This window comes from Miscanthus floridulus, chromosome 1 (genome assembly GCF_019320115.1).
Source record: "Miscanthus floridulus cultivar M001 chromosome 1, ASM1932011v1, whole genome shotgun sequence".
In the NCBI taxonomy this organism is placed as follows: Eukaryota; Viridiplantae; Streptophyta; class Magnoliopsida; order Poales; family Poaceae; genus Miscanthus; species Miscanthus floridulus.
In genome coordinates this window covers 61,988,017-62,060,026 of record NC_089580.1, presented here as the reverse complement: position 1 = coordinate 62,060,026, position 72,010 = coordinate 61,988,017, and the positions used below count along the sequence as shown (strand labels likewise).

The window sequence follows — 72,010 nt, the reverse complement described above, 5'->3', positions numbered from 1 at the left end:
ACCACTGTACTAACATGCCAAGTCACCACAGCAAGCTAAGATGCTTGAAAGATACACCAAAGCAAACATTATTAACTAAACATGCATTATAAAGGTTAATTAAACCCTAATTGAAACTACGTTTGAACAACAACACCTATTTTGGTAGCATAGAAAAATCTGAGAAAATTACGGTAGTATAGTACTACTCTAAGTAGACTACCATAAAATTTTCATGGCATTTGGATAAGTAAAATAGCCTACACAAAAATGACAAGCTATGGCATAAATATGAGCATGAAAATACTTTGTATTATGAAAAGTATCAAACAACAGATTTAATATTTTTCCTATGTTTTATACAGTAAACAATCACTGCACAAAAATTATCATACACATGTTTTATACAATTTTTGCTCTCTATCAAAATAACAAAAATCATCAATTAAAGGCACTTGAACTACACATCAATATTTCTCTACAGAACATGCATGACATATATTTTTCCTACAAAGTACATCACTAAAGGAGATTAACAAAACTGGAACCATATTTTTCTGATAATTATTCTTTTTACTAGACATTTTCTAATATAACAGCAAATACAAGAATTAAATAAAACCCAACACAAAGGTATCCCAAAAACCACATGCAATATTTTTCTACTGTAAATCTAAGAATAAGAAGCATATAGAAATTTGTTTCACCAAAATTGGGGCACCACAACAGCAACTAGGTATTTTAGAATCCTTTAAAAGCATTTTCCAGAAATCTTTTTCATTTAAAACGAAAATCCAGCCGTTGAAAACGCTGGGTGCACCCGGTGCAGTGCACCCAGGTTCACGCCGAGGTGCTGATAGCGGGCCCCTGTGGATCAGTCGGCCCCAACTGCTAGCCACCCGCTACAGGGGAGGACGAAGGGGCGAGGCCCACGGAGCGACGCATCTTCGGCGAGGAGGAGCTCACTCCGGCGAGGGGTTCCCGAGGAAGGGAAGCTTCCCATGGCTTACCGAGGCAAGCACGGGGTGCACGAGGTGGAGGTGGAGCTTTGAGCGAGACGGAGCGGTTGACGGTGAGCTGGGGTGGCCGGGCGAACCAACTCCGGCGAGGCGCTGGTGCGGGCGGTGGCGGAGGCGAGCACGTGCGCGTGCTCTGCTGCTGGCGCGTGAGAGGAAAATGGGAGAGAGCGCAAGAATGAAGAGGGAGGCTTGGACAGGGGGACTTGAAGGCGGGGTGGGCTGGTCGGAACGGGGAAGGCCGGCGGTGCCGCGCGGCAAGCTCGCCGGCGCATGGCCGCCACGCGGCTCGCACGTCTTGGCGCGGTCGGAGCGCGGGCGCATCACGCGCGCTGGAGCAGCACGGCGTGGGCCTAGGCCGACGAAGCGGCTGTTGGGCTAGGGCGAAACGCGCGGCGCTGCGGGCCGAATCCGCGAGCGGGCCAGAAGCGGAGCGGCGGCCTAACTAAGGTAAGAACTGTTTTTTTTCATTTTCTTTTCTTTCCCAAATTCATTCAAATGAAATTTTAAACCTTTTCAAAGCAATTTCAAAAGTTGGACCCAAAATAGAAGTTGCTCAGAAAAATGTACTCTACAACTTTGCCAAAAAGAGTAAGGCCAAAATCCAATTAGATTTTGAACTATAGATTTAAAGTTAATTTAAATCAAAAACCCTATTTTAGAAGATTATTTTTAAAAGCAAAATTTGAGAAAACTTTGAATATACACCTTGCTCCAAATTGCATCCTAATTACTTCTAAGTGGTCTAAGTGATCAACCAAGGTACACACATGGCAAAACAAATATAGCATCCAATCTATTAAAACAAAACTATGCAACATACATGTTTCATTAGTATGTTTCAATTCTATATTTCATGTCATGCTTATGAATGCATAATAATGATTATGCTCATGATTTACAAAATGTTAATGCATGCTTAACACCGAGGTGTTACACCCTCCGCGGTCGAGGGCGCCATGGCTGCTGATGACTATATCGTCTGGCTGCTCACCGGCAACGATGACCTGATCGCGGTAGGCCTGGCCCCTGAGGACAATGATGACACCTAGGAGGATGCTGTTGCGTTGTTCGGTGTCGATGTCGATAGCGGCTCTGCTGCTCCGATCGATGTGGATGGCGGTGGTGGTGAAGGGGCAACGGCGATTGGGCCTAGTCGGCTCCAACTCCAATGGCTCATCTCCATATGTTGCTGGTAACTCTAATGTTGGTAAGCGTAAATCACCTATGTGGGTTGATTTTGATGAGATATATGAGACTGTGAATGGTAGGCAGGTTTGCACTAAAGCTACCTGTAAAATATGTAAGCAAACATTGTCTGCTAGATCTAATGCTGGCACTGGCCACTTGAAGAGGCACTAGAAATCTTATAGGCAGAAAATTGATCAACGTGCTAGGGTTCAGTCTAGGCTTGCTTAAAATCCTGATGGTTCTGTGCATAACTAGGACTATAAACCTGATGTTGCTATATCTGAGTTGTGTCGCTTGATTGCTAGGCTTGATTTGTCGTTAGGTATTTGTGAGACAGAGGTCTAGGAAGAGTACATTGTTTGTGCTCATAATCCTATGCTTGTTAAGGTATCTAGACAGACCACCACTAGAGATCTTAGCAAGCTTTTTACTGAATGCCGTAATATTATTAAGAACTCTGTGTTATCTGCTGCTTCCTCTGTTGCTCTGACATCAGATATTTGGTCTGGTAATGCTAAGGAGGACTACATTAGTGTTGTTGCTCATTATGTGAGTGCTGATTAGGAGTTACAGAAAAAAGGTAATTGGTCTTAGGTTGATTGAGGTAAAACATACGGATGAAAATATTGCTGAAATAGTTGCTTGTGTAGTTCAGGAGTGTGACAGGATATACCTCTGTTATATTCATTTGCATTCATTCTTGATCCTAGAGCTAAGTTGAGAGGTTTGTTTAATGTTCTACAAATACTTAAGGAGAACACTGGTTGTGACTACAGTTCATATTATGCTGATGTAAAAACTAAAATTTATAAGTTGTTTAACAAATATGAGAGAAAGTTTAATACAGCTAGGTCTCAAAGGATTGCACAGCCTGCAAGCCATTCAGGTAAGAAAAAACAGGCATGGGGAAGAATCTTTGGAGGTCCTAGATCATCTGGTGCTGTTGGTCCTTCCCCTCTGCCCCCACTCCATCTCTATCTGCTTCTACTACTGCTTGTGAGCTCTCAGCTTACCTGGACAGTGACAATGTCACTACATATGAGGATGACTTTGATTTACTTCTCTGGTGGCGTTAACACAAACTAACATATCCAATGTTTTCTATAATGGCTAGAGATATTATGTCTGTTCCTGTTTCTACTGTCTCTTCAGAATCATGTTTCAACTTGACAGGAAGGATAATTAAAGAGCGACAACGATGCTTGTTGCCTAAAACTATGGAGCTACTGGCCTACATAAAGGATTGGAAGTTAGGAGAAAGAAAGTTATGACATGTTGTTGACAACCAAGAGTTGGAAGACTCCTTCAAGAATCTGTATCTTGATGAAGATACATCTGGGGTTGCTGCTGGTACTTAGTGTGAGACTTGAGAGTTGAGAGGAGAGAGTTATCTATTATCTCAGTTATCTGTATCTTGTGATCTGTGAGACCTTTGAACAATGATGGAAGACTTAATTAAGAGTTGTGTTGCACTCTTTTTCTCTTTCTAGGGTTTCTCACAAGGGTGAGTTTTACCTAGAAATGTTTTTAATGAAGCAACATTGCACAAACAACTCATTTATCTTAATTGTCTTGTCTCCTTTGGTGCTTTTGGTTAGAAGTTATAACTTAGAATCTGTGATAAGTTTGGAATGTTATATTTGTGATTGTGAATGAGTTTGGCTAATGGTTTGTGAATGAATATGTGAAACTGTGAAAATTGAGAAGAGTGTGATGGGAGCAACATTTTGAGGTGTGTTAAGGTTACCGGGCCGTGGGCTAACACGGCATGATTTTTGGCCCGTAGTGTTGTGCTTGGGCCGAAGGCCAGGCACGAGGCCCGTGGAGGCACGACACGGAAGGCATGGAGTGCCGTGCCGGCCCGACCCCCTACGGGCCGTGCCGGACCGGGCCGGCCCGATGGACAACTATAGTCCGACGCACGCAACTCCCTTCATCTCGCACCAAATCCCGCTCCGGAGGCACTGTCCATCCGAATAGAGCTCCGCGCCTGCACTGCAACCGATGCCCGTCCGCATCGCATCCCATGCCCTGCGCCCACCTGCATCGTGCACTAGCGTCTGGTACCACGCCCCCGCGTCCACACGTGAACCATGGCAGTGCCCCGATAGCAGCACTAGGCCTACCGCGCCCATCCCCCGCCCGCACGTGAATCACGGTGGCGCCTCAGCTCACCAGGCAGCTATGGCAGGCCGCTGTCTGCTAGCCACCAGTGCGTATTGCAACATGTGCAACACCTGATCTATTTTTACAACATAAAGATAAAACATTTACAACATACAACCGAAACAGATAAAAAATTTAAAATATACTCTTGAAACATATGTGTAGTCATAGCAACATATGCAACATCCATATCCACTTTTACAACATATGTCTGAAATATTTGAAACACATGAAAACAAACACTTCAAACATGTGTGTGCAGCCATAGCAAACATTTGGGACATCTAGATGAAAACACTTGAAACATGCGTGTGAAACAACTGAAATAATTTAAACATAGACTTGAAACATATGTATATTGTCATTGCAACATATGAAACCTCCCAGATCTACTTTTGCACTACCTCCGTCCCTAAAAGAGTGCAATTATGGGTTGCGTGCTACAAAAAATGATTCATGTTTGACTAAGTTTCTAATGAGTGGTATTCACATTTATGGCTCTAAATTAATTTATTATGAAAATACATTTCATAATTAATCTAATAGTATTAGTTTGAGACTATAAATATTTATAATTTTATATCTATAATTGGTCAAACTTGATATAATAAAACACATCACTGTTCCAGAATTGCATTCTTTTGAGGACGATGATAGTAACATCCATACGAAATACTTGAAATATAAGTCAAAAACGTCTGAAACACTTTGAAACATAGTGTCGCTGGTGGACACAGCCTATCTGGTGGGGAACTTCGGTAGCCAGCAAACTCGGGTTAGGGGGACGTCGAGAGCAACGGTCCATCGTACACCCCAGGCGGAGCAGGCCTCCCCTTCCTACTGACGGACGTGCTGGATGGGGTGCAGGCACAGACCTCCGTTGCCTCTCCTTCTGCGATGGGCGAGGTGGATACGGGGCATAGAGCAGCATGGGATGTGGTCGCGCGCGGCAATAGAGAGGAACGCGAGCGGAAGGCGTGGTCGCGGAGCGCAGTCACAGACTCGCGGCGCTGCATTGATATTTTCTTTTAAGAAACTAGAGTACTTGAGGGGGAGCGGATAAGAATGCATTGTGGCCCACCAATAGGCCATCGGGACAGATGGATGTCCTAGACAGAGCATTAACGATGTGCGAATTTTATCAATTTTCTATGTTTTTTTTCTGTTTCTACGATATTCGTGTACAGTTCTATCAAATTCGAGGAGCATCGAAGAATCAACGCAGCACTCTCTGTTGGACGAGCTCAACTTGTTAGTTCAGTTCAGTCGAATTGATAGATCTACATATATATAATTGGGTGTTAGCACCGCCGGTGCGGAAGCAAGGGGACGGTACAGGAAGAACAGAATTGCGGAAGTAATCTACTAGGAATGATTAAAAACAGAATTAGGGTTTTACATATTTCTCTTCCTCCTATTTCTCACATCCCTCTTGCTACTTATAATGTGACCCTAGTTGACCCAAGATGGGCCAAACACCCTAGCACTCGGCTTCATTAGGGCCGAACTGGTGACGGCCAGGTTCCAGCAGCTACTCCTTCGGAAGCCACTAGGCTTGTGCTGTTGACATTCCCCGGTCCTTGAGAGCCGGCATGACCCCAGGCCGGTGCACGTGGAAACTGCTAGCGAAGAGTGACCAGCGGCTCCCAGGTAGCCAACTCCCGTGGAGTGTGAGACCACTGTATGAGACCTTGCTCCATGGAATGATCTCCGAAAGACCAGCGACGTTGTAGAATACACAGTGGCACTTGGAAGGTCTGCAAGTCAGAAGGTAAGGCCGACGATACCTGTTGAGCTCCAGGCGACAGCTTCAGCTGGGACACATGAAACACCGGGTGTATCGAGGAAGAAGGTGGTAACTCCAATTTGTAGGCAACTGGTCTGATCTTCTCGATAATGTTGAAAGGCCCAAAGAAATGAAATGACAGTTTATGATTTGATCTGCGCAACAGAGAAGATTGAACATACGACTGGAGCTTCAAGAATACTTTGTCACCGACTGAGAACACCCGCTCTGAATGGCCCTTGTCAGCTTGACGCTTCATGCGTTCCTGAGCGCGCAACAAGTGCTGCTGGACAAGCTCCTGCATATGCCTGTGACTAGCCAGCCAAGATGCCAAATCTGGAACCGGAGGAACCGAGTCCACATCTAGACCCATGTGTCGTGGAGGAAAGCCATACAGGACCTCAAAGGGTGACTTGCCCAATGCTGAATGGAATGATGTATTATACCAGTACTCCGCAAGGGACAGCCAATGATGCCATTGGGAAGGGCAAGAATGAGCAAAACAGCGGAGGAAAGTTTCGAGGCATTGATTTACCCATTCGGTTTGGCCGTCCGTCTGTGGGTGGTACGAGGAGCTGAGGCGGAGAGAAGTACCAGCTGCCTTGAACAGAGCCTGCCAAAACTGACTGGTGAAGATCTTGTCACGATCTGAAATGATAGAAGTTGGCAGACCATGCAGACGGTAGATATGATCTAGGAATAGCTGAGCCACTGTCTTGGCCGTACAGGGGTGCTTTAATGCGATAAAATGAGCAAACTTGGAAAACTTATCGACAACAACTAAGATGGCATTGGCAGCTCCTGATGGTGGAAGGCCCTCAACAAAATCCATTGAAATGATCTCCTAGGAGGATTGAGGTACTGGCAGAGGCTGCAGCAGTCCTGGGTATCGGGCTCTATCGGGTTTAGCCTACAAGCAAATGGGACACGACTGCACCATGTTCTAGACATCAGCTTTCATGCCATGCCAGAAGAAAAGACGCTTCAGTCAGGAGTAAGTAGCTGGTGCACCAGAATGGCCCCCCATCGGGCTAGCATGAAAGGCTGTCAATACTTGCTGTTGAAGGGGTTTACTAGAGCCCAGCCAAATACGCCCCTTGTAGCGAATCACGCCTTGAACCAGAGAGTAGGAAGGCACAGAGTCCGGGTTGAGAGCCAATTGAGACAACAGCTTGTTAGCCTCCAAATCCTCTTGATAGCTGAGCACCACTGCCTCTAACCACTGATGTGTAATAGAAGATATCGCCATAAGTTGCTCGGGATGGCGACGCCGAGACAAGGCATCAGCAGCTCCATTCTCAGTGCCTTTCTTGTAGAGGATCTTGTACCGGAGACCCATGAGATGAGCAAACACTTTTTGCTACCATGTAGTGTGAAGGCGTTGGTCATTGAGGTGTATTAGACTTTGATGATCGGTGTGAATATAAAACTTGGCCTGGAGCAGGTAATGGCGCCAATGATCCACTACCAACAAGATTGCCAAATATTCCTTCTCGTAGACAGTGAGGCCTTGATTCCTCTTGCTAAGTGGTTTGCTAATAAAGGCGAGTGGATGACTGTCCTGCTGAAGCACAGCCCCAATTCCTGAACCCGAAGCATCAGTCTCGATGTGGAAAGGCTTAGTAAAATTGGGAAGAGCCAAGACTGGTGCTGAACATAGAGCCGCTTTGAGCAGTTCAAAGGCTTCAGCGTGAGCTGGCATCCACACAAAGAGTTGATCCTTCTTGAGTAACTCAGTTAAGGGTTTAGCAAGAATACCGAAATGCTTGACAAATTTGCGGTAATAACCAGCCAATCCGAGGAAGCCACGGAGCTCTCTGATGTTGGATGGTACTGGCCAGTCTGCCACAGCCTGCACCTTCGCTGGATCAGTTGATAGGCTAGCAGCACTAATCACGTGGCCGAGGTATGATATGGACTGTCTGGCAAAACTGCATTTGGATTTCTTTAACCTCCATTGATCATGGCGGAGCCAATCAAAAACTTGTTGTAGATGCTTGACATGAGACTCCAAGGAAGGGCTGAACACCAGTATATCATCAAAGAAGACAATAATGAACTTTCACAATCCAGGAGCAAGGGTGGCATTCATGGCACCTTGGAAGGTACCTGGTGCGCCTGTGAGCCCAAACGCCATCACTCGGAACTCATACTAGCCGAGGTGTGTTTGGAACGCTGTTTTGAACTCCTCCCCTTCACGCAACAGAATTTGATGGAAGCCAGCCCGTAGGTCTAGAGTAGAGAACCAGCGAGCATGTGCTAACTCATCCATGAGTTGGTCGAAGACCGGTACAGGAAACTTGGACTTTAAGGTCAGGGCATTGAGGTGACGGAAATCCACACAAAAGCGGTAGCCGCCATCTTTTTTACGCACCAAGAGCACTGGAGAAGAGAATGAGCTATGGCTGTGGTGAATCAACCCTTGTGATAGCATGTCTTGCACTTGTTTCTCAATCTCGTCCTTGAGCTTGGGTGGGTACCGATAAGGGTAGACATGAACTAGAGTTGCTCTAGGTATCAAGGGTATCTCATGATCACAAGCCCTAGACGGTGGCAAGGAAGTAGGTGGCTGAAATAGATCAGAGTAAGCATCCAACAATGGCTATAGCTCAGCTAGCAACGTCTACAAATCTAGTTTAGCCTGGTCAGCAGCAGCGACTGAAGCAATGTGAAGTAACAGCTGCTGAGGAAAAGAAGTTGGAATCCCTTGCAACACAGTTAACTATCCCTGATATGTAATTGCCATCCACTTTTCCTGCCAATGAATCTGCATGGGACTATGAGCTAATAACTAGTCCATACCAATCACGACATCAAAGGTGCCCAGTGGTAGCACCCTGAAGTCAGACTGAAAAGAGCAAACACCCACTGACCAAGGTACTTGAAGCAGAACTGCTGAGGTGGTAAGCTGAGTCCCACCAGCAACCAAGATAGAAGTAGACACTGGGACTGAAACCACACCAGTCAAGCGAGGGACCAAGGCTTGATTCACAAAAGATGATGAACTGCCTGAATCGACCAAAATTTGCACTAGAATGGACTGTAACAAACCGGCGAAGCAGATGGAGCGGGAAGTTGGCACCCCAGACAAGGCAGACTTGGATAGAGCTAAACAACACTGCTCCGGATGTGGAAACTCTTCAACTGAATCAACCAACGAATCTTCTGAAGAAAGTGACTCCCAGAGAGCATCTACAGCATGTAGTACCTCGGGAGCACAGACATGATCCTTACTCCACTTGGCGTTGCATTTGAAACACAGACCCAAGGCCCTCCAATACGCCTTGACTGCCGCCATGGTTTGATTGGAGGCCTGAGCAGTTGTCCCAGTCTGAGCAGCAACAACTGGGACGACTGGCTTGTCAGCCCACGGTGGAGGCGGGGGCAGCGGCAGTGGAGACGCTGCGGATGCTGGAAGGCGGGGACGAAAAGCAGCCGTCCAATCACCTCCATGCGGGGCTCGCAGAGTAGGAGCCGTGCCCACTTCTTCCTGCAGTAAAGCAAGACGAACAGCAATATCGAAATTGTGGGGACGCTGAACTAGAATTACTGCTCGAAGTCGGAGCGAAGGCCATCAATGAAACGCTGAGTGAAGAAAAGAGGATCGGCATTAGGAGAATAGGACATGAGTTGATCAACTAACTGGGAAAAAGCAGTGACATAAGCTGCGACAGAGGTCTGTTGGCGGATACTGAACATTTGATGAAGGAAGTGCTCATGCTGATCACGATCGAAACGTGCGTGAAGCAATTGGCAGAAGGAGTCCCAAGTGGCCGAGGGAAGCTGTGGGGCGATAGACTGGTACCAAATGGCGGCTGGTCCTTCCATATAATGTTCAACCAGACCAATCCAGATAGAAGGATCGACAGCATACGTGAGGAAATACTTCTCACAGAGGGAACGCCAACGTTTCGGATTAGCCCCATCGAACGTTGGAAAAGGAAGTTTAGGAAGCCGGCCAGTGAGTTGAGTGGGGCGAATGGGCTCGGGGTAGGGAGGGTAAACAGGAGGGGAATGGTGGAGATGGAAGGGTTTGTGATGAAAATTGGGATGGGGAGGCGGAGGGGGTGAAACAGATGTGCAGGAGGATGGTGCCCGGGATCCGGTGGTGGACGCGGAGGAATAACAACAGGAGGCGGACGAAAATCAGGTACAACAAGACGAGATTGATGTTCAGGAAGCGTACCATTGGCCGGGACATGGGTCCAAATCGTGACGACTCCGGACCCAGCATCCCGTGGACTGATGTCGACGCGGTGCCCGCTGGGCGGTGTGGCGTGCAGACCGGTTGCTGGAGCCAACGCAGTCGCCGCCGGTGGTGAAGGAAGTGTGACCAGCCGGTGAGACGAATCGTCAAACACCTGGCGGTCGAGGGACTTCACCAGCTTCTGGACGTCCTTCTGGATGTCATCCAGGACGCCATCCACGCCTAGGCGCCACGCTTGTAGATCCGCCGAGACCTGCGCGAGCGCGGCCACCTGCGGATCGGACTCCGGCTTGACGGTGACGTCGTTGCCGGGCTCCAGAGTGGTGGGATGGTGGCCGTCGGCGAAGGAGGCTTCAAGGGAGGCGAGGCGCTGTTCGACGGACGCAGACACTAGATCCGGAAGCCGGGACTCGATGCCCGCCAAACGCCGCTCGAGCCCAGTAGCTTGGGTGGAAATGGAAGACTCCAGAGTAGCGAAGCGGGAGTCGACGGAGCCGGTGCGGTCGGCGAAGGCGCGGTCGCGGTCATCAAGATGGCGGTCGAATTCGTCGAAGCGGGCGTTGAGCGCGTCGAGGATGTGCTTCAAGGATGGTTCCATGGCACCGCGAGCGTGATTTAGCCGGGTGTAGTGGTGGTGTGGGGTTGGGGGCGGCGGAGGAGGCGGTGGCGGGGAAGGCGCGTCCAGGATTGGTAACGAGACGTCTGATACCAGGTGTTAGCACCGCCGGTGCGGAAGCAAGGGGACGGTACAGAAAGAACAGAATTGCGGAAGTAATCTACTAGGAATGATTAAAAACAGAATTAGGGTTTTACATATTTCTCTTCCTCCTGTTTCTCACATCCCTCTTGCTACTTATACTGTGACCCTAGTTGACCCAAGATGGGCCAAACACCCTGGCACTCGGCTTCATCAGTCTCTTGAGCCGAACTGGTGACGGCCGGGTTCCGGCAGCTGCTCCTTCGGAAGCCACTGGGCTTGTGCTGTTGACATTGGGCAAACAGAGATACTCCAACAGGTTTCATTTCGTCTCCAAATGAATTTGTGTTCCAGCCGATCGTCGTCCTAGCAGCCTAGCACGCACAAGACGCCGCCCTTTGCCCTTTGCAGAATTGCAGCCGCCAGCCAGCCGGCCTCCTGTCTCTTTTCCCCTGCGTTGCCGTCGTCTGCGTCGCAGCTCTGCAGCTGCAGATGCCGATCAGGTGACGCGTCACGTGACGGCGACGCTCCCATGTAGACACGGCCAGGGCAGCAATGCAAACAAAGCAAAACCCCGCTGCTCCGGATCGCGCGCGCGCGCGTGACAGCAATAGCACGCTGCTAGCTGACCTCACCTTATCCGGACACCCACACGGACACGGGCGCTAACAAGCGGCGGCGGCGCCATGGAGCGGAGGCTGTCGGCGGTGTCCAGGCGGTCCGCGCCGTCGCCCATCCAGCAGCTGTCCCACCTGGCGCAGCGCGTCGGCGCCGTCAACCTCGCCGAGGGCTTCCCCGACTTCCCCGCGCCGCCCCACGTCAAGGCCGCCGCTGCCGCCGCCATCGCCGCGGACCTCAACCAGTACAGGTTCCTTCGCCACGACACCTCCTCCTCCTCCTCTAGCGCAGTAGGCAGTAGCGCTCAGGGCCGGGAAATGTTTCCCGTTCCACTTCCATTTCCACTTCGACTCCGCCGCGACTGACTGCAGCGGCGCGTAGGCATGTGCAGCGGATCTGCGACATTCTCGCCAACACGATGAAACGGGACCATGGCCTGGACGTCGACCCGCTCACGGACTTCGTCATCTGCTGCGGCCAATCCGAAGCATTCGCTGCAGCTATCTTTGCAAGTACTTCCTCCATTCCAAATTATAAGACGTTTAGCTTTTCTACATACATTGAAGTAGTAGAGTACAGACTAGTCGGCAATTGTGCTAGTTTCAGAACCTTGTGGGCATTCTTCCTGATGATGGATATGCATTTGCTTCTCCTTCCTTGCAGCAATCGACCAAGGAGATGAAGTTTTGCTCTTCGACCCTGCTTATGAAACGTATGAGACATGCATTGAGCTAGCTCGAGGCGTCCCTGTAAGATCAATTTTCTAGTTCAGAAATTCAGAGTTTTGTTTTGTTTTGAATGTAGCAAGCATGATGATTCAGAATTCAGTATCCGATTCATAATTAAATTTTTAGGTGTATGTGCCATTGGATCCACCTTCTTGGACTCTGAGCGAAGACAGTTTTCTGAAATCTTTTACAAGTCGGACCAAGGCAGTGGTCTTGAACAGGTCATTGTTTGATTCATGCTGTTACCTGTGTGTGGATATGTTTGTGCATAACTTTTTTTTTTTACTTGTGAAACGACCAAATCTTACACCTGCAGCCCGCACAATCCAACAGGGAAGGTCTTCAGCAAAGAGGAGTTGCTTATTATCTCCCAGGCTTGTCAGAAAATGGACTGCTTTGCGATAACTGATGAGGTACATCTGTGATGTGATGAGCAATATGGATTGTTCTTATCCCCACACATAGTGAAAATTCGTGAGCTTTTTTTATACATATTTTTCCAAAGAAAATTTTCATAAAATCTGTCTATCTCGTCTCAATGTGTGTAAATATCTTCCAGGTTTATGAGTATATTACTTACGATGCGAACAAGCATATCTCACTGGCTTCTCTTCCAGGGATGCAAGAGAGGACCATCATCACATCCTCACTGTCAAAAACTTACAGTGTAACCGGTGAGCACAACTCGGAATTTGCTGCGCAGTTTGTTGTGACACAACCAACAATAGAAATAGCAACTTTTTTGTGACTTGTGAGATGACACTTGACAAATTAACTGTCTGGACTGACTAGGTTGGAGACTCGGTTGGGCTTGTGCAGCAGCAAGCATCGCCTCAGCTATTAGAAATATCCACATAAAATTAACAGATTCAGCTCCTGCACCATTCCAAGAAGCTGCGTTGATTGCATTAACAAGCACAGCAGATTACTACACATCCCTGAAAAAAGTGAGCCTTAATTCTAACCATGTTTCTTTCAGATTGAGCTATCTTACCTTGCAATTGTGATGACTTTGGCTAGGACTATGAGGAGAAAAGAGACTTCATCCTTCAGTTGCTGAAAGACTTCGGCTTCAAAATCAGCTTCAAGCCACAAGGTTCAGTATTTGCGTCTGCTGAGCTGCCAAGGTCCTGTCAACTTTCAGATGTGAGTTTCTTCAATGAGAAATCGAACTACATCTGAAGCATTTTTCTCTATACAGTGGAACTCAGATGGGACCATTTTTCTTGAGCTTAAATACGAAACTTTGAATTTGCTAATGTTGAAAACAAAAATCACTTTGTTTCTAGTAACACAATAACATAAGTAGCTAGTAACACGAGTTTGTACTATATTGATCTTAACTTCACACTACAAGCTTACACACATTGCTTGATCTTCACAATCAAGCTTTACTATCACACATACACATTAGCTTACTATACACCATACACTAGCTTGATCTTCACAGCCAGGCTCTATCTTCTATAGTTCTATCTCAAACTCACTTCTACACTGGAGGATTGCTGCCTCTTTTATAGGACTTTCAGGTCAGTTGCTACAGGAACCAACCTGATAGTACACAGCTCATATTCTCCCACTTGCTAGTTAAGCAACCTGTAAAAACCAAATTTGCTCCATTTTCACCCCAGCAGTTTGCTTCTTGCAATGGTAAACTTCAAGTTCACTAACAACTAGCTAGTACTAGAAACTTCATAGTTCATAGCTGCTGTCTTCATTAGCTTTCTCACCCATAAACCATATAGGCCTATACATGGATTGTTAACACTAATATACCTATATGACAAGATAAATCCTAACAGCATTGGTCCTTTTTTCCCCCTGGACTATGCAATTCAGATAGAATTTGTGTTGAAGTTGATCAACGATGCTGGTGTGGCTGCCGTGCCTGGCCGTGGGTTCTTCCACAAGACGTTTGACGGTGAAAGCTACTGTCACCGGTATGTCAGGTTTGCATTCTGCAAAGGCGATGACACACTGAAGGCTGCTGCCATGAAGATGAGGAAGCTGGCAAGCAGGCAGGGAGAACCATGGCTTACTGGCAGACACGAAGATCAGACTATGCCCGCCTCTAATTGATCAAAACCTTTTCGTTGTTTTACTAGAATAGATTTATTCCTCTTTTTAGTTTCTGGATACAACTTTGATGTCATGTCATGTCATGTTTCATTCCGTACAATATACTCTACTTTGACAGAGCAACCACGTGAACGCGTCCTATAAAACCGTAACTACTTGCATCTTTTTTGTGCTGCTGCGTTGTGATGCCTGCTAATGCTAACATGATAATCGTAGGATCGTGTGTTTTTTTCTCCTTGGTAGCACAAATCCTAGCATGTTTTAGTTGACTATATTGAAACCACTATTGTTTGATTGTTTAGGTTAGTAGAGTTTTATAATAGTTGGAAAAAATATGGACTGTTCATTGATAGAGATCGGATTGTGAAAAAATAGAAAGTCCTAAAGAAAAGGTACCTGGAACCTTATACCATGCTCTAGGTGTTTGCTTTAATCCATATAGTGGGTTGCTAAGCTTGTATACATGGTTGAGTCTTTTAGCATCTTCTCTCCAAGTTGTTCATTTGTTGTAGTGATCATTCTTTTGAAGAATTAGCGATTTCCATTGGTCATTTGCAGTTTTAATAATGCTTATTCACTACATTGCTTCATATCTCATTAGTTCTTTATTTACATTGTCACTAATTCACCAAAACCTATGATAGGGTTAGATGCACTTTTAGGATTAGTGTGGTGGTGAATTTTACTTCCTTTGTTGTGTTTGGAGCTGAGGTGGTCGGTTTCTTTGTGTATGTTCTAGCATTGTGTTCTTGTGTTCCCACAAGCTATGTGGTAGTGCTCGTATCTTTGTGCTTCGAGGTTCTCTTGAAGTTTTGTTTTTGTAAATCTCTTCCTCTGACGAAATATGTGCTCAGGCACGGTCGCAAGAAGTGTGTGACTTATAATGTGCTCAGGCACGGTCACATAATGGTTGTCATGGTCGCTCTCCTGGTACTGATAAATATGCAATGATTACCTTGAAATTTAGCTTCAGTTGTGCAGTTAGAAATCATTTTAAGATATAATGTGTAACTAGATCTGTATAATGTTCTGATCACAAGCTTACATGTGGAGTATGTTTCAGACTTGGGCATGGCCCTGGTTTGATAAGAGTATAACTTAAATAAAAAATTATCTACTTCTGAGAATTTTTATTATCCCTAGTAATATAAGAGATTTCGTACACTATCTGTTCTATCTCCATTGCAAATTTTTAGCTGTGACTGCCCTAAGCTACTTCATTTCTCCTGTAAAAGAACCGCTACTTCATTTCTCCTGTAAAAGAACCTTGGCGGATGGGGAGTGCACTAAGAAGCTACTTTTAGTGAAACCAATCAAGAAAATCCCCGAACTCCAGCTTTATTCTAACATAGCCGCACCATAGCTAAGATGTGCACTTACCGCATCACTTCAAGAGTGTTGACCGATGTTTCACTTCATTGCTCTTGCATAAGAGTAAAATCATGAATATAATACTCCCTCCGTTCCTTAATATAAGCCATATAGTTTTTAGTACTAATATTAACGCACAGCAAGGATGTAAGACCGAGGAAAAAAAAATCAGGCATCTTCTCTCTTCCAATCAGATTGATCCATAAATCTAAAGAATTGATTGGGGCATATGCTATGTATGGTGGAAAGATTTCCAAACTAATCGACATGGAAGCTGATACGTACCTATATTTTGAAATTTTCTTTAAAAATCTTTATAGCTTATATTAAGGAACGGAGGAAGTAATTTTCATGAACATTAGCTTCCTCAATCGACCACAGCTACCACAAAAACTTGTGTTGGTCCAAGTTTCCAAAATCAAAACATGTGTCAAACAAAGGTGAAAGGCTGACATGTCAACGAAAGGCTACTTCCATAATAAACGATAGACAAAAAAGGAAGTAGTTACTTCCAAAATGAACAAAAGACTAGATAGACTTCAAAATCAAGGCTCAGCAAGGACTTTAAGAAAAACCAAACAAGCCACATGTCATCAAACTGTATGCAAATTTTACTCATCTTTTGCGGAACTATCAGGTTACCATTTTCTTATCCCTGACTGTCCTCGGACGGCCATACAACTTTTGGAACTAAAAGTAAATCTTGCTGCCACAAAGCACTCAACAAGATAATTACTCAAACCAATTATTCTTGCTGAGATTACAAGTTTTCGCATAAGGAAAGACCAAGGATAAATGGGATCATGATGAGATATATGAGGCAAGTAGGTGACCCACGTCAGTTCATCTATGTAGCATCACCACCAGTACTTTGTCCTCGCTTTCTGTGCCATACAAATAAACCGATGCAGGGAGTTAGAATTTGGAAATAAGGGATGAAAGACAGTCTGTAATAGCAATGACTTTGATAAGTATGCTAACTAAATAAAAATGTTCCATTAACCCATGGAAATTTTACTTGCAGGTCAAGAAAGAAAGAAAAAAACTGGCTCCATTTGCAGATATAGATAGAAAAAGGACAACTCTAAAAAAATTAGACCGGGGAATTAGGTGGTTTCTAAGGTTTGTGTTAAGAAGAAAATAGGCACCAAATTCTGCTCAACAAGGACTTGAACCTAGGTGGTATAGGCAGACAACCACACCCTCAACCAACTGAGCTAGGCTCAGCTTCCTATGAAGGACAAATCTAATATAACTATATAAGTCAAACTGAAGGTAGGATCGAAAGAACTAAATAATTGGTTAAAATAGATATGGGCATTGGCCATACTAGTGACCATCCATATGAAACCTTCAAGTTTGCCAAATGAAGTCCTTGGCTAAACTCGTATCCAAAGATCATATCTTTCGATCAATTGTTTTCAACAGTATCAGTTCCAATCTCATGTGGTATTGTTTTGTATTCTTTGTGCATGACTGTTGCATACATATTTCCAAACTCGTCAAGTTTATTTCAATTCAGATCCTCAGAAGTCCACGTGGTACTGTTTTGTATTTTTTGTGCATACCTGTTGCATACATACTGCCAGACTCATCAAATTTTAAGGTATTAATGCTGACTGCAAATGATTTATCCATAACTGTTTGGTTTAACAATTTGCATTATTTGAATAACCAGTGCTCAAAGAAACTCAAACACTGAAAGTTTCATCCTTCATACCATCCAATACAATGAAGATAGGTTTCATGAAAAAGATAAACTTACTTTCATCCTCTACCAAGTTGAGTTTTTACACAACCATTGCAAAGGAAGTCAAAGTTATGTAAAGAGATGGGAGATGCTTAGAGAACTAGAGCTAAGGTTCCATGACTATAATTAAGAATACTGGAAAGTATTTTTTTTAGGATACAATTAAAGGCCTGGTGCAAGCGCTAGAGTCTTACCGCCTGTGACCGGAAGGTCCCGGGTTCGAGTCACGGTCTCCTCGCATTGCACAGGCGAGGGTAAGGCTTGCCACTAACACCCTTCCCCAGACCCCGCACAGAGCGGGAGCTCTCTGCACTGGGTACGCTCTTTTTTATACAATTAAAGTTGAAGTCATTGATGATTGTGAATTCCTTCAAATAAGACAAAAAGCTTAAAGCAGCCTAAGAAGTATTTACAAAGTAGGAGTGCACCTACCCCAAGATTATGACGGGCTAAATGGCCACACCAAACTTTCATGGCAGATAATAGGGCACAATTTGTAGCTATGATCTAAGATGTTCATGCTGTAGATGGTTTCAATTTCTGCCGTCTTGGGATCATAGTAGCCCAATGACCAACCTGCATTGAGCAAAATCCGTCCATCCTTTGGATCAATAGCCAACGGTGTAGCGTTCTCCAACGAGTAATCTGGTAAGAACTTCTCAAGCTCTATGTGATACTCCACTAACCAGAGGTCACAATCTTTCATCATCCATACATCAATTGTGTTCACACTCTGATCCGAATAAGCCACACAAAGTGCACCCTGAAGCTGGAGGATGGTCATATGCCCACAGTCATGGCTGCATGGTGGACCTTTCAGGACTTCCAATTCCTCTGTCTTGACATTGAATGACACGATTTCACATGTTGCAGAAACTGGTCCAAGATTTGGCTCTACCAACCAGTAAATCTTGCCACTGACAAAAGCAGGCGGTGTGGCACTTACAGGTCTAGGAGGAGGGTCTACTTGACGCCATTGCTCATCATTAACATATTGCATTTTGCATTGTAGCTCATAATATCTTGTTTCCAGGTTCTTCTCTTTGTAGGTAATATGCACCACAACATGCTTGTTAATCTCTGAATCATATCCTAACCCAATACGGCCAGCAAACAAGGTTCCATCATTATCATCAAAAGATATGTGCTTACAATACCCTATGGCAGGATTGCATATGAAATCCCAGGAAGCACAGCTCCCCACATTAAGGCCATGGACAGGCTGGGGGGAACATACAAGATTAGCAAACATGTGTGGTCTCTGTTCATCAGTGAATTTCTCCAGATCCCAATAGGAACAAACATGATCCTAGGGCTCTTATTCAAGTTTGCGTGAATAACATGTGATTGGATAAAGTGATCTGTCATGATCATTGCACGCCACTCTCTGCAAACCAAGCTCAACTCCAAAACAGAGCGCGCCGGTAGCCACTTGAGGATGTCGAACCAGGCTTCAGTTGTTGGTGACGAGGAAATCATCTCTTCAATTGTGCAGCCCACAGGGACAAGACTCTCCTCATACAGACCTAGTGCTGGGATATTGTCATCCTCACAACAGCCAATGATGGTCTCATCTGGAGTGAATAAAATCTGTGGGGCATTACCATCTAGGTCCACCGCAAACACCTTGCAAGAACCTGTCTCGAACATGATCTTTTGTCCACCATCTGAGTAATATATGCCTAACGGGGCCATCCAGAGCGAGTCCAGGAGCGTGCGCTCAGAGTCTGGCCAAGCGGTTCGATCAATGCAACACAGCGTCTCCCAGCGGGCTTCATTGTAATCTCGTAGGACACATACATGATAAAGATCTTCACTATCTGGTTCTCCATAGCACAGGCATAAGCATCCATCGAGCTCTGTCATCACAGATGGTGCAGCCTCGAAACCTAACGGCGGTGGCAAGGAACCAAAGATCTCATTGCTGATACTGAAAGTGACAATGCCACCATCTCGGCAGAGGAAGTGCAGATACCCATTGAAGGAAACAGCCGGTTTCTTCTCCTCCACCCAACACAAAGGAGGCAGTTCACCAGCTGGCCTCCAGTATGCAGGCTTGCTGAGCACAGCGGCGGATCCAGGAATAATTTTAGGGGGGGCTGAACAACACATATCTCCGATTGCTGTTCAATCTTAAGTCTCAGCCCCCCCCCCCCTACACTATAGAACTTTACCTAAAAATTTATGGAAGCTCCACAGGGGTTCCACTGCTGTGGTCTTAGAACTTTGCCTAAAAATTTATGGAGGCTCCACAGGGGTTCCACTGCTGCGGTCTGGGTAGGGGGCCCCACCGTTGGATCCGCCCATGGCTGAGCACAAACACGTCGCAGCTTGTGGAGCTTGCCGTCCTAGTTTCACTCTCAGGGTTGCAGAACAAACGCACCACCTTGAATTCCTTCCTCGCTTCGCAGTAACCAAGGCTGTAAGATACCTCAAAGAAGTGCGGCGGCGGTTGGGACTGAAACAATTTAGCCCGCCAGATCATCTTCATCGTCGCCTTGGTATCTGGGAGAAGCAGGACGTCACCAGTGGAAGGATTGCAGACGAAGTACTCCCTCCGGTTCTCTAAAGCAAGTCGTTTTGGACATCGACACGGTCTTTAAGAAACGACTTTGACCGCTACTTTTTGCTATAAAATATAGTCAATATATACTTTTATAAAACTACATTTCGAGATGAATCTACTTGCATCACTTTCATATTTTCAAACTCAACCCAAAAGAAATTATTTGTAGTCAAAGTTTAAAATATTTGACTTAAGACATCCTCAAAACGACTTGCTTTAGAGCAGAGGAAGTACCCGTTATAGTCGGTGCCGCGGACGAGGATAAGGCCACGGCAAGGCCTGGTGAGAGGCACGATTATCCCATCCGAGAAATCGTCGGGCATGAGCTTCTGGACAGCACCACCGGGCCGCCACGAGTGGAGATGGTCGTCGTAGGCGGACCCTACCGCTGTGAGGAGCAGTCTGGGGTGGTCCGGCCGATTGGCTCGCCGCAAGTGGAGATCGACGAAATAGGCGGACGAGAGCATGGCGAGCCACGCGTGGGAGACGCAGCGGAAGCGGCCCACCGACTTGGCCGGCAGCCGGGCGAGGATTTCCGTGATGAGCTCGGTGGGAAGCACCGGAGCGTCCTGGCTGCTGTCCGCCGTGGGCGCAGGTGGCGCTTCCTCCCCCATCCCGCTCGTGCCCGGCGGATATTCGCCCGCGCTGGCGGCGCAGAGGGAACCGGTGGCGGCGGGACGGCGCGGCGCGGTAGGGTTTGTGGATCCCGTGGGAAACGGAGTAGAGGATGGAGCCGACACCAAGGAGGATCAGATGCCAGTTATACCGAAGGCTACGAGCGGGCCTTCGTAGGCCAAAAGCTGCATCGAGCCCATTAATAGATGTCAACTAAAGCCTCTTTTGGCACGGCTCATCAAAAAGGCTTCACCGGTGAAGCTAGAAAAACTGACTTTTCTTGGCTTCTAATTTATTTTAACATCGACTTACAAAACGACTTCACGCTACAGTGCTTCGATTTGCGCAAAATAGATGAAGCCGAAGCCAACATAAGCCATGCCAAAGAGACCCTAAATCCGGATCAAGACTCTTGCTGATCGCATCTACTCACTCCATATAAAATGCCATTTTCCTGAAAAATCAAATATTTTTAATTTTAATTAAATATAGATAAGAAAATATTCATATTTATATTACATAATTAGTATTATTAGATAATCATTGAATAAATTTCATAATAAACTTATTTAGAAATAAACTTATTCAAAGTTAAGAAAGTTTAAACAGTACGAATCTCACCGTGACATTTTTTATGGAACAGTCAAACTTTCTTAAATTTGACTAGATTTATAGAAACTAGTAGTAACACTTGTATGCCTAAATAAGTGTATTATAAAAATATATATAATGGTTAATCTAATGATACTTATTACGCATCATAATAAATATTAATAGTCTTTTGTATGTATTTGATCAAAGTTGAGTATGTTTGACTTCTCAACTTGTGAAAATGATAGTTAAAAAGGATGGAAGAAGTATGCACCACCGTGAGCAGCTTTGTTTTGAGTCCCAATTTATCTTTGTCTTAATCTAGGTTACACAGAACACTGACACTCTGACAGCACCTGTATTTCGTCATGGCGAGTCCTAACATTCGCCCAGTATGGTGTTCTATTAATTGACTCCTGACATTACATTGACAAGCAACACCTATCAAGCCGAACTACTAGCCTGTTCGTTTGGCTGTGGCTTATCGTAAACGATCGTAAATTTTCAGCCGGAATAGTATTTTTCTCTCACATAAACCAGCCAGCAGTACTTTTTCACGAACCAGCAACGATACGAACCAGCCAACCGAACAGACTGTCGGTTGATCTAACTTTAGAAACCCTAGAGTCTAAGAGTATGTTTGGTGGAGCTCTTGGAACATCTTTCAAGCTGAATTAAGAAGGAGCTCTGTCAAATAGTAATGGAAAGTGATTCTATGTTGATTTCGTCATGTGAATCTTTAAATTAAACTAGGGAGCTGGGAGTTGAAAAAAGTATATCTCCTGATTCATTATATGCATAGAGTTTATCCTATAAGTTTATAGAGAAACATTTTCAGTTAAAATTTTACTTTTCTCATTGATTCAGCTTCCACAAAGAACCTAGAGCGGGAGAAGTTCTACCAAACATATGCCTTAACTTAGGGCCGTGTTTAGTTCCGCCAAATTCCCAACTTTGACACTATGCAAAAAGAAGATTCCCCGTCACATCAAACTTGCGGTACATGCATGGAGTACTAAATGTTGACGAAATCAAAAACTAATTGCACAGTTTGGTTGTACTTTGCGAGATGAACGTTTTGAGCCTAATTAGTCAACGATTAGACAATTATTACCAAATAAAAACAAAACGACACTACAGTGCGTTTGTCGGCGCCGAATCGGCGGAACTAAATGTGGCCTAGGTGTTGTTTAGTTCTCCAAACTCCCAACTTTGGCACTATGCAAAAAAGAAGATTCCCTGTCACATCAAACTTGCGGTACATATATGAAGTACTAAATGTAGATGAAATCAAAAACTAATTGCACAGTTTGGTTGAACTTTGCGAGACGAATCTTTTGAGCCTAATTAGTCAATATTTAGACAATAATTCACAAATACAAACGAAATTGCTACAGTGTTTGCCGTCACATCAAACACTGTGCAAATGCCGATTCCGGCCGAACTAAAGGTGGCCTTAGATGAATAAGAATCTAACTGCCTGGGGACTGAGTTGGAATAAAAAAATCGTTGGGCATGAGCTTCCAGGCCACACCACCGGGTTAACATTGCCACACAAGTTGAGATGATCGTCGTAGGCTGTGTTTAATTGGGTAAACTTAGGGAATTTGACTACGGTAGCATTTTCGTTTTTATTTAGTAATTAGCGTTCAATCATGGATTAATTAGGCTCAAAACGTTCGTCTCGCGATTTCTAACCAAACTGTGCAATTATTTTTTTCGTCTATATTTAATGCTCCATGCACGTATCGCAAGATTTGATGTGATGAATACTGTAACACTTTTTAGGAAAAGTTTTTAAACTAAACGGCATAGTTGGACCCTACATTTGTGAGGAACAGCCTGGGCCTAGGGTGGTTCGACAGATTGGCTCGCCGCAAATGGAGGCTGACGAAGTAGTCAGACGAGAGAGTATTGCGCGCCCCCACGGGCCCACGTGTGGGAGACGCGAGCTCCCACCGTGACCACAGGAATCCACCCACAGTCGCCATCGCGCGGGGCGGGCGGTAGGGTGGTGTATACAAATTTTTTTGTCATTCTTGGTATCTCGATTGAGCTACGCTGTTGATATTTGTGTATACCCACAACAAAACCCTACCCAAATTTCTCTGGTCCCACTACAAGTTTTGTATCTGTGTACTCTACTGCTCCGTCCGGTTCAATTTATAAGACGTAATCAAACATGACACTCTCTCCTGAGTTATACTCTTGTCATTTATTTATTATATTTTTTATTTTTTATGAATATAAACTTATGCTTTTTGGATAGTACATTTGATTACAATCCTAACAGTATCAAGTTGTATTACGATGGTTAGAAATTGTTCGTCAAATTATTGGTAAACAATTATAAATTTGACTCTTGAAGTAAGTGAAATGACTAAACTAGACCGGAGAGAATACAGTTGGACTGACTGATCACACAAGAAAATAAAACTGCAACAGCCTCCACATGGACACGAGAAATACAGTGGGAGAGTAGGTATGTGAGCAAAGGCGCATCTAGAAATCTATAGAAGTGGGAGCTTTAAATCATCTTTAATATCTAAAACTCTTCCTTTCTTTCTTTTCATGCCTAGGGCTCTTCTTGGAATGCGGGGTTTTTTTTATGTTTTTTTATGTAAAAATGAATTGATTCCTATAAGATGCCTATATGATTTCTTGAAATTTCCTACGTTTTAAAGGGGCCTTAGAAAAATTAGGAGGGGCCAAAGAGATGTTCCATTGTCGTGGAGGTGATAAAGGAGCTTCTCCTTTGAGCTCCACCCACACCACTGCTAGATCCGCCCATGCTTGTGGGTGTGATTCGTTTATCGTAAACGATCGTGGATTATTTATTGCTGACTGATTTGATGTGAGAGAAAAATATTGTTTCAACTTATAATCCACGATCGTTTACGAGCAAGCGAACAAGCTCCGCTTATGCTGTATACGTAAGTACACTGAATTGGACTTCTTACTGTTTTGTTTAACACAATTAAAAAACAAACATTTGTTGATCAGAATGGCCAACATATTGGTAATGATGTTTATATTCGAACTGAACAAATGTAACTATAAAATTATCAGTCGACGTTACTATCAATGAATCAAGCTGGACACAAATCAGATACCATGTGGGAATACAGCAGGTTTCCTGAGTCTGATGAGGGTCGAACTATGCCCATGGAAGAAAAAAAAAATGGTACCAACATAAGGGTTACAAAAAAGAATCCTTCATTATGCTGTAGACTCGCACATATCGCCAATAATCTTACAGACTTGCAACGGTGACCCAGTTCCTTCTATTGCACAATAGGATGATAATGATCAGGTTGGTTATCTGAGACCTAAAAGCACAATACAAAGATAGTTACTTTCAGTACAGGGGCGAGACAACTTTAGTTAGTAGGAACCAAGAAGTAAAATGCCAATTTCACCGCGATCTTGCGGGAACAGACAGATAATGGAAAAAGAAGACTTCTGTGAACAAACACCTCAGCATGACCATAGGCCATGGACCTGCAGTCTTACAACGAAAAGGAGGCTGAATTTAAAAATAAAGAATGCGGTGGTTTTCACCATCCCAATAATCACACATCAGAAAACCTGAATTTTTTCGCTCAAAGCGCTGAGCTTACCGTGACTACTGAAGCACCCTCAGAAGCACGGACACGGCAGGGAAGGGGCGTATCCCGTATCGGATACGTATCCGATACGGATACACCTGGGATACGGCCCGGATACGTATCCACGGCGTATCCGCGTATCCCATCTTATTTGGGCTGAAAACTAACGATTGGAAACGTCTCGACCGAGTCGATACGGCCCAGCCGGCCCAATAACTTACCACGCCGGCCGCCAGTCCGCCTGCCCTACTCCCGTCTCCCGACCCCTCGCAGTCTCCCACGCGCAGCCGCCTCCGCCTCCGCCTCACCCCGGCGCGGCGGCGCCGCAAAAGACCCCTCCACCCGGTTCCCTCCGTCCCTACGCGCCTCCGCCTCTCAATCCCCATCCGTGTCCCACGACCCCATCTTGGCTGCCACCTCTGTCAGAAACCAGCACCCCCATCTTGGGCGGCCTCTCAGTCCTGGCTTGCGCCCAATCGTCGATCCGCGGCCAGGCGACTCAATCCGGGACGGGGTGGCATCAATCCGAGGACGGGCGGCCTGGATCCACGGCCAGGCGGTGTCGATCCGTGGCCAGGCGACCTCGCTCCATGGCTGCTGGCACCAAGTGTTCTCGCAGCGACCTGTCCTCATCTCGGTCTCCGGCGACGGCTCGGCGCCCAGCGATGGTGATGAGGATGAAGGCAGGGCCTCCGTTTTCGCCACGCTCTCGTCCTCCTGGCCGCTAGGTAGTCTATGATTTATTTTGTTTCCATTGTTTTAACTGAGCTACATCTTGTTGACTGTGATGTTAACAGCATGAACTGAGTAGCAGTTTATATTGAAACGGAGATTTTAGTATTGATACGCACGGTTGACTGGCTGATTGAAGATATAATTGGTTAAATGGTTGATCAGGGGCCATCAGCTAACACTCACACTGAGCAAACCGAGGAAGAAGTTAAAACGTCTATTTATTATGCATTGTTATCTATTTATTAATAAAATAGTTAAAACGTATCCGCGTATCGGAATGTTTAAGAAATTGCCGTATCCGCGTATCCGTATCCTTCCGATACCGATACGCGTATCCGTATCCGTGCTATATAGGAAGCACCTTCCTTGCCTGGTGGTCAAACAATTCAGTATCTGAAACATCCCACTGGAAGGTTGGCAAAAAAAAGAATAGGCAGTCTAGTGGCGTGAAAACATAAAAAGTCTGCAAATTTTATGGGCAAACCCCACATCAATGGTAACCTATGTTTATGTGTGACATGCATGTCGATACATGATACTAAGCCTGGTACATGTTACATTTCTATGTTCATCTAATCTGTAAACCTAGAAAGCTTATGCTCCGCTCGAATCGTTAACAGGAAAGATATTTGTTTAGGACTCACCAATGCAAATATAAGCAGAAAGAACATTTTGTACACTGTTTTAGTTAGAAGAAGAAAACAACAATATTATTTTTGTATTTTTAATATAAGGGATCGGCATTCTTTGATAGAGCTGATGCCTAAAAACATAAACTATTTTAGTTAGAAGAAGAAAACAACAACATTATTTTTGTATGTTTGATATAAGGGAAGAGGATACTAAGTTCATATGGACAGTAGCAGTTTCAGCTGTGCTGCTAGAACTCCAGAAGGCAGCTGATGATTGCATTTTCATCAAGACTATAGAATGCTGCAGTCTCAGGATAGAAGCATTTAGATCCACACTTGACATATATCTGCATGTCCACCTTCAGAGCAGGATGGGTTCATTCAATTAGTTGCACACGATGTAGGCAAAAGAAGAAAACCACTGGTAACTAATGTAGAGATAGGAAGAATCTCAAATGGATAAGAGTCAAAGCATGTCCAATGAAAAACTCAGCTCTACAAAGTTCGTGGAAGCAATTTGCAATAAATCTCAATCCTGGAGGCATGCCCACAAAGAAATCGGTCGAAGTTTGATGGTCCACAGACCACAATTCGACATCATAGTGGCCCAAGGGTGTTAGAATACGATAAGAAAGTATAGGAACAGCTAACAGGATGATGTAGAGCATGTTTACCTGTTGTTTTTGCGTCCTGTCATCTCCCCCGGCCGGCGATGGGACTACAATGGCTGAATGGCAAGCCTCATGGACAACACAGCCGCCACATTTGCTGAGCCGATAGCATGCGCGGGCTTGCGGATCTGTCTGGCTTGGACAAACCCGCCCACCAGTTTGAGCCGACGTTTGCGCATGAATCAACAGCGAAGATTTTGGTTCGGGGGTCACAAATTCGTACCTGGTCGAGACGACGGCGTTGGCATGGTTGACGATGGAGATTCAGATGCTAGTTGAGAGGGGTGTCGAATGAGGCCGGATTCACCGTAAAGCGCATCGGGTGCAAGGTGAATGGGAGGCGGAGGATGCGAATCGCAAACCGTTGACGATGGGGAAGGCAGCCAGCGCCTTAGCTGAACACTGTGGCGGTGTCTCAATCTTGGATCTGTGCACGCAGCCGCCAGGAAAGCCGTCCGCCGCACCTTCCGGCGCTGACGCGGTGCCGCCGGAAGAGAGGACGCCATGGGTGCCTCTCCGTATTAGATCCGCGCACGCAGCGGCCATCAAGGGCAGCCGCCGCATCCACACGCGCAAGCGACGGCGGGGCATGCGGCCGCATCAGCATGGAAGAGGCTGACGTTCCGGCTCTAGCGGGTGAGAGCGGTGGAGCCGGGCGGCGTTGGCGCCGATCCAGGGCGAGGCGAAGCCGTGACGGAGGGAGTGAGAAGGCGACGGAGGGAGCGAGGAAGAGATGATGCTGTGGACGTGGAGAAGCCTGATTTGGTCGATTTGTCTATGCCAGGCTGGCGGTCCCAGTGGCCGCGCGTGTGAAACCCCAACCGCGTGTGGGCGGGCGCTACAGGAGCAGAGGACCGGCTTGTTGGCTGTAAGGTTCCTTACAGTCTTCTCTTAGCCCACTCATATAGTAGTTGGCTCTTTACAGTTAATACATGGCCCACTTATCTCTCTCACAGACTTTCTTGGTTCTTGTGCCCAAGCCGGCTGTAAGCTTACAGCCCGCTTCTCCTCTCTCTCCTCTCCTCTCTCCTCCACCTCAGCATTTAGTCAGCTTACAGCCTGCTATTATACTTGCTCTAAGCCGGTACTCGCTGAACAAACTAACCGACGGTGGCCAGTAAAAAGTGCCAGGCGTCGAAACGCCATTAGCACAGGCCACGCGGATGCCCTCAGGAAGCGCGTTTTAGGGTCGTTTGGTGGGCCGCGGGTGCGAAAAAAAGCTGCTGCGGCCTCTACGAGAAAAGCCGTTGTGAGATGTGAGTATACCTGGCCAGCCCGCGGGCTCGTGGCCCGGCCCGTGGCCCGGCAATTTGGCCCGGTCCAAGCACGGAACAGCCCGATGGCCATCGGGCCTAGGCCGGCCCGGCCTAAAGGACCAGGACGTGCCTGGGCCGCCACCTAGGCCCGCGGCACGACATGGGCACGGCCTGGTGAAAGAGGCGGCCCAGCCCACGAAGCTGCCTCCCCCGCGACCGTATATATGCTGCCCCCCCCGGCCCACCCCCCGATCCCTAACCCTAATCCCACTCCACTCCCGCCGCTCGTAGTCGCAGTCATCTCGTCTCGCTCGCTCTCGATCCGACGCCTGGAGCTCGTCGGCCCTGCTCCGGTGACCTCGTCACCGCTCATCCACCTTGACCTGAGTTCGCTAACCATCTCCTCCCTCCTTTCCCTTCCTATCCCCTCTTCCCCCCTCCTCCGGTGTACCATGTGAGTTCGTCGTGTCTGTCCTTCCGCCGCCGCTCACCGTCGTTCTAACTGTTATCTGTCTCCTCCTCTGCCTGCCTCCCTGGCCTCTTCTCCAGCACTAGGCTCCGGTGGCGCAGGTTAGGGTTAACCCTAACCCTAACCTTAGATCTGTGTTGTGTCTGTCCATCTTTCACTCACTCACTGACTCACCCCTGTTCTTCTGTTCTGTCCTCTGTTCTTCGTAGGTTGGTGGTGCCTGACGTCGTGTCTTCCTCCTCTGGAGGCGCCATGGCTAGGCCGCCAGCGCCAAAGCGCCAGTGTCCATCGTTGAGGGACGGTGTTAGAGCTGGAGGTCAGGGCCGGGGTCGGCCGTTCGACCCTTCATCGGCTGGGGTCACCATGCTAGTGGTGACGGATGTCTATTCCCACCTAGCCGATGGCGAGCACCCCGAGCCCGAGGAGGAGCTGGAAATCAAGGACGACGACGACATCGGTGAGGATGCCCGTGGGCTGTTCGGCATCGATCTCGGTGATGGCACCCATCCGATTGATCTCGATGCCGGCGATGGCGACGGCGACGGTGGGGTGGCAGCCTCGATCGACACTCATGGTACCTCATCGACTGGTGGTACTAGTAAGCTCATATCTCCTCTTTGGGAGGATTTCACTGATGGCAAAAGAATGACATATTGACATGAATTCTATACAATTTTGCATGTACTTTTGGTCTTTTGCTGTGACTGAGTGAGTGAGTGTGAGATGAGAGTGGAGTGTGGAGTGTGGAGTGTGGAGTGTGGAGTGTGGAGTGGACTCACTAAGTCACTAGGACTTCGCCACTTTGGTTGGCTTTTGTAATAAGACACTACTACTAAGACTTTGACTCTTTGAGCTGGCCGCACTCTTTTTTTCCTTTTTAGGGTTTCTCACAAGGGTGAGTTTTACCTAGAAAGATTTTTAATGAGACAGCATTGCACAAAACAGCTCCTTTTGATCATCATTTTCATATAACCTTGTCTCTTTGTCTTTTCTCTTGTGTTGTGATTTGTGATTGTGTGGTACTGTGGTGAATGTGAATCTGTGAGCTTTTTATGAAAATGGTGATGAAAATGATGGAATCTTGTTCAAAACTAGTGAAAATGAAGAAGTGGTTCAAACACTCGGTAAAAATCTAGTGAAAATGAGATGTTTTTTGGTTGTCGGGCTATGGGCCGGCACAACACGGGGAAAATGGTCGTGCCCAATGGGCGGCACGGCACGGTCAAACGGCCCACGGGCCATGCCATGGGCCGCAGGCCAGGCACGAAGCCCGTGGAGGCACGGCACGGCAGGCACGACGGCCCGTCGAGGCAAGACCCCCATCGGGCCGGCACGGCCCGTTGGTGTAAGGGTCGAGATGGCGACTAGAGGGGGGAGTGAATAGTCTTTTCTAAAACTTAATCGCGTCGGCTAACCGATACAAGTGCGGAATTAAAACTATCGGTCTAGCCAAGACTATACCCCACTATATATGTTCACTAGCACCTTGCAAAGATAACAATTATGCAACAAAGATGCTGGGCTAGTTAGAGCTCTCCTAAACAATTCTAGGAGCAAGGTTACATAAACCTATGCCACTAGTACTTTAAGCAACAAGGGAGCTCATACACATGCTAGTAAGCAAAAGCACAAAGCTAACGATGCTCACTAGCAATGCTCAATAACAAGGCAACCAATGCCTAATTAGAGAGCACAAATACTTAGCTACACAAACTAAGCAATGTGACTAACAAGGTTACTAAAACCAAATTAGCCACGCAAGGGAGCTACTTCTATGCTACACAAGCAAGAAGGTAATTAGCAAGCTACACAAGCTATCTAATTACAAGAGCAACTACACAAGCTTAATATGTATAAAAGTAATGGCAAGCTTGTGTAATGGGGATGCAAACCAACGGGAAGAACAAGGTTGACACGATGATTTTTCTCCCGAGGTTCACGTGTTTGCCAACACGCTAGTCCCCGTTGTGTCGACCGCTCACTTGGTGGTTCGGTGGCTAATTAGCATCACCCGCTAAGCCCGCACGTCGGGTGCCGCAAGAACCTACCCCTTGAGTGAAGGTAGCTCAATGACATGCTTTACTAGAGTTGCTCTTCGCGGCTCCCACGGGGCGAGCACAATGCCCCTCACAAGCACTTCTCCGGAGCACCGCACAAGCTTCTTGCGTGCTTCGACGAAGACCACCACCAAGCCGTCTAGGAGGTGGCAACCTCCAAGAGTAACAAGCACCACCGGCTTGCAACTCGATCACCTAGTGCCACTCGATGCAACCTCACGATGCAATCGCACTAGAATCGCTCACTCACACAATCGAATGATCGCTATCAAGTATATGTGTGATGGAGGGCTCCTAAGCACTCTCAAGCATGGACACAAAGTCCCCCAAGGTGCTCCACACCAGCCATGGCCGAAGTCCACTTCTATTTATAGCCTCAAGGGCTAAACTAGCCGTTACCCCTTCACTGGGCAACGGTCGGGCCGACCGGACGCTCTGGTCGTGTTGACTGGACGCTGGACCTCAGCGTCCGGTCACCCACAGACGGCCACGTGTCCTGGTTCCAACGGTCACTTAACTTGACCGGACGCAGTAGCTTTCAACTGATCGGACGCTGAACCCCCAGCGTCCGATCGTTTCCAGTAAGGTGCCGACCTCGATCGGACGCGTCCGATCACACTTGATCAGACGTAGCCAGTGTCCGATCACACTCCAGCTTCTGCGTCATCGTACGTCAGCCTGACCGGACGCAGCCTGCCAGCGTCCGGTGCATTCAGATCCAGCGTCCGGTCAGTTGACCGACGCCAGCATCTTCGCGATCAACTCGTTTTCACTTCTAACTTCTTTACCCTTGCTCCAATGTGCTAACCACCAAGAATTTGCATCTAGCGCAATAGAAAATAGGCATTCCATTTCCCCGAAAGCGCCGAATCCCGACCCAAACCCATCTCAACCCTGCAAACACCACCTCCTTTGTAAATATGCCAACACCACCAAGTGTACACCACCATGTGTATGTGTGTTAGCTTTTTACAATCATTTCCCAAAGGATGTTAGCCACTCAACTTGCCACGCCACTCGATCCTAGCGATGATGCAAAGTTGGATCACTCGAGTGGCACTAGATGACCGATATGCAAACAAGTTTGCCCCTCTTGATAGTACGGCCATCTATCCTAAACCCGGTCATAAACTTCTCTACACATCTATGACCGGTGAAATGAAATGCCCTAGGTTATACCTTTGCCTTGCGCATTCCATTCCATCTCCTCCAACGTCGATGCAACACATGCACCAACACGATCAACAATGATATGATCCACTTCATATCATCACGTGATCATATTGGTTCATCGATCTTGACTTCACTTGCTCTTCACCGTTGCCATCGTCCATCGGCGTCAAGTCTTGCTCAAGCTTCACCGCCACGTGGTCCATCACTCCAAAGCCTTCGACTTGCCCTTCACGCTTGCAACCAGTCCATCAAGCCAAGTCTTGTCTTGATCTTCTCCACCTTGATCACATGACTCAATGTCATGTCTCATGTGCATTTAAGCTCCTTCATCATCACATGTGTGAGCTTTGCAACATCTCTAAGCTATTTTCACCTTCATGGCATATGTTGCTCACACACATGTACCTGTGGACTAATCACCTGTGTATTTCACATAAACACAATTAGTCCACCTAGGTTGTCACTCAATTACCAAAACCAAACAAGGACCTTTCAGTTGGCCATCTATAACTGTGAGCTGTGAGAAAGTTGAAAACCGTTTGGTTAGAATGGTTGTGAAGCTGTAGGTTTGGTAAGAAATGTCTGTAATGCCTCTGAACTGCTAGAAGAATGCTGACATTCAAATTTATTGTAAAACATTATTTTGTTCACTAATTCGCATGTAAATTACCATTTCAGAAAAGGAAAATTAATTTTCTTAAATATTTTCATTCACCATTAACATATGGTCCACATAAATGAAATTATAGAATATTACAAAAGACATATGGTTCATATAATGATGTCCTTCTTCAACATAACTATCTCCCTCTCGCACTAACCAAAGCATCGGCTATCCTACTGCGAATGGTATTCATGGTGTCCTCATTCTCTCCGTCTTGATTGTCATCTTCTTGTGTGTTTGCCGTGGCACTGTGTTGTAGCAGGTACTCCTCATCACCATCACATCTATCAAACAACTTGTCTTCCAAATTGATGTCACGAATAAAATTATGCAATGCCATACAAGCTAGAATTATATGCTTCTAAGTTCGAGTAGGAAAACTTGGAATGCCCTTCAAAATACGCCACTTCTGCTTCAAGACCCCGAAAGCCCGCTCAATGACATTTCAAAGAGATGAATGCAAGAAATTAAACACCTCGTTCTTCCCTTGAGGAGCATGTCCATTACGAAGTCAAAACTCTAGTATATGGTATGTGCTTCCTTTAAAAGGAGCAAGATATCCTATTCGGTTTGGATAACCACAGTCCACGAGATAATATTTACCTATAAAACCAAATCAGCAAAGCCAAATAACAATAGAAATATTGACAACCAGTAACGAAACATGCATACCTTTAGGAGGCACGGGAAATGAAGGAAAATTTGCTAACGCATGGTTCAGGATGCGTGTGTCATGTGCAGAACCTGGCCAACCAGCAACCGCAAAGATAAACCTCATGTCAAAATCACAAACAGCTAGCACATTCTGAGATGTGTAGCCATGTCGACATGTGTAGTTGACCACTTCCTCTATGCTACTGGAACATGTGAATCGTCAATAGCTCCTTTGAAATAAGGCCAGAAACGTTCCTCCTTGACCTTATCATGCTCAATACAGAAAGTAGGATCTCTTGGCTTGATATTGTCTTTTGCTAACTTGCGTAGACAATTCAGTACTTCATGAAATTTAGTGTGAACTGTCCAGAGTGACCGGATAAAATGATTTTTAGCTTGTGAAAATGATTCGGGTCCTCCAACGATCCACAAGAACATTGCTAATGACTGCATTGATGATACATTATTAGTTGATGTTAAGCCATAGTTCAAGATTAGCAAGTCATGCAGTGCCATGAAAACATCAGTGCTCATTCGAAACATCTTATAGAAGTAAATAACTGAAAGCTTCTACGTGTGCCTCATGCGTTCTGCATGCTCCCTCTCAAGCAAGTCAAACCTTCCTTCTTTTGTTTCCAGCATGCTAAAGACCTCCCTAAATTCAGGCTTCACAATCAGAAAGGTGGTTGTATGCATTAGAGCTATTTTCTCTTGCACCCCACAATCTTTAACCATCTTCATGGCATCTGCAATGCTAGGGACTTGGCTGGTTGGAGGTGCAGATGATGCTTCAACACTTGTGGAGATCTTCTCTGCTATAGTTTCTATCTTCAAACATGTGTTCTTGTACATGCGAAAGAATGGGCTCTTCTCATCCTTTTCGTCAGTAGCAGTAGAGGACTCCTTTCATTTCTTTTTTCCTGGTTTCGATTTTTTTCAAAGCAGCCAACTTGACATCATCATTATCTGGAGGTTTCTGTATCTCACCCACATCCTCATCACTTGAGTCATCGGAGGAAATATCTCTAGGATAGGATGCACTTGCCCCGCTAACATGTATCTTATCAAACAACATATGAAGATCGTCAAGGTGCTTTGGTCCTTGTTTTTTGAACCTAACATGATTGCATTTGATACCTTTATTAGGATTGTTGCATCTCTGAAATTAAAAGGATAAAGTTAACAAGTCAGCCCATATACTCAAAATACATAATTGTAAATGAAAAAAGGACATTACACATTTCTTACGGCTAGGTGTTCATCCCGCCATTCGTTGGAGCAGTCAACAGTTTGCTTTGCCTCATTCCATCCAAGACCAGTGGCAGAATTCTTCAACTCCATAAACCATGTATATTCCTTTTTCATATTGTCCAACTTATTCTTCAATTGTTTCTTTGTTTGCTTCAGCCCTGTTTTTTCTTCATACTTAGTTACCAGATTTTTCCAAGCAGTCCTAGTGAACAATCCCAAGGGTCTATTCCCAGCTTCTATCTCTCCTTTGCATATGTCAATGAAATGCCTCACATTGGTATCACACCAATCTGCCTTATCAGCCATCTTTTTAGGAGAGTTAAGAAAACAGTGATGTGTCGGCATATAGTAGAACTAACAAAAGCAGGTTATTCACGCTAGCCAAATTATTTCAACCGTAATGAACTCTAGCAATTCACCCTTGCTAGTCAGTTAACCCTTGGAGCAGCATTTGGGCTTTTCTAGCAAGGTAGTTTGTGCTACACCTTTTAAAGAGCATCAATTGAACTGTATTGATAGGATAAACATGTAGCTGTTAGGAAAAAAGAATTAGAGATCACTTTTTTCTTCTAACAACTTAAGTGAAAACCCATACGATCCACTGTATTTTGGCTTTTTTAATCCATGTGGGAAAAAACCATTAGACATGCATTTCAACCTTGTTCACAATTCATGCTTTTGGAAACTACAGGAAATAATCCATCGCGAGGAGTATTTAGAAGCAATTGGTTATTTTTCTTGTAAGCTAGTGATCTAGTCATTATCAGACTCGCAAAAAAACAAGTCATTATCAGACTTCTATTCTATAATCCCCACTGCTTTCATCATTATTACTAGCCCCGGAAAACGGAGCAGATTTGTATGCTTGGTTGATGGTTCCACCCAGACCATACGTTCAAAGTTCCAACTTAGATACCTACACTTGTTCCTCTAAATGGATCAGTGGAAACACAGATGCTGGTGGAAGGGGAGTCGAAGGCCTCACCAGATCTGGAAGGGGAGGTTGGTGGCGTGTAGATCGGGAGGTCGACGACGGGCTCCGGGGGAGGACGAGGCGCCGCTGCCGCCGTCGGCTTCAGGGCGCCACTGCCGCCTGCTTCAGGGGAGGTGAACGAGGGGCACCGCCGTGGACTCGCTAGGAGGACAACGAGGGCCGTGGATGCTCGATTCGGTGGGTGGAGCGCCGCCGCCGGCTTGAGGGCACGTCGGACCGCCGCCGGAGGGCGCGCCAAAACCCTAGCGCAGCAGGCGTCGGGCAGGAACGAGAGGAGGCGCGGGTGGGGAGCGAGAGAGACAGAGGCGTCGGTGGGAAAGAAAAACGAAGGGGTACACCCATAAGCGGTGGCATTGCGGGTAATTTTTGCGAAACGTCCGCCCTCACAGCCGAAAAAAGTACCTCTCGGGTGGTTGTGGAGAATGAATTATAAAAAAGTTGCTTTTGTGGAAGTAGGGGTTTAGAAGCTCACCCCTTTGGTTTAGCTTTTGACTTTTCTTAAAAGCAAAAGCACTTTCACAGCTTAACCAAAGGGACCCTTATTCACGGTTGAAGATCATCTAATTCTTGCTGCTTTTGTGGCCAAGCTGTTTGGACCAAAGATACTCACTTTCAGCTTTGCTAAATTTACTAGCTGCAATGATGGTTGTCATTTGATTGAATGCTAATGCTACCGAAAATAGTCCACCAAATAGAGAAGCAAATTGTTTAGGCCCTGTTTGGTTCCTGCCTTCTAAAATTCCTGTTACATCGAATATTTGGACATATGCATGGAGTATTAAATATAGACTAATTACGAAACTAATTGCACAACTTGCAACTAATTTGCGAGACGAATCTTTTAAGCCTAATTAGTCTATAATTTGACAACGTGGCGCTACAGTAAATATGTGCTAATGATAGATTAATTAGGCTTAAAAAAACGTCTCGCAAATTAGCCTCCATCTATGTAATTGGTTTTATAATTAATCTATATTTAATACTCCTTATTAGTATCTAAACATTCGATGTGACATAAATTTTAGGAGCGACTAAAGAACCAAACACCTCTTAGTACACCAAATTTTCTCTCCCACGGTATATAATGTATTAATGTTATCTTGAGGACCTTATGATTGTTATTAGTCCTTTAAGGAAACACATAAAATCCAATCTGCCGTCTACGCCGCTTGTAGTAGTAACTCATACAGTTGAAATTTCTACTTCTATATATGGCAACGCCGCCTATAAGAAGTAACAGTGGTTGGCCTCCTTCATTTGCAGAAACAGGATACATTGGTGTTGCAGAATGATCAGGTCCCCCCGTCCCCGACAGTTCAATTATTATTCGATTTAGGCCGCATATCTGATGGCCATTTGTGTGTTGTGCCTAGTCCGTACCTGCTGGTTCAAGTTTATTTCCAAACTTCCAGGATGTAATTCAAATTGCCCTGAAAAGATGTATTTTTCAGATTCCTTGTGTGTTTGATGCACACAGTGACACACAAGACACAACTGGCATTGTGCGAGAGCACGCACGTCACATTATTGTCGGTTCTGCGGTGAAACGAATCTGTCGACAGGGCTCACATAAACAGTTTCTGAAAACAAGCCCTCACAAATTCCGGACTTCAGGAATGCAAACTAACGAATCATGCTTATTCCGAAGTACACTACCATCACCCGGTTCGCTTGATCATTTATGTGGTTTATAAGCCGGCTGATATTTTTTTTTATTGTGAGAGAAAAACACGGTATCATGGCTGATAAACATGACTGATATGATCGAACGAACAAAGTGCATGCCATAGTTACATCTGACAGATAGGTACAACTTACTCCAGTTACCACTCAGAAGAAATAAACTGGATGCAGCCAAGGACACTCGTTAAGCTCAGATTGAACTAAAAAAATGAAATTCCGGTGATAGCTCATCAATAATAAACTGCTCAAACAGATACATTACAACCATAAACTTCCTATGTAAGTCCCAAACAAAAGCATAGACGAGTAGACGACAACACTCTGAAGTCTCAAACAAAAGCATAGACAACCACCATATGATATCACTAATCTGCATCCTCAAAATGACTAACCTGTTATAGAACTACACCAGCGCATCGTGAAAATGACTATCATCCACATATTTTTTCAATACTGATTCAGATAAACATGTCCGATTGCACAGTTTTTGTGCTCATGACCATAAGCACATTAAAGAATATGAATGCCAAATAGTTTCAATTAACACGCTACAGAATATACCCTGATTAGAACACGTTGGGCTGTTGGCAAGCAACACTATAATCCAAGATTCGCATATTACATCACAGAGAACACTGAAATCATGACATAGTTTGGCAGTAATAACATATTGATAAAACAAACAGATATCAACACATTTAGAACTACCTATCAGCTAGTGCAGATACTGGTGCTTCAATCCAACACAATCATTAATCCACACACGAGCAAACAAGCATACTCAAACCACATGATCATCAAAGAACCAAACCACATGATCATCAAAGAACCGAACAGCCAAGCTTTGGTGCATCAGGAAACACAAGTCATCATATAACACACCTATAATTGGGTGGGACACAAAACCGCCAAAAATAAGCAGGGAGAACTCTGATCTCGAGGCCAGGCCACAATACATTAGACAACAGATCAAACATCAGTGTTTGACAAGAACATTTCACATCAGCGCATAACATTGATTGATAAGTTCATTCATAAGAAACAAGCACATTTCATAGCCTAGGCGTGCTTCACGGGCGTATTCACATGGGGGGCAAACCCCTAAGGCTCCCAAGTCCCAACCACGCATCACATAGTCATACAGACATTACAATTCACTCAACACATAATCATATATGGCCATAGGTCATCCCACTACAGGAACTTGCCCTACCTCCGGGAGCACGAGCGCTACCAAATCTGGCCCTAGTTCTTACCGCCTTCATGGACCTCGAGCTCCTGGATGATGACGTAGCCGACTTTCTTGGGGCTCTCGGTGTCAGACGCCTCGTCCTCGTCGTCATAGAGCTCGTCGTACGGGGAGGCCGCGGCGGCTCCGGCGACCATGGACCAGACGAGGTACACGGAGGCAGCAGTGAGCGCGCCGCAGGCGACGCCGAAGAGGAGCCCGACGACGACCACGAGGATGCCCCTGGCGCGCTCCTGGGGCCCGGCGGCCGCGGCCGCGGCGGGGTGCGGGAGATCGGGGCGGTGGATCTGGACGTTGGCCGGGATGGAGTGGAGGTGGTGGTGGCTGCGGTGGCCGTGGGGAACGTGCGGACCGAGGCGGCGGACGCGGAAGACGGTGATGACCGTGGCGACGCGGGGGATGCCGAGGTGGTGGTGGACGGCGCCGTCGCCTCTGCTGGGGTTGGGGTTGGGGTTGGGATCGGCGGGGAAGGCGACGAGGAAGGTGTGGCACGGCCGCGCGTCGGCAGCGAGGAGGGACGCGGCGACAACGGCGAGGAGCAGGAGGAGGCGGCGGGCGGCCATGGCGGCGGCGGAGAGCCGGATCTGTGCGTGGGGAAAGGGAAGGTTCGCTTCCTGGGAGAAAATGAAGCTGGGATGAAGTCGACTCTGCTCTGCAGCCGGGTGGTGTGGTGTGGTGTGGTGTGAGGGGAATCCGAGGGGAAACGTGCTTATTGCAGTTCAGCCCCTTTGTCTGTTCCGCGTTGTCGGATTTGGGCTTCGGTCCGGTTCGCGGATCTAAAACTACTCGCTGAAACCAGTTAAAAATACGGTTCCGGCTGAGTTGACGTGAGAGAAAAATACTGTTTTGATTAAAGAAAGAAGTTAAATAAATCAAATACGAGGTAAACCAAACCTGACCTTCACAGGAAAATCCACTGCCATGCTGCCCTTGTGGCCTTGCCCCTTGCTCCCGTTCCAACGGTCAGATCGTATCGAATGGTGTGTGCACCGCGCACCCCCCCGTAGCATAGCAGCCAGCGTCACTTTCTTCAGCACTGAGGGTTGCACGACTATTTGTTTAGTAGAGTTAAATGCACCGTAGTGTCATTGACCTATGAGGAGGTTTAAGTTAGATACATCAACATTAAAAACGAGGCACGTGGGGGATCTGCGCATCACGACATGGCACAAGCAACATGCACCACACACTGCCCATGCCGCGGGCACCAGCACCACGTAGCCCTGCCACCGGCCCGGTGACGTGCCCCAAGACGCGGAGATGCCCATGGACACGCGATGATGAGCAGCAACAGTGTCGTGAACCACTGCCCTGTTCGCTCGGCTGATAAGCCATGGCTGAAAGTACTGTTGACTGATTTGTTGTGAGAGAAACTATTGTTCGTTGCTGAAAAAGTACGGCTTATAAGTCAAGCGAACAGGACGCACAGCGCGTGCGTCCGGCTCGTCACGCCCCGCAAGTAGTACTACCGGGCGAGTTGTGCCGTGGCCATCATCATGAGATGAAGAGCATGCTGACGAAGAGCAGGCTGGAGGACATCCAGGCTGGAGAAGAAGGCGCTGCAGACGACAATGAGCATGGTGGCGTGCGCGGGGGTGCCGGTCCTGGGGTGCACGAACACGAGCACGAGCAGGGTGATGTGGCTGCGCGCGATGTGCGTGGTGTAGCGTGCATGGCCCAGCATGCCCAGCTACGTGGCATCAGTGGACCGGCCCGTGAGGCGGTCCTAGAGCTGAAGGCGGGCCGACATCTCGCCCAATGCCCGACAGTGTCGATGTTTCGAACAAACACTGGCTAATAAATTTATAATTGTTGCGCGTGAGGCCCGGATGGTGCACTAAAGGACACAAGATTTATACTGGTTCGGGCTGAATGTTCCTACGTCCAGTCTGCTGATGCTCGTGTTATTAGTACTGAAAAAGGTTCATAGTAGGGGGTACAAACGGTCGAGAGAGGGACAGGTCCTAAATCTCTGATGGAATAGTCGAAAGAATACTAAGAGCTCGGTCGCTGCTTGGCTGTATGAGTGATGTGTTGTGTGTCGAACTGATCTCTCAAAAAGTCGGTCCCTTTAGTGGGGTGCCCTGCCCTCCCTGGGGAGCAGGGGTTACAGATGGGAGAAAGAGAAAAAAACTATCGACAGAATATCGTCGGCAGTCCACCGAGGGGTATCCTGTGATGGTAGATTTATCGGTGGGGGTGCGCGTAATCAGGAACCGGATGGTGACACAAGGCGCAAAGATAGCGATTTAGACAGGTTCGGGGTGTCTGATCGACATAATATCCTACGTCCTGTGTCTTTGATGTATTATATTGAGATGTAGTAGATAGATCTTGATGGATCGATGTGTCCACTAGAGGATCCCTGCCTCTCCTTATATAGTCTAGAAGGGTAGGGTTATAAGTAAAGTAGCCTATTTGGTACTATACAATATCTTGCGGTACACGTCGAGCAGCGCCGTGCATGCCTTGATCTTGTGGGCTGGGCTACCTCTGATGGTGCAGCCCATATCTTAGGGGCCATACCCCCACAGCTAGTCCTCGAGCCTAACAGTAGGTGACGTAGTCACGTGGTGCCAGAGTTAGAAAGTAGAAGACCAGCCGAGCGGGCAGCCAGTCTCCGGGCGTAGCCTCGAGATGAGAACAAGCACATTCACCGCAAGGTGAAGTGTGCCCACTTAGTCCCCAAGCCTGCTGGAAGATGAAGAATGAATCTTGTAGCAGGGTCAAAGAAGTCTGAAAGCTTGCCGACGTCGTCTCACATGCGCATATCAAGACCCCAGACGTGCTGCCTAAGATCAGCACCCTAATCCGAACAGCATGGAGTAGCTTGATAGCACACCGACGAAACATAGCAAGATCTGAGCAGCAAGGGAGTCCCCGGCGTCGCAGGCGATGAACGAGCACCGAGGAGCAAGGAGTCCCCAGCGTCGCTGGCGATGTCCGAGCACCGAGGAGTCCCCGGCGAAGCTGGTGATGTCCGAGCACCGAGGAGCGAGGAGTCCTCGGCATCGCTGGCGATGACCGAGCACCGAGGAGCGAGGAGTCCCCGGCGTCACTGGCAATGTCCGAGCACCGAGGAGCGAGGAGTCGCCGGCGTCGCTGGCAATGACCAAGCACCGAGGAGCGAGGAGTCCCCGACGCCGCTGGCGATGACCGAGCACCGAGGAGCGAGGAGTCCCCGGCGTTGCTGGCGATGACCGAGCACCGAGGAGCGAGGAGTCCCCGGCATCGCCGGCGATGACCGAGCACCGAGGAGCGAGGAGTCCCCGGCATCGCCGGCGATGTCCAAGCACCGAGGAACGAGGAGTCCCCGATGTCGCCGGCGATGCCCGAGCACCGAGGAGCGAGGAATCCCCGGCGTCGCTGGCAATGACCGAGCACCGAGGAGCGAGGAGTCCCCGGCGTTGCTGGCGACGACCGAGCACCAAGGATCGAGGAGTCCTCGGCATAGGCGGCGATGTCCGAGCACTGAGGAGTCCTAGGCGTAGGCGACGAGGTCCGAGCATCGAGGAGTCCCCGGTATAAGCGGCGAGGTTTGAGCACCGATGTAGCTTACGACGTTCGTGCGGTGAAGTGTGCCCACTTAGTCCTCGAGCACGAAGTATCCGTGCGTCGAGGAGTAACAGGCATAGGTTGGCGATGTCCAAGCACCGAGGAGTCCCCGGCGTAGGCAGCGATGTCCGAGCAGCGAGGAGTTCCCGGTGTAGCTGGCGATGTCCGAGCACCGAGGAGTCCCCGGCGTAGCTGGCGATATCCGAGCACCAAGGAGCGAGGAGTCCCCAACGTCGCTGTCGATGATCGAGCACCGAGGAGTGAGGAGCACCGAGGAGTCCCCAGCGTCGCTGGTGATGACCGAGCACCAAAGGAGCACCGAGGAGTCCCCAGCATAGGTGGCGAGGTCTGAGCACCGACGTAGCTGACGACGTCCGTGCGGTGAAATGTGCCCACTTAATCCTCGAGCACGAAGTATCCGTGTGCCGAGGAGTAACCGGTGTAGCTGGCGATGAAGCATGAGCTATGATCAGTCTGGTCAACTGGTCGGCGGTGAAGTGAGCATTGAGTTGAAGCGACCGGTGAACAGTTCGATCAACTAGTCGGCGATGGAGTCTATGAACCAAGCGATCCGACCAGTTGATCGGTGGAGAAGCCCGAGCACCAGGTGATCCGATCACCTGGACGACGATCCTACAATACAAATATGTAGAATGGGTAGTACATGATGTAAAAATATATGAACTCCAGAGAAAAAATAGCGTATGTAGCTTGGTGATCAGTTGGAGCGAAGATGTATTTATATTTAATATAAACCGCTCAAACAATTAGTGTGTAGCTGAGTCTCTAGCCCTAGCTAGCCCATAGTTGTGGGGGGTATGACCCTGGATACCCATGGCAGACCACATGGGCTACGCCTCCAGGGGCGGCCTAGCCCACGAGAAGAAGCCTTGTGGGGCACGATTCTGCTCGGCGCCTCCCGCAAGACATGGGGAGGATATCCTGAAGATGTTACAAGATCTGTTAGGATACGTAGGATCCCATGATTCTTGTAATCTGTTATTACTTTCTGGTTATCTCTCAGATCTAACTGACTTGTAACCCTGCCCCCTGGACTATATAAGGCGGGTAGGGACCCCCTACAAAATCACGACAAACCATACGATAGCTAATACAAACCAACAGACCATAGGAGTAAGGTATTACATCATACTGATGGCCTGAACCTGTATAACTCATGTGTCTTTGTTGCCTTCTTGTTCTTGATTACACGCTCCTCTGCCGATCAATCTACCTTCGTGGGATACCCCTTGGAGGACTGTCGACGATATTCTATCGACAGTTGGTGCGCCAGGTAGGGGTGTGCGTGTTGTTTCCTTGTCGAACAAGATGGCTTTTTCTGTAGGCTCTTCATCCCTCTCGTAGCCCGGCCAGATCTTCACGGTTGGATCCATCACGTGGGTCATCAACGCTGATGGAGTCGGAGAGCTCCTCGAGTCGGTGCAGATCCTTTCTGCACCGACCACCCTCGCACCTACGACTATAGATCCAATCTCAGAACCACTTCCGAGGTCGTCTTCATTAGCTACTCACCGCTTGCTTCCTCGCTACTAGAGGAGGCATGTCAATAATGATGATCTGATCGAGTCCATCGATCGAGTTGGCCTAAAACTCGCCGATTGCCTCTCCATTGCTGAGTCAGCTCTGGACACCCTCGTTCAGCACCGACCACCTTCCGATCCCAATCTGTCGGTGCTCAGTGCTCGGTAAGCTTTAGGGCTCGCTGCCCTACCCTTTGGGCTCGCCAACGTCGCCGCTACATATCAGGACGCCCTGAGGGGCAAATTCGCCGACCAGATCGCTGACCAGCTCCCACCGACCGTTAACATGCTGCATGCCAGCCGGGGTCCTAGAACGTCCCTCCAAACCATCCTAGAGGAAAATCTGGACTCTGAGTCCCAAGGCTTCATGGAGACCCTCGCCAAGATCTCCACCGAGCAACCCCTCTCCTGCCTTTCCGGGGTGGCGCAATCTTCAACGTCAGCATCAACAGCCCCCCTCGGAATGGCGAAACAGATGAGGAACGCGCCGCTCATGAAAATAAGAACATCAACCACGCGCAATGTCATGATAACGAGTGCGCCCTTGCGATGGCCGAGGCTGCTCGTGATAACCAGTTTGACTCGCAAGGAAGGCCCCTCCATCGCAACCTTGACGAAGAATTCCTCCGCATTGATGGCCATGACGTCTTCAAGACTCCGAGCGCCAATCTGGCGGTGGCCGCCAACAAGCTTGCACGCCTCCCGTAGATGCTTGAGCTTGCCAAGGTCACCGCTATGCTTAAAGTGGCACACTGTCAAGTTAATGAGATCCGAGAGGATCAGAGACCTTTGTGCTCCACAAGCGTGATTCACCGATCAGCCGTTCCTAGATCCAATCACCGCCCCAGTCAAAGCCGGTTCGCCGACCAGTCACTACCTCCCCATGGGGGAGCTGGAGGCCACCACACTGAGCATCATCGCTAGCACGACCAAGAGGTCGAACAGGACGCCCGAGTGCACCTCAGTAACCTTTGGGATGCATGACGGCGTATCGATCAACGTCGCTTCGGGCGCCATGAAGATGAAGTACGACGCTGCTAGGAGTACGAGCGAGAGTACGGTAATCCAGACTTGGCTCTGGAGCCGATCATCGCCGACAATACTGCTTATATCAGCGCCGACAACCTAGAAGGGCCCCCAGCGTTCACCAGGGCGCTCCGAACTCTCCAGTGGCCTCGTGGTTTCAAAATCACCGGGGTCGAGCCCTATGAAGGAAGGATGAACCCAACTCAGTGGCTGCAGGCTTATGCCACCGCCATCCATGTCGCCGGAGGAGACACCAACGTCATGGCAAATTATCTCCCCATCATGCTCACGCCAACTGCCATGAGCTGGTTCACAAGCCTTGCCCCGAACTCCATCGGATCTTGGGAAGAGCTGAAGAAAGTCTTTACCGGCAACTACATGGCTACATGCAGGCGACCGAGCACCAAGCACGATCTCAACCGCATCACCCAAAAGCTGTCCAAACTCCTCCACAGCTACATCAGACGCTTCTCCGAGATGAGGAATTCTATTCCCAACATCATGGAAGCTGAAGTCATCACCGCCTTCATCCGAGGACTTCGTCACCACGAACTCCGTTCTAAGTTCAACAGAAAGCCACCTACCGGCATCGGCGAGATGATCACGACCACCAACCAGTACGCCGACGCTGAGGAAGTAGAGGTGCATTTTAATGAAGACACGGGCACTAATCGCTCTCCTTGCCGCCTCACCACCACGATGACCGCACCGACGACTGACAGCACAATGACCGTCGCTACGACGACCGTAGTTTCCACTGAGACAGCGGATGTGATCGGCCAGATGGATTCAAACCTGGTCAGAATCGCCACCGCTGACCAGACCACTTTGTTGTCAACGTCAATGAGCCGCGCACCAAGCATAACTACAATGAGCAGTACAAGAAGATCCTCGACGGCCCGTGCCCCTTGCACAAGAATGCTAAACACAAGATGAAAGACTACCTTGGTTTGGTTAAGGAGTTCCAGGACAAAAAGTACGACGACGACAATGGTGGGAACAGAGGACGCCGACCACCTAGGGGTAATAACAATGCCTTACAGGACCATGACAAGGTGGTCGCCACCATCTTCGGGGGCCTCGCCTCCAACGAGAGAAGAAGGGAACAGAAGCTCACCGCCCGACGAGTGCTCGCCGTCGCTTCAAAGGAAACTACCGCCAACCCCAGCTATCGCCCATTATCGTAGAACCGACCAATTTATAAGAATACAAGTATAATGGCAATCCGCAAGCGGTCGCACTGTCATACTTGAACCCATATAAACCCGGTAGTCCGTCGAGTACCACGACGGGTCTCGATAAATGATTTACAACAACCAAGATCGTACATGATTCAACATACATGCCACATATTACATAAAGTTCGCAGATACTTTTCATCATCAGAGTACGAATAAAAGTTATTACAAACCAAGTTTGATAAATAAAGAGGAAGCAAATAAGTTTGAAGATAAAGTTTCCAACATAGTTTAATACAGTGCCAAGCCAGATCATGGTCCATAAAAGCAAAGATAGGAATTACTAAAGAAGCCTGCCCAAGGCTTACTCCTCATCCATGGCGGGATAGAAGCAACTCTTGCAATACCCATGATACACAGTGCCATCTGCAACAATGGGAAAATAAACCCTGAGTACGAGAAGATACTCAGCTAGACTTACCCGTCATGAATCAGAAATAAAATGACTCTAAGGATTATGCAAGGCTGTATAATTGGGCGTAACTCGACAACATTTTTGCGTAAAAGCAATTGAGTCATGGTACAGTTACAATTTCTTTATCAGGTTAATTATAACTATCCATTTCTAGATTAGCAACTATCCTGTGCCAAACATGTGGTATATCATTTAGAAGCATACAATAGTAACCATAGCAGGTATTGTAATTCTGTTTTCATTCGAACCATCATGTTCCATAACACAGTTACTACGATGTTGGGACTAGCCAAGTTTCTCACTATCCGGGAGAGACGGCGATTCGAATCGATTTCAACCAGCTGGGAATTTATTCCTAACACAAACCCAGATCTACCAGCCACGATAGTCTTAGGTCACCTTTGGTACAACTCAGGTACACATTTCGTGGGTCCGTACCGCGCCGCACAATCTGGAACACCAGATGCTAGGATGCTCAGGCCAAGCCTGCCCTTGGGCTCAGTCTGATCATTCCCCAGAAGGAGCGCACAATAGAATGGTTCCCGGCCTGAGTTGAATTACTCGGCTTCGCGGTCGGAACGAGTTATCCGGCCAGCTAAGTGAGAGGCATGTGTTCAATCTTGTCAGAAGCACCAACAACGGTACGGTCCTTAATCGACACAGACGGGGATAAATCCACACCCAAGACCTCCATGTCTTGTTGCTTCTCTATCTACTTCCCGTCCGGTCTCGATTTACTTTTACCTCATGGTTCTGTTCCACGATAGCAGATATTGCCAACCGTGCTCCGGTATCCACCTATATCTCGCAGGTGATAGGACATCACCCGACTTCTACCGGTCTAAGCATGGCTAAGCATATATTCGATCCTGGACCTATACCGGTTAAAGGGTTAATATCTGGACAAGGAATTTACATGCATCAAGTGGTTTCATTCAACTCTTATGACCTAATGCATCAATCATAAGTACGTGAGTAGACATTTGTAAATTACGGGGAGACTTATAATGCTCCAGGGCTTGCCTCACAGAAAGGAAGTAGGGCGGTGGTCAGGACACTCTGGAAGCTCTTCAGGGTTCTGCTCCACGCCTTCGGGAGTTGCGGCTTGCGGATCCTCCTGCTGGTTCCCTTCCTCTGCTTCTTCGAATTCTAGCAACGTGATCTCTTCCTCTGATCCTAGATGCATGAGTATGGCATAAGCATTATGAATGCATAAATGTTACAAGTGCATCAGGTTTATTGAATAGGTGCATATCTCTTCTCGATTATTACTTAACTACTTTGACAATGCATCGACTATGCCACAAACAGTAGCTACTTGTTTCACTCATAACTGGAGTTCTACTAATCCAAAAATAGTGATCCTGGACTTTCTGGAAAGCTTATCAAATTCTCTACAACTTTGTTATTAACCATTTTTACAGTACACATCAGTTTCCACATGCAACTCATCAAACTCTAGAATCAGTCCGGAAACTATTTAATATGCAATATAAAGTAATAATACTTCTACTTCATGTAATCATTCAAAATTTGACAACATAGAATCTACCAACAGTTTAAGCATACCAAATACAGTTAAGATAATATAATGATAAAGCCCAAACTATTTATTTAATTGCCTTTATTATTTTATTTAGATATCTAGGTTAAATAATAAACATATATCAGATATACTTAATAAATTCTCAAAAATTTACAGTGCCTTACTAATGGTATCAAAGGACTACTATAAAAATTTCATATCATTTTACTAAGTAGAACATTCTATACAAAAATGATAAGGCAGCAAGGCTTGAAATAGCATAAATGGAAAATCCTATTGAAAAGTGTCAAGCAACAGATTTCCTATTTTTATTAACATTCATATGGTACTAGGATTACCTCCAACAAATTTCATGAATTTTGGACTCATAAATAATTTATAAAAATTCATGCAAGGATTGACTATTCATAAAAGAAAAATCTATAACTATAAATCTACCCATGCACTGGTCCTCAAATTTTTACCAGAGTTCATATATGACAAGAATAGCTTACCACAAAAATTTCATAATTTTTGGAGCACAGGAACTCTAGATATAAAATAAACAAATTTGAATGCATTCAAAAACACATTTTAAATCCCTATTTAAATCTCCAAAACTTTCTACTGTAAATGTTAAAAACATATTTTTACTAAATACTACACTTCCTAAGGAACACTACAAACTTTATTTCACAAATTTAGGAGCTACCAAACTGAAGATACAAAAATAACAAAACAAATGTGAATCTGCATTCAAACTGAACTAGATTTGAAACATGGAGTCGCTGACACGCGGGACCCACTGGTCAGCGAGACACAGCAGTGCACGGCGGCGCTGCACGACTGACGCGGCTAGAACTCGACGATGGCGAGTTCGCCGGTGGTGACATCTTCACCAGACCTTCTACTCGACCTTGCGAATCTACTGAGCCACTTGGTCGGCCCTATTGACGACTCTAGAGACAACGACGACGGCAATGGTGGAGCGGCGGGGTTGGACCACAGTGGTACGCCGGTGGAAGCCATGGTGACTCAATTTAACGCATGGACAAGCATCAGTGGACTACAAGGAAGCTATTGCTCGTGCTATCGTGGCCCGCGGTGGTCGGGTTGGGCCTGGCCATGGCGACGGAGGGTGGCGGAGGAGCTCCGGCGAGGCGTTGCACGGCGCTGGGGCTTACCGAGCTTGAACAGCGAGCACTGTTTGACACGGTAGGTTGCTGGGGAGCTGGTGGTGCTGTGGTGGTGACAAAAAGGCGGCTCGGTGCGAGTTTACGCGGGCTATGGTGATGGCGGAGCTACGGGAGCTCAGCGGCTGCTGCGGCGGTGCTCGCACAGGCGAAGGAGGAGGTAGAAATGCGAAAACGGAGGCGTGGCTGAGTGCGGGCGGGTGCAGGGGAGTTGAAGGCGCGCCCAGGCGTGTCGTGGCCTACGCGGACAGACCGGCGGCGACGCACGGCCGTTTCCCACGCCACGCGGCGTGCGAAGCCTGCTGGTGTCGGCCACTGAACAGCTTCGTTCAGTCGATTCAGATAATCAAAGCCGAGCCTGACGACGCGTTTTGACGGTGAATTAACTATTAAACCGAAGCTCCAAAGTGCAAACGACCTGAACAAAAATCATAGCCCTATGTACCAGCTACAACTTTTGCTAAGGGATCATGTGCCAACTGTCAACTAAACTCGAGTTATATCATCACAAAGATTGGTTTGTCAGGCTGTTAGTGAACTTGTCTTAGAAAAATTTGTTAAGTGTTGCAATGAGTGTTTTACTGATTTTTGTGATCCAATTTCAAACATGTTAGGAGCTGAATCAGTCAAAGACCCAAAAATCTAAGTTGTTCCTTATGTCAAACACTACAACATTGCTTTAGTGAACTCCTCCATGCAAGGTCTCTAACACCTAGTTCAACTTTAGTCAAACATGTCACTTTGAAATCATGATACATACTCAAACCATGACTAAATGACCAAACTAGCCCTAGCCCTAAATACCAAAGTTGTTCATAATGATATCCTAAGCACGTTCAAGCAATTTGCAAGGTCATTCAATCATTTTATGTAGTAGTCACTCATAGAGCTATGTAAAGTAATCACATGAAATATGCCTTAAAGGCTTGATTATGAAAAGTGACTTTCATGAACCATGCCCTAATTGCTAACCCAAGTGTGGTTACATGTTTTTGTGACTCACATCTACCAAGTACATGTTTTCATTCATGATCATTTGCAGATACACATGGAGGCATGAAATAACAAGAAAGATTGCATATGATAATGAAACATGCGATAACAAGCAAATGTTGCAGATGTTTCCATCAAATGTTTCAATTGTAAATGCTTGTTTATGAATGCGGGATGATCATGCTTATGTTATGCAAGTCAAGTTATGCAAGGCTAACACCTGAGGTGTTACACCCATGGTCCAAAGTCCCCATCACTTTTAGCAGGGCCGACCAGTGGGCGGACATACCCTACATAGGGCATTTTCCCCTCGTCCTCGACGCGACTGTCCAGAAGGTGCTCTTCAGAAAAGTTCTTATTGATGGTGGGAGTGCTTTGAATCTACTCTTCGTCGGGGCCCTAAGGGAGCTCAGCCTCAGGACAACAGATCTCACGCCCTCAGACTCCTTCTAGGGCGTGGTACCTAGCAGGGCATCTAGACCACTTGGGGAGATTACCCTACTAGTTCAGTTCGGCATGGCAACCAACTACCGAGTCGAGCATATCAACTTCTACGTCGCCGACTTCGACATCGCCTACCATGCCATACTGGGGCATCCGACTCTGGCCAAGTTCATGGCTGTTCCGCACTACACGTATCTTGTGTTGAAGGTGCCTTCCCCCGCAGGAGTCCTGTCTCTGTGGGCCAACCTCTCCGTCGCCTACGCTTGTGAGACAGAGAGTCTCGCCCTCATCGAAGCCACCGACCTCTCCATCTAGATGGCTAGCGTGGTCGCTGAAGCCAAGATGGCGTCTGCTAACAATATGGAGATCCCAGAGCCTCCTTGTGCCTCCGCCAAGTCCAAGGAAGTCAAGGAGGTCGGCCTCGGCCTCGACGACCCTTCCAAGATGGTGAAGATCGGGGCTCACCTTGACCCCAAATAGGAAAGCGCGCTCGTCTCCTTCCTACGTGCCAACACCGATGTGTTTGCTTGGAAACCTGTAGACATGCCAGGGGTACCGCGGGAGAAGATCGAGCACTCCTTGAATGTCTCGCCGACTGCTAAACCGATCAAGCAAAAACTTCATCGATTCGCGTCGAACAAAAAGGAGGCCATTAGGGTAGAAATAAAATGGCTCTTAGCTACCGGATTTATAAAAGATGTGTATCATCTAGATTGGTTAGCTAATCCTATTCTTGTTAGGAAAAAGAATAAAGAATGGAGAATGTGTGTTGATTATACTGATCTTAACAAACACTGCCCTAAAGACCCCTTCGGCCTGCCTCGGATAGATGAGGTTGTAGACTCCACCGCCGGCTATGAGTTGCTCTCCTTTCTTGACTGTTACTCCGGCTATCATCAGATCTCCCTCAAGAAAGAAGACCAGGTCAAGACATCGTTCATCACACCTTTCGGTGCATACTGCTACACCACTATGTCCTTCGGACTAAAGAACGCTGGAGCGACCTACCAAAGGGCTATCTAGACGTGCCTCGACCAACAGATCGGCCGCAACGTCAAAGCCTACATCGACGGCATGGTCGTCAAGACTAAAACCGCCGACAATCTTATCGCCGACCTTGAAGAAACTTTCTCCAGCCTGAACAAATACCAATGGAAGCTGAACCCTTCAAAGTGCATCTTTGGAGCTCCATCCGATATCCTGCTGGGCTACATCGTTAGTGCTCGAGGCATTGAACCAAACCCTAACAGGTCTCTGCCATCACCAACATGAAACGGCCAACATGCGTCAAGGATATACAGAAGCTTACAGGCTGCATGGCTGTGTTAAGCCGTTTTATCTCATGCCTCGGTGAAAAAGGGCTACCTTTCTTCAAGCTCCTCAAGGCCTCCGAGCTTTTTTCTTGGTCAGAGGAGGCATACACAGCTTTTGCGTAGCTCAAGTTGTTTTTAACAAAACCTCCAATCATGACAGCGCCACGACCAGATGAAACCCTGCTGATCTACATCGCCGCCACTTCTCGCGTTGTTAGTACGGCTATTGTCGTTGAATGCGAGGAAACTGGACACGCCTACAAGGTGCAATGTCTGGTCTATTTTATCAACGAGGTACTTAATGAGCCCAAAACTCGTTATCCTCAGGTACAAAAGCTGTTATATGCAATTTTGATTACGTCATGCAAGCTCTGACATTACTTCGAATACTACAAGATCGCTGTGGTCACCGAGTTCCCTCTAGGGGACATTCTCCACAACAAAGAGGCCAATGGTCGTATCATCAAGTGGGTTGTTGAGCTCGGCACTTACTCCATTGACTTCAGAAGTAGACCCACCGTTAAGTCGCAGGCGCTTGCTGATTTCATCACTGAGTGGACCGAGATCCAAGAACCCATTGCCGCCACTTGCCCCGAGCACTGGTTGATTACTTTGATGGCACCCTTAACATCAACGGTGCTGGTGTGGGCATTCTGTTCATCACGCCGACCAAGGATAAACTCCGATATGTTCTCTGCATACACTTTTTGGCCTCCAACAACGCCGCGGAATACGAAGCATGTCTCCATGGTCTCCGTATAGTTGTTGAGCTCGGCATCAAACGCCTCATGGTGTATGGGGATTCCACGCTGGTTATCAACCAGCTCAATAAAGATTGGTCCTATTCCATTGAGAAAATGGACGCATACTGCGCCGAAATCAGGAAGCTCGAAGGGAAATTCTATGGTATCGAGTACCACCACGTGGTACAAGATCAAAACCAACCAGCCGACCAGCTCTCAAAGATAGGATCTTCTCGCGCCGTGGTTCCACTGGGGGTTTTTGTTCAAGACCTCCTGGCACCATCCATTAAAGAAGAGAAGGAAGTTGAAGAAGTACCCCCTGCCGAGCAGTTGGTACTTGTGGTACCTTCGCCGGACGCCGATTGGAGGGAGCAGTTCATCAAATACCTCACCAGTGATGAAGTACCCACCGACAAGATCGAAGCCGAACATCTAGTTCACCAAAGTAAGCATTACATGCTGGTAGATGGTAACCTGATGAGGAAAAGTGCCAAGAAAGGGATACTGCAGAAATGCATCATCCAAGACGACGGTGTGAAGCTACTTTCTGAAATTCACTCTGGTTCCTCTGGCAATCACGTGGCTTCGAGAACTCTGGTCGGCAAAGCTTTCCAAGCAGGTTTTTACTGGCCCACGGCCATCTCCATGTAGAAGATCTCATTCGACGATGTTAGGGTTGCCAGTTTTTTGCCAAGCAAATACATGTATCGGCACAAGAACTGCAGACCATTCTAGCTTCCTGGCCATTCGCATGCTGGGGACTGGATATGATCGGGCCTTTCAAGCCAGCGCCAGGAGGTTTCTGGTATGTGTACATCGCCATTGATAAGTTCTCCAAGTGGATTGAGTACAAACCACTCGTCTCAGCTACTGCAAAGAAAGCAGTCGAGCTCTTTGAAGACATCATACATAGATTCGGTCTCCCAAACAACATCATCACCGACCTCAAGACCACTTTTACCGGCCATCATTTTTGGGACTTCTACGAAGACCGGTGCATCTCCGTTAAATACGTTTCCGTCGCTCATCCTAGAGCTAATGGCCAGGTCGAGCAGGCTAATGGTATGATCCTTGACGCCCTCAAAAAAAGGCTCTATCAGAAAGAAGAAAAGCATCCGGGCAGATGGCTCAAAGAACTACTAGCTATGGTCTGAGGACTACGCACTCAAGCTAGTCATAGTACCGGCGTATCTCCATAGTTTTTGGTCTATGGCTCAGAGGCCATACTTCCAGCGGATATTGCCTTCCGAGCACCTAGAGTAGAAAGTTATGATGAAGAGCAAGTCACAGCTGTTTAGACAGAAGACGTTGATCGGGCTGAGGAAGAACGTCTGATCAGTTGCGTTCACATAGCCAAGTATCTCGAAGGTTTGTGGAGGTATTACAACCGCAACATCAAAGGTTGTTCGTTCACGATCGGCGACCTCGTCTTATGTAGGAAACAAAAAACCGAAGGGCTTCACAAGCTATCTTCCCCCTGGGAGGGCCCTTATGTCGTTAAAGGTGTTACTCGACCAGGGTCTTACCGCTTATGTGACTTAGATAGAATCGATGTTCCTAACTCCTGGCACATCGAGCACCTTATACGTTTCTATCCCTAAAACGATGTAGATATGTATTCTTTACTTTCTGATTAATAAATTTCTGGTCTCGATAATTTGCCTCCATTTTTTCCTCCATTATAATTTTCACTTACGGTTGATGGGCTATACGCCACTCCATGACAATCTCCAATGCGCTCGCCAAACACGCCGAAATTGCCGAGCACAATAACTCCAAAAAAACGCCGAACATGATTTCACCAAATCGCCGAGCATGATTTCTCCAAAAATCGCCTAGCACGATTTCTCCAAAAATCACCGAACACGATAACTCCAAATCACCGAACACGATTTCTCCAAACATCGCCGAACACGATTTCTCCAAAAATCGCCGAACACGATTTCTCCAAAAATCGCCGAACATGATTTCTCCAAATCGCCGAGCACGATTTCTCCAAAAATCGCCGATTATGTTTTCTCCAGATCACATAAATTTTTCTCCTAAAAATGATGATGATTTTGTGCTCCAAATCTCCTAACATAGCTCGCCGATCGTTGAGCAGCACACGTTTTCTTTTCTGTTTTCTATGGAGAAGACCCAGTCTCTGATCCCTTCCTACACATGCTTGGGGCTCCACGCTCTACGTTATGGTTGGTCGGCTGTGGTTCCTTAGTCATGCCTGTTCATCCTACACGTGTCAGGGTCTCTGCGCTCAACGTTATGGACTATGGGCTAGTCAAGGCCTAGATTTTTGGCATGGACTAACTGCTTGGACACCACTTTAACTACTTTTTCTCGCCAAGTTACTCAAATTGGCCGCTGAGCAGCATGTGTTTTGCTCTGATCTTTATGGAGAATACCAAGGTTCTAATATCCCCCTACACGTGCTATGGGCTCCGTGCTCTGCATATTGGGCGGTAGGCTATGGTTCCTTGGTCACGCTTGTTTTTCTAGCACGTGCTCGAGCCCCACGCTCTGTGTTATGGACTACAGGCTGCTAAGGCATAGAGTTTAGTGAAAACTAACTGCTCAGACACTGCTTATATTATGCATAATTGCATCGGGTTGTTAATACAATGATTCTTCATCGCCAAACAAAGCAAGTGGTACAGGCGATAATATCCGAGCAGTTTGTTAAGCTTTGCTAACACCGTCTATTTCGCCAAGTAGGTCTATGTCACCGACAAGCATTTCTATAACGTCCCACCTCTACAAGGTCAGGCCCGCTTACATCTGACAGCTTTTCTAGAACATAGACTGCCCTCACCGACCCACACAAGTCTTTTCTATGTACTTTGTCCTCACTCGTGCGTACCCGAGAAAGATTTCCCGATCGGTCACCCATCTTGAAATTGCTCTAGGCCAAGCACGCTTAACCTCAGAGTTCTTTAGAGATGGGCTTTCGGAAAAGAAGTTGCAACTTATTGATATGAGTATCCTATTAATCCTGTTAAGCCATGGGCCGGGATGTTACATCCTCACCCCCTTAAGAGACCGACGTCCTCATCAGTCAATCCCAAGCTAGGAACGTCCCCTCTTGGCCACATCCGTGTGTCTAGTGCCAGCGCATGTGCCATGCTGTGTGACCACTCTAGGACCACTCCAGCCATGCACACCATGCCTGCGCAACTACGACACACGCGCCTATGAAATTGCGAGAGTCGGCTCTGATACCAGCTGTCACAGAACTGACCAATTTATAAGAGCACAAGTACAAAAACAATCGCCGAAACGATCAAATTCTCGCACTTGAGCCCATATAACTCGGTAGTCAACTGAAATCTCAAAGGATTTCAAACCAACCTGCATACAACCAAGATCACAGTAATTCAACATAACATATCGTACGTTACAACATTTCACAGATGTTTACAAATAGATTACATCACCTTAGAGTCATCGTTATTACAAATAAGTCTTGTAAAGTACGTGGAACCAAATAGTTTAACTTATACACCTGAGTTTAAATACAAATACTAGTTCACTGATCACAACCCGCAAAAGCATTTAGATAAGAGAAACAGAGATCATGCCCATGTATAGTCTTCATCACCCGCCGGGTGGAGATAATACTTATTGAATCCCTGATATAGAAGGTCATCTGCAATAAGAGGGAATAAACCCTGGGTACGAGAATGTACTCAGCTAGACTTACCCGTCGGAAACCAAAACAAATGACACCAAGGATTATGCAAAGCTTAATTTAGTGGATCTGGCTGACACTTTCTTTTTGCAAAAAAGCATGAGTAATAATGATCAACTCTTAACCTGAACTAGCAGTGACTTTTAGCCATTTACCTGTCATCTATATTAGCACCTGTACTAAGCAACCATTTGATTAAGATGCAAACATTAATAACCATAGCAGGTATAAATCGTGGTAACATTATCATCATCATCCATTTAACCATATTGTTAAATTAATTGAATCTACGTTGCCGCTGCTCAGTCAAGTTCTCACTATCCGGGAGAGACGGTGATTCGAATCGATTCCTATCCAGCTGGAGGGTTATTCCTAACACAAACCCTGCTTCCCCCATCAGGGTCACAAACAAGTCACCGTTGGTACAATTCAGAAGTCGCGAGTCCGAATAGTGCCACAAAATCAGGGAACCACTCTGCCATGAGTGCTCGGTGACTTAACCCGCCCTTGGGCTTACGCCAATGGTTCCCTACACATCCTTACTTCCATCCAGATTGCGGACCCCTGCTCGCGTCCCCGGCCTAAACTGAGCTACTAGGCTTCATGGTCGGAACGACTTGTCCGGCCAGCTAAGTGTTAGGCTGCGTTCAACATGACATAAGGACGTACAGCGTATCGGTCCTTAAACGACTCAGACGGAGTCACTATGTCCAAACCTACACAAGACTTCGCCCGGTCTTAATTCATTATTAACATGGTTCTTTTCTACGATAGCAAATATAGCCAACCATGATCCACCTCATCCTAAAGCTCGCAGGTGATAGGAAATCACCTGACTTCTACCGCACTAAGCATGGCTAAGCATTTAACATGTTCCTGAACTTAAATAGGATTTCAGTGCGATATCTGGACAAGGAGGGATATATAATGCAACAATTAGTTCCAACCAAATCCTATACTTAATGCATCATCAATGAATAAAAGATACTCAATGTATTTGTAAAAACATGGGAGGCTTAATATGCTCTGGGGCTTGCCTTTCAGGAAAGAGGAAGGCTGGTGGTCAGGGCACTCGGGCAACTCCTCCGCGGCGGCTACTTCGTCGGCTTCCTGCACCTCGGGCTCCTCCTCCTGGTTGTCTCCCTCGAACTCCAGCAATGTCACTCCCTCCGGCACACCTATTGCATGAATGCGCAAGATAAATATCATGGATGCACATGAACGAAGTCAGGGATGCTCGGGGAATGCACATGCTCACTGTAGTCCGCATATTCCAACTTAAGCCCTATTCAAATTACATTAACTTATCAAGTTTATACAACCTAATGTATAATTGCTCGTCTTCAGTTAAGGACCTAGCACCTGCACCTAAGCATGGTCTCAAGTTAGGCTAGCTCCTAAACAATCAATGAGAACATTGCAACAAGGTATACACTCAAGGATTTGTATTTCAGCAAAGTAGAGACTATATAGCGGTACAGTAATTTGACAATAACTAAAGATCTACAATTCCAAATGACATGCAACAAGACAATTTGGAAAGCTCATAAAATTGTCTACAATTCATTTTTAGACCTCAAAGCATGATTTCAACCTTTACCAGGTTGAATTCTTTAATCAACAGAACTCTGTCCTCACAAGACAGAGAGTAGGCAAAACTAGAACCTAAATTTAAATAGCTGTAGTTCCTAAACTACTAGGCCAAATGCCATCAAATTTTGACAGGAGCTAGATACATAATTTATCTACAACTTTTGTGTTCACCACATTCACATCCAACCAAATTATCATGGGGAACTTTATAAAGTCCCCAGATCTGTCCAGAGGGACATAATGTCAACAAAATAATTATTAACTTATGATGTAAATACATAATTGAATAAAACTAACTCTACTCACTTATTACACATATCCCAAGAACACTAGAAAGTAGGGTGTTACTCACCAAAACATTTCTTTTAATATCTTTTATAATTTATTTAATTAATTAGAGGAAATGGTAAACATATATGAAAAATATACCATTAAATCTACAAACATTATAGTAGCTACTACATGCTCTAAGTAGGCCACTATAAAAATTTCACTCCAATTGAGCAAGTATAACAGTCTACACAAAAATGATAAGACATATTGGCTTAAAATGACATAATTAGGAAACCTTACTGAAATGTGTCAAGCAACAGATTTCATATTTTTCCTAGCATCCTTAAGGTACTAGGATACTACCCACAAAGTTTCATGGTCATAGGATTCCTAGATAATTTACAAAAATTTACACAAGTGTCAATTAATGATAAAAGGAAAATCTATAACTCAAAAACCATACATGCAATGGCTCTCAAATTTTTACCAGAGCTTCTACTAAGCAAGAATAGCTTATCCACAAAATTTCATAATTTTTGGATCACAGAAACTCAAGATATAATTTAAACAAGTTTGCATGCATTTAAAAACACATTTTAAGTTCCTATTTAATTCATCCAAAATTTCTATTTCATGTGCTCATGTCATATTTTTTTTAAATACTAGACTTCACTGTGATTCTACCAAAATTTGAATCACACCATTTGGATCTACACATTTGGAGTTACAAAATTCACAAAACAGCATCCAAACAGGAATTAAATGAACTGGCTTTTGAATCTGTAGTCACTGACGCGTGGGACCCGTGTGTCAGACGACCCCACTTGTCAGCGACACAGAACAGGGGAGACGGCATGCGACGGCGTGGCGATGGTCTAGCTCACCGACGGCGAGGACTCCGGCGACACTGAGGACACCTACGTGATCTACGTGATGAGGTGAGTTGATTGGTGCTACCGGCAAGACCTACGGTTCATCGAAGGTAGCTCATCGCCGGTGAAGGCGGCACGGTAGAGCTCCGGCACGAGGCGCCGACGACGGCGAGCCCTTGCTGCCTCATCCGAGCTTGGTATGAGCTCCACAAGGTCACTACGGTGCTATCTAAGTAGAGAGAGGAGGACAAGAAGGTCTCGGTGGTGGTTGGCCGCGGTGAGCTTTGCTCCGGCGAGGCGCAACCATGGAGACGGCAGCGGAAAAACAGCCAATGGCCCTCACCTAAGACACGGATGGCTCGGCTAGGCGATCAACGAGGTAGAGGAGGACATGGCGGAGCTATGCTCAAGCTGGCAGTCGTGTTTTTGCGGTGGCGAGCGAGCTACGCGACGGCGGAGCTTGCTCGGCAATGGCAGAGCGGCGGTGCTCTATTGCTGCACGTGGTGGAGGCGAAGGAAATGAAAAATGGCCTGGTGAGCTGGTCGGGCAGGCGGGCGTGAGTTCAAGTCATGGCCTGCAATGCCAGGATGGCCGCGGCGCATGGCTACGCGGTTAGGCGGCCGGCGATGGGTGGCGCCACACGGCGGTTGTTTTCTAAAACCGGTCGACACTATAGCGAGTCTGAAACTTCGATTCGGTGATCAATGAGCCGACTGACAGGCACTTTTCAATGCTACACAGTTCCTAAACCGTGAAGAATTAGTGGAAGCAATGTACATGAAAGTTGTAGAGCTATGATAGGGCTACAACAATGCTTTAGGAATCACCAGCTAAAACTCAATGGATCACGAGTTATATTAAGCCAAAGTCAGCTCGATCAAACTGACATTGCATTTAGGACTTAGAAATTTTTTCTAAGTGTTGAATAAGCCCTCAACACTGACTTGTGGGCCCCTTTTGAGCATGTTGTGCACATTTTCATGACTTGGCTTCTAAACAAAGTTTGTTCCTTATAAAATTTACTACAACTTTGTTTTAGGTTGCTTAGACATGCAAACACTCTAAGCTACACTTTTTAAACAGTCAAACAAAAGGGTTCCGGAGTCAAAACAAGTCAAACCACTATTTGAAATCATAATTAGGCCACATGATCAACATGAACAATGTCCCACATGACATTCTAAGTGTAACTAAGTTACTTAAGAGAATTATTAGCCACACCACACATTGGTCACACAAGAATCAAGCATTTTATGTATTGAAACAAGGAAAAACCAAGGAAATGTTACATTTTGTTTCATAGTCATGTTTCACATGTTTCATGATCTTGTTGTATAGTACTAACTAACCATGTTTCACTAAAGTGAGTCGCACATGTTGCACTTGGGTGTTGCACACTATTCATTTCATAAAGACAACACACATGAAATATAACGATACGTTGCAATGTTTCAAAAACATGTTTCATGCAATACAAGCTCTTGAATGGATGAATGATGCTCATATTCATGAAATGCAAGTGCAAATGTGGAAGTCAAACACCTGGGGTGTTATTACGGGGATAGATTCACACCCAAGACCTCCATGCCTTGTTGCTGCACTACCGTCATCCCATCCGGTCTCTTTTCATTATTAACACATGGTTCTTTTTTATGATGGCAAATATAGCCAACCATGACCAGAGCTCATCCTACATCTCGCAGGTGACAGGAAATCACCCGACTTCTACCAGTCTAAGCATAGCTAAGCATCATTCGATCCTACACTTAATTAGGATTCACAGGATTTTATCTGGACAAGGTAAGGATATAATGCAATAATTGGTTCCAACCAATTCCTATACTTAATGCATCATCAACAATAAAAGATACTCAAGATATTTGTAAAAACATGGGAGGCTTAGAATGCTCTGGGGCCTGCCTAGGATCCGACACAAGTCAGTTTAGTTAGCTTGCACCGTCTTAGTGACACTCCGGTCCTAGCACTTGCTTAGTCCTTCCATCTTCAGGATAGATCCACCAAACCCAATCTTCGAGTTCGGCTCTACATCACATCCTTCACGTGGTTCATCTAGCGTACCTAAATGAGATGCAAGATGCATGTGTATGAATGTGATGAATGGTAACACAAGATGCATCACATAAGCATTCAAGACAAACACAAGATTATGCAAGACATAGACACCAATAGCTATTTAACTAACATCACACAACTAACTATAGAGAGCAAGCACATCAAGCATGACGCAAGTTAACAAGGTCACAAGTATCATAACTTGACCATCAACAAGGGCATAAGCCACACTTAGCAATACATGGAGTAAACAACAAACTCACATATGTCTATTTCTGGACTGGAAACAATAGCTTCATGTTTGTATTATAACTAGAGTTATACAAATCCAATAGCCATGCAATAAGACATTCTGGAAAGCTTATGAAATTTTATACAATTCATCTTTAATCATATTAGCATGATTCTCAAGTTAACTAAGTCAAATATACCCATTTACAGAAACTGGTCCACAATTGACAGAGAGCAGCCATTTCTAAAACCCAACTTTAACACAGGCATAACTCACAAACCACAAGGCCAAATACCACCAAATTTTTACAAAATTTAGATACATGAATTATCTACAACTTTGTTATTATCACCAAAAGCTTATTCCAAAGCTAACTAGGTCAAACATGCCAATGTTTCAGATCTACACCGAACTAGGATAGAAAAGTAGTAGTAGTTTCAAAATGGCATAACTGGAGTTACAGACATCAAACAAGCATGAACCTTAGCTTTATAGAAAGCTTATTAAATTATATAAAACATGTATATTATCATCACAAGGTGATTCCACCATTAACAAGGTCAATCAAGCCCAATTGAACACCTCTATCCAGACTTGGACAGATTCTGCCATGTAACTTCAGACAGTTGTATCCAGAGATCTAGATCACCAAAAAGGGTGTTCATAGACATTTCAGAAATCTCAACAAAAGCACTACATCTACTCTATTATCATCTAGGTGTGATTCAAATCCTAACTAGATCAAACACTAGCATCTTTCAGATCTGCTCAGAATACAATCAAAACCTAACAGAAGACTTAAAAGTCATGTAACTCCTAAACTATTAGGCCCATGGTCTTACAATTTGAACACAAGAAAGATTATGAAATTTGCTACAACTTTTGTATTCACTACAACCATAGAAAACATCATTTACACCACAAAAATAATTGCACAAGCAAAATTGCAAATGCAGCCCAACAACAGTGGTACAGAAGACTGATAGGAACTTCAGAGAAGCATAACTGGAGTTCTAGACCTCCAACAAACATGAACCATAACTTTTTGAAAAGCTTAGGAAGTTACATACAACTTTCTTATTCTCATATTAAGATGATTCTATAGTTAAAAGGGTCAATTAATCCAATAATTGCATCTTTGTCCAAAACATAGACAGAAACTGACATGCCACTTTAAACAGCTATAAATGGAGTTATACATGTTCAATAAATGTGGTTATAGACTTTTTAGAAATCTTAGAAAATTCTAAACAACTTTGTTATAAACACCTTAAGCTAATTATACTATTAAGAAGGCCCCACAGTAAGAACAAAGAAACCCTGTCTGGGTTTGGGCAGAAACAGCCACAGAGATTTAAGCAAGTATAACTCAAGATCTACTTAACAAAAAATCATGATATTTAACTTTTTGGAAAGCTTAAGAAAATTAATACAACTCATGTATTGTCATCAAGTCATGATTCATAATTTAACTGATCCAATTAATTCAAACATGTAGATCTATTCAGAATAGAAGCAAAGCAACACATGTCATTTGTTATTTTTGTAACACTTAAACCATCACACCTAAACTCCTGACATTTTTACCAGACATCAACCATTCTCTTAGTAGAATTCCATAATAATTTCACATTTATTTGAGCACAATAACTGTAGTTATGAAAAAGACAAGACACAACTATTATTAAGAACCTAACTGCACAAATTAATTTTCACAGCAAAAACTTTAAACTAAATCATGCAATATTATAGATCTAGTGCATAGATAACTTCACAAGGATTCCAAAAAGTCCTCATTTACTATTTTACAATTTTTCTATTAATTATTACGATTTTCCAAAGTTCAGCACAGAATATGCATAAAAGGAAATGATAAAAGAAAAACACTTTTACGTAGGGAACCCTAAACGTTTCACAAATCGAACAAGCCCAAGAAGGTAAAATCTTATCTCTGGCTATTTTACATGTGGAACCTTGATACTTGTTTCTATTTACACGTTAGTCCTTCACTCCTTCACGGAGTCGCAGCAGAGCACGACAGAGGACCGACGGATCAGCCAGCTCCGGCGCGGTGATGCTTCACTGGCGGCTGCATGCTTGATGGCGAAGACGAGGGTGTGGCTGGCATGGCGGTGGACTAACCCATGAGCGGCCAAGGAAGGGCCGGTCTGGCCAGCGACTGCCTACGGCAGCCCAAGCAACTAAAATAGCGACGTGGCGGTGACGGCGCTGCGGGAATGAGAGGGCCGGCGCGGCAAGTGTTATGGCGGCACATGCGTGCCATGCCTAGGCACAGCAGTGGAGGAGGAGAGGGAGCAACGCCTAAAGCAGCAGCGGCAGCGTGAGCTCCGCTCGGAGTCAATGACGGCCATGGCCATGGCGCCCACGGTAGCAGAGCGGAGGAGGGCGAGGGCGTGCGCGAGGGAGAAGGAGGAGTGAGGAGGCTTGGGCGTCCGCTTTGGAGTAGCAGGCCACGCGGCAAGGTCACTGGGACACGCAGAGTGGAGAGGGAGAGCCATGGTGGGGCAAGCTCTGCATGGCTGCCACACGCTCCCCCATTGAGGAGTTTCCCAGAGCACCTGGCAGGCGATGACGTGGCCACATTAGAACCAAGTTTTGGGCATCTTTCGGGCATATTCGGTTCTAGGAGCCTTAAGCAAATTGGCTGATCTCTACGTCCGCTCCAACTTTCATTAAGGGTAACTAGCCATTAGAGCTATTTATCAGCGGTTAACTAAGCCACAAACTGCTAGTGTCAGCATGTTGATAACGGTCACGAGAACTCACCTTCGGAGGTCAAAACTCGGTCAAACTCAGTGCAACTTTTTGTATGCTCTTCTCCATAATATAACCTTCAACTTTTATTTTTGGACCAACTCAAGTTGCTTAGCAAAATTTGGAGAACATGAGATGTCAATGTCGATGTCGGTGAATTCCAGACTGCAAACACTGTTGGGTTGGTTTCAGCTTTTCTATTAGACTTTGAGCCTTGTTTTGATCCATTTTGAAACTGAATCATGACTTGGTCTTTTAACAAAGTTTGTTATAATCAAACTTTTATTCAACTTTTATTTTTGGTCAAACCTCATAACTGGTCCAGAAGTCAACTTTATTTCTCGGTCAACGCAAAGCCCTTTTTGCTATAGAATCTAGGGTTTCCATTATTTTCGAATATTTTCTCCACCTTTGCTCAACACAAACCCTTCATAACTTTTGTGGTAGAGTTCAATTAGAGTTGTTTGAGCAAGGTTGCAAGGTTTGGTTGACTTCATAGGTTTCCATCCACTTGATAAAGCAATTCATGCAAAGATATGACTTATCATTTCATGTGACTTTTTTTATTCCAAACTTCATGAAACTTTTCCATGGATCAATATAGATGGATATTGATGCTAGACACATAAAACAAGTACATCCAGCATTACTCAAGCATACTTTTTAGAAAGGGCAACATGTAAGCAATGGTGCATGGTCCAAGTTTAAGTGGTGGCTCATTTTCATATGTTTGACCTAACATCTCCAACACCACTTAACATGTCATGGTTGAGCTCAAACCCATTGCTTAACTGGTGACAAACACCTGGGTTGTTACAGCCCTCCCCCCCTTAAAGGAATCGCATCCTGAGATTTAGGACGAAAGACTTTTATGGAAGAGAGACATGTTACCAGTTTCCAATATCAGCGATAGCTTTAGGCTACATAGCTTCAAGCATCAGTGGGACCAAATTGGTCAAGACAACTTTCTATACTTGGTCTTTGTAGTAAATTTTTGTCAAAAGGATTTCATTGATTGGCTTCCATAAATCATTGTTACATTGGGAGGAATCCAAGATAGCACTGTCCTGCGTACTTCATCCTCGATGTATGAAGAGTGATTCAAGCGTAGACTAAATACTTTAACATTTACTTCCCTAGTGGATATAGCACAAAACTTATGGACTTTGCACTAGATCGCAGTCGATTGACGGATATTCCTTGCAACGGTGATATATTTGCTCCCAAGGTTTGAAAAGCAGTTCTCTACTAAAGTGGCTTGAGCACAACTTCTCGTAAAGGATGTGATCATAGACGGGGTAAACATCCTTTGAGGGTATGAGAAGCTAGTTAACCAATATCCAAACTGGTTGTAGCGGTGCAATCACTCATATGTTAACTGATGGAAAGCTACATAATGTTCCATGTGTGCAGTGCTCTTTCTCTGATAACAACACTGTATTATCTAAGTCTGTTGAGTGAAGATGAATGTGATAGCTGACTCTAACTACCCCGCAATTTTGATTGTCATTAGCTAAGGGAACCTTAGAATCTAAGTGGCCATAGGAATCTAGGTTAAATTTGATGCAACCTCTTGGGTAAAATACATGGAAGGCACCAAATGACAAGGCAGCATTGGAAAACATTGCCAAGGATGATGGATAGCGAGGCCTAGAGTACAATAAAAGTTGCAAGTATTTCCTCAAACTAGGGAAATAGTCCACTACCATGCACTTTGAGTACGATTCTCCTTCATGGTACAGTTGCTCAGTACGTTGAGTTGACTTGCCCTATATCAAAACTATCTTTGTTGAACTACTTTTGACATCGGGGCTTCATTTCTAATGTCAGTCAATATCTCCAAATCATAATTTGACATCTGTTGTTTGACACCTTTCAAATTACTTCCGATCTGCAAGGGTACACATTGACTCGTAGAACACCTCGATTGCTCGAACATTGTTGATAGAAGAGGCGAAGAACAAGGTACAAAGGGGTCCAAGGAGTCTTCTTTAGGGAATCTAAAGGATTATCTAGCAACAATTATTGACCGCGTTACTTACCTTGGCATCAATTGCAAACACAACTTTCGAATGCGAAGGATGATCGCAGTCACAAAGAAATTACAGATTTCGTACCCTTTTGTTTTCTGTCCATCTCACAAACTACTACTCTATTATGCAAAAAATTTTGTGGGCATGTAGATCCATGGGTCTTCTAACTATGCACCAAAATTTAGCTCAAACGGACACCGTTTGACTATCCAAACAATTCATCTACCAAAACTGCTCTGTTCTACAATGGCAGCAAACCAAGCTGACAAGACATCTCTCAAATCCTATGTTTCACTCAACCAATCCTTAAACAAACTTAAGGCATCGATGTGTCCTAAGTGAGGAATGAGGTCACCAAAGTTTGAGGCCATTCCAACAATGTTTGAGTCACTAATTATTGGCTTGAAGATGTTTTGGGTTAGTACCCTAAAATTTGGACAGATTTCTCATTCTTCCCTTTCTTTGCTCCACACGTTGTGGTGTGTGTTCTATACTCTCGATCTCTTTGTATAGCAGCAGCAACAACTCTTTTCTCTAAGGATGTAGACTAAGGTTTTTCCATATGTGGTTCTCAGGAAACAACTTAAATCGTTTGATTTAGACACCAACTTGATGACGCACAAGCATTGGACTTGTGGCTATGTTTTTGGGACACAAAGCATACTCTACATGGAGGGACTGTCCTACAGAGCTAAGGAACCATTCCTATATATCCTTTGGCACTTTGTCCAATAGAGTCCGGACACATGTGGTAGTGGCACCTAAGGGCACAAAGATGCTGACTGAAACTATGGACGTACTTTTGCTAGCTCCTTACGTAGCCGATATAACGTCTTGTACTATCTGTGTGATTGTCCAAGATGGAATTGACTTGATAGCATAGGTTTTGGGAAAACAAAGCAGTAGTTGCATTGCTAAATGACTTGCTATTTCATTGCTTAACATTGCTCAGCGAGACATAGCCTTTGTAATTAGCAAAAGTTGTCACCTAGCTGGAGGTTAAGCTTTCGACTAGTAACTAATCAGTTGTCTCTCAACACTAGAAGTTCTAAACCTTCACTCTTGCCAACAACAGTTGTGATTAACGCATAACAGATGGTCACCATCGAAGTCAGCAGACAAGGGGTCACACTAGAGATTGTTGATCTCGACTGTGCAATCAACATGCACATAATAATCAAGACTTGGATAGCCAGGTCATAATCATAATGTGATGTTCGCTTCTTATTCGACTAACCATTTGTCCAACATTAAGTGTTGTATGCCTTTCTGATCCAACAATGATGACATAAGTTGTTCACTAGGTGACGGACGTCAATACTAGGACAACCAAGTGGAGTCACTTGTCTACCACCTCTTGTAGTCTGTTAATGTTTATGTCGGTGACCAGTTCTTCAAAGGTTATCCTTTTTGTGACTTCAAAAGGAAGCTCTACTACTTTCGGTCTGATATATGGATCTTCGATAAGATATGGAGAGATAACCAAGGAAGAGCTCACGTGAAAATAACACATCGGTGCAGTTCGGCAAATGGATCATGACTAGAAACCTCGATACCGGCACGCACCCAGCAGGACAACCATGTGCTGGCTGGCCACAAGGAGGCCCTAGGTTCCGTCGTGGCACCATAGTTGCTACTCATAACACCATTACTTATCACACACCTAAAGTAAATTTTCAAGTTGCACAGATTGTGTGGCAGAACCTCCAAAGAAATCAGGCCCACGTGCACCTATCGTTGTCTTGACAGACCTCGGATAGCGTACACGAGTTCCTAACAACTCAACAGGTCTGTCGGGTGTCCTCGAGAAACCCAAATCATCCATGATTCTCTTTTCAAAGAGGATCCCAATCACAGACATTGCAGATTACAACAGTTTATTCAAATATATACATCAGAGTAAAAGATAGCGGAAGTCTTAAGATAACATAGTTTACAAACCAGTTGTTTTCAAACTTACAATACCATAAGTGTCATACAACCATAGTAGCGGGATAATATCACATTAACTTTATTTATCATACAAACTAGTGCCTTGTCCAAAGGCCATTCATCACTCCTCATCGTCATTGACTTCAAACATAGACATACAGCAGGGACCAAAACAAGCCTGCGCATGCGACTCACCTGCAACAAGGGTTAACAAACCCTGAGTACAAAAGTACTCAACAAGACTGATCCAATGTATAAGGGGTGAATGACTTTAGAGATGCAGGTGTTGGGTCAAGCTAAGGATGTAGCAAGATTCAAAAGTTCTTTGCCAAAAGCTTACTATTCTTGATTCTATTTTTGAGTTTTACCCCTAAGTACTTTAGTTCATTATCACAAACTAATTGTTCATATCCCATATTCCAATCCTTCTCATTCCATTCCTTTTTCTCATGTTTTAGTAATTCACCAGTCCTGCATTGCTTCTGTAATGAATCGAGTCTCCATATCCGCAGAGCACCGGCAATTCAAATTGATTCAAGTCCCAGCTAGGGATTCCTTATCACATGACATATGTAGAACTTAATTTTGCATGTATCAACCTCGCTACCAGATCCTCCTATACTAAGCCGTCTCCACGCCACCTGAGAGCATAGCACACCTCAATTCCGGCCACATTCTAGCCACGAGGGTACATGCTACTCCCACCATCTCTCCACTCCCAGTGCATGGTCATTCGTCTTAGTATCGGATTAGCCGAAGTAGGCTTACCGGAGTATGTGACCAGTACTACAAAGTGTCTCGTTCAGAAGATCCACAATGAGTGGCCATTAAGCGACATAGTCGGCAACATTACCCAACATTCAAGATAAGTTACTCGACTAGTCTCTAGTTCATTCTACCTTCTTTCTTTCTTTGGCCAGTATGCCATCTTTGATTGTATCAAAAAATTTTACTTTAAAAGCCTACCATAAAGCATACTAAGCATTCTATGCCTTTGTAAATGAAATCATCTTCAAGGATGGTAAACAATTAACAAGGTAGGCAATGCATCAAGTAGGTAACATTTGAAGTAATCAACTTAATGCAATAGGTAACATAGGTGATAAACTTTTCAAAGTAAACAAGGTAATGGTTTAATGCATAAACCGGGGCTTGCCTTCGTTGACGATCTCGGGTTCTGGATCAGTACCATAAATATCGAATCCCATGACAACCGGGGATTCTTCCAGAACTTGCTCAACTAGAATCGTTTCACTCTCGGGTTCTACATGAAATGATAACATATGCTTTAACATGATGATAATATAAACATGATGCTTTCATGGTACATGAAATGTAAAAACACCTCGAATACGACTTTCCTTCACGGTACAGTTGCAAGCCAACAAAACCAACTTGCAATTCTACCGTTAAGAACCACACATGTGACTTGACCAAACTGATCTTGAAACCCTACTAGTCACAAAACATGACCAAAACAAGATCAAACACTAATCTAACACTTAGGGTTTGCTTTTATTTATTTTTGAATTAATTTGGAAATAAGCTAAAAAATGAACTTGTTCCAAATGATCTCAAAATTTTATGTAAGCTTCCTCATGACAAATTAGTGTACCAAAACAAATTTCATAATTTTTGGAATTATACAGTGGCCTACAAAAATCATGGAAATTACATTTATCAATTAAAGGACTGAATATTTGAACATTAAAAATTTATTCAAATTTCAAGTTTCATATTTTTAAACCATACTAGAGCATGTACAAAAGCTACACACAAATTTTCAGAATTTTTGGAGCTATGATAATTTTCCTACAAATTCCCAAAGTTTTAGCACTATTCAAAATCAGAAAATACCAAAATACACTATTCTATCTCTCTCTCTCACTGACAGCCGGCCCCCACATGTCATCCCCAACCTCGAGCATTGACCGTGACATCAACGGCGCTGACCGGCGCTAACTCGCTGACGGTGAGCCCAACAGCGACGTCTAAAGTACTAACATGTTCACAAGAGCTAGGCACATCGATTAGTGGTACTTTGGAGGTTGATTACGACATGGAACAAGGCTGGCACCAGCCATGGCGGACGCGGTGGCACGGCAGCGTTACGCCGGTGAAACAAGGCCGATAACGGTGAAACAGAGAGTTCAAGAAGCATCAGTGGCTCACCCCGATCGTGTTGAAGCAACAAGCGAGACCGAAGAAGCTATGGCGACGCGTTTCGTCGGTGACCGGGATCACGGCGAAGCGGACCTCGTCGACGACAGCGTTCTGGCATCTGTAGTGGGTAAAACAAGCAGGCAAGACTGGAATAAGCACTACAACATCAAGACAAAGCCATAGAGTCAACAAACAAGGGCAACGGCTCACCGGATGATGCTGGCCACGGTGAATCGGAGTTTCCGTTGAGGTCGCCGGTCGCGAGGAAGATGAACATGGACAGCGAACTCTTAGCGAAATCAAGTGGTAGCAACAGCTCGGTCGGATGCGCAAGGAGCAGGCAGAACTGGTACATGGCTTTTCCGAGGCTAACTTGTGCCGAGGAGACGAGAGAAGCTTGCCGGAGTTGAGACGGTGGCGTCGGGAAAACAGAGGGAAGGAAAGAAAAGCCAACGACGTCGTTTGGGTCTTATAGCTCGGCTAGGAGCGCGTGGACTCAACACGCAGCGTGCTCCCTACGCCAGTGCGAAGCCAAGGGCGGTCATAGGTGCACCTAGAAGGCTGGAGAAATGACGCCGACGGTGGGGCAGTGACGCCCTGTTACCAACTCGATTTTTGAAATATTTATAGATTTGCCACTGCATTTATTTTTCAAATTACTCACAAATTTTCTAAAGAAGTTGAAAATCTCCAAAAGTGAAAGTTGCTCAACTTTTCAAACTCTACAACTTTGCTTCAAGGAACATTTTCAAATTCTGCCTCCATTTTGAAATTTGAATTTGGGGTGCATTTGAGCATTTGAATCATTTCAAAATTACTCGAAATTTTATATGTAAACTTGAAAAACTTTGAATACTAAAGTTGATCCATATAAAATAAGCTTCAACTTTGCTTTTTGTCATAACCCCAAATTCCAAATGGATTTTGAATTAGACAAAAGGGGCAAAAAGAACTTTTATGATTTGAATTTGAATTCAAATTTGATTTGTTTACCTTTTACTTTAACTTTGATTTTTGACCAGTAACATGGCCCATTAGGGTTATTTGAGTCAAATGACACATGGCCTCACATGATCACATGAAATTTGACCCTTGTGGTCATGATCTTTATTTAGGGTTTTGAATCACATCACATAAAATAACAACATTATGAAATGAAGCTTATTTAGTGAATGCATTCAAAATTTTCTACTTTATGAATGCTTTGCAATGCATATGATGGCATGCCAAGTTTTAGTGCTAGGTCAAAACACTAGAGGTGTTACAACCCTTCCCCCTTAAAGAAATCTCGTCCCGAGATTTAAAACCTAAGGCTAAGTAATGGAAAAGGAAATGTGTCAAGCTAACACTTCATAACTTTATTCAAAAGGCTAGTGAGGGGGCTTTTCATTCTATTGACAAATGAGACAAGTTACAATATAGACAAGGTATTGCAACTAGATAGAAGTGAAGAAGTCAGGAAAGTTTTCTTCTAAGTAATCCTCGGACTCCCAAGTAGCTTCATCTTTAGTGTGTTGATTCCATTGTACTTTGTAGAACTTGATTGTACGTCTTCGAGTGACTCAATCTTTCTGATCTAAGACTCTAATGGGGTACTCAGCGTAAGTCAAGTCAGGTTCTAGTTCTACATCACCAAAGTCGACCACTTGGTCAGGTACTTGAAGACACTTCTTTAACTGGGATACATGGAAGATATCATGCACAGCTGACATGTGATCTGGTAGCTTGATGCGATAGGCGATTGGTCCACATCGTTGTTGGATCTGAAAAGGGCCGACATAACAGGGCACCAACTTTCCCTGAATCCCAAAATGATGAACTCCTTTCATCGGCGATACCTTGAGGTAGACATGATCTCCCACTTTGAATTCTAGCGGTCGTCTCCTCTTATCAGCATAGCTTTTCTGTCGGGATTGAGCTATCTTCATATTAGCTT

The 72,010-nt window shown here is 45.6% G+C and overlaps 2 protein-coding genes and 2 pseudogenes across 2 annotated transcripts; 1 reads left to right on the top strand and 3 right to left on the bottom strand.

Annotated features, from left to right (window-relative positions):
• Positions 1–11,344: 11,344 nt before the first annotated feature.
• On the top strand, positions 11,345–14,608 carry LOC136485123 (uncharacterized). The gene is made up of 9 exons (XM_066482070.1): positions 11,345–11,910; positions 12,042–12,172; positions 12,324–12,409; positions 12,515–12,609; positions 12,705–12,801; positions 12,948–13,062; positions 13,181–13,335; positions 13,409–13,534; positions 14,228–14,608. Exons 1-9 carry the CDS (start codon positions 11,729–11,731, stop codon positions 14,465–14,467), a joined length of 1,227 nt encoding a protein of 408 aa, XP_066338167.1. The 5' UTR covers positions 11,345–11,728; the 3' UTR covers positions 14,468–14,608.
• A 1,820-nt stretch (positions 14,609–16,428) lies between these two features.
• LOC136485113 (uncharacterized) lies at positions 16,429–20,919 on the bottom strand (annotated as a pseudogene).
• Positions 20,920–33,849: 12,930 nt separating this feature from the next.
• On the bottom strand, positions 33,850–35,111 carry LOC136457721 (L10-interacting MYB domain-containing protein-like; annotated as a pseudogene).
• Positions 35,112–38,202: 3,091 nt separating this feature from the next.
• LOC136485104 (uncharacterized) lies at positions 38,203–39,150 on the bottom strand. The gene has a single exon (XM_066482052.1). It carries the CDS (start codon positions 39,017–39,019, stop codon positions 38,453–38,455), a length of 567 nt encoding a protein of 188 aa, XP_066338149.1. The 5' UTR covers positions 39,020–39,150; the 3' UTR covers positions 38,203–38,452.
• Between the last annotated feature and the right edge of the window lie 32,860 nt (positions 39,151–72,010).

Excerpts from the sequence above, each read along its gene's own strand:
- LOC136485104 (XM_066482052.1), bottom strand. The coding sequence starts at position 39,019 with ATGGCCGCCCGCCGCCTCCTCCTGCTCCTCGCCGTTGTCGCCGCGTCC.
- LOC136485123 (XM_066482070.1), top strand. The coding sequence starts at position 11,729 with ATGGAGCGGAGGCTGTCGGCGGTGTCCAGGCGGTCCGCGCCGTCGCCC. Across the intron at positions 12,802-12,947 it reads GCTTTGCGATAACTGATGAG|GTTTATGAGTATATTACTTA; the intron begins GTACATCTGTGA and ends AATATCTTCCAG. Across the intron at positions 13,535-14,227 it reads GGTCCTGTCAACTTTCAGAT|ATAGAATTTGTGTTGAAGTT; the intron begins GTGAGTTTCTTC and ends TATGCAATTCAG.